General features: G+C 34.9%; 10 protein-coding genes and 2 long non-coding RNA genes across 16 annotated transcripts in view; 4 read left to right on the plus strand and 8 right to left on the minus strand.

Moving 5' to 3' along the window:
- LOC147500699 (uncharacterized) overlaps window positions 1-896 on the minus strand; it is a 4,458-nt gene extending 3,562 nt beyond the window's left edge. The window contains exon 1 of one of the 2 annotated variants that reach the window (XM_086562323.1): window positions 715-896. In XM_086562323.1, the coding sequence (XP_086418449.1) occupies window positions 715-738 (24 nt within the window). In that variant the 5' untranslated portion in view covers window positions 739-896. The remainder of the gene's footprint in view (window positions 1-714) is intronic. The other variant, XM_086562324.1, reaches the window with a different exon arrangement.
- Window positions 897-2,485: 1,589 nt separating this feature from the next.
- LOC147500700 (uncharacterized) lies at window positions 2,486-2,872 on the minus strand. The gene has a single exon (XM_086563672.1). It carries the CDS (start codon window positions 2,870-2,872, stop codon window positions 2,486-2,488), a length of 387 nt encoding a protein of 128 aa, XP_086419798.1.
- Window positions 2,873-5,062: 2,190 nt separating this feature from the next.
- Window positions 5,063-6,627, minus strand: IBH1 (ILI1 binding bHLH 1). Its single transcript, XM_086562325.1, has one exon. It carries the CDS (start codon window positions 5,884-5,886, stop codon window positions 5,404-5,406), a length of 483 nt encoding a protein of 160 aa, XP_086418451.1. The 5' UTR covers window positions 5,887-6,627; the 3' UTR covers window positions 5,063-5,403.
- Window positions 6,628-12,544: 5,917 nt separating this feature from the next.
- Window positions 12,545-14,210, minus strand: LOC147500702 ((RS)-norcoclaurine 6-O-methyltransferase). The gene is made up of 2 exons (XM_086562326.1): window positions 13,356-14,210; window positions 12,545-13,050 (listed from the first exon to the last, which is right to left on the minus strand). The coding sequence occupies exons 1-2, from the start codon at window positions 14,100-14,102 to the stop codon at window positions 12,754-12,756; spliced, it is 1,044 nt and encodes a 347-aa protein (XP_086418452.1). The 5' UTR covers window positions 14,103-14,210; the 3' UTR covers window positions 12,545-12,753.
- A 10,080-nt stretch (window positions 14,211-24,290) lies between these two features.
- Window positions 24,291-26,967, minus strand: LOC147500703 (uncharacterized). Its single transcript, XR_015194734.1, has 4 exons — window positions 26,692-26,967; window positions 25,289-25,414; window positions 25,013-25,137; window positions 24,291-24,626 (listed from the first exon to the last, which is right to left on the minus strand). It is a non-coding gene; the product is annotated as an uncharacterized LOC147500703 (long non-coding RNA).
- A 10,992-nt stretch (window positions 26,968-37,959) lies between these two features.
- On the plus strand, window positions 37,960-41,415 carry LOC147500704 (uncharacterized). 3 transcript variants are annotated; one of them, XM_086562329.1, is made up of 2 exons: window positions 37,960-38,085; window positions 39,230-41,415. In XM_086562329.1, the coding sequence occupies exon 2, from the start codon at window positions 39,259-39,261 to the stop codon at window positions 41,173-41,175; it is 1,917 nt and encodes a 638-aa protein (XP_086418455.1). In that variant the 5' UTR covers window positions 37,960-38,085; window positions 39,230-39,258; the 3' UTR covers window positions 41,176-41,415. The 3 variants fall into 3 exon arrangements, with proteins under 3 accessions (XP_086418455.1, XP_086418454.1, XP_086418453.1); XM_086562328.1 differs by having other exon boundaries at window positions 38,070-39,142; XM_086562327.1 differs by lacking the exon at window positions 37,960-38,085 and adding an exon at window positions 38,092-39,104.
- Window positions 41,416-42,101: 686 nt separating this feature from the next.
- On the minus strand, window positions 42,102-44,106 carry LOC147500705 (putative (S)-N-methylcoclaurine 3'-hydroxylase isozyme 2). The gene is given in 3 exon segments (XM_086562330.1): window positions 42,102-42,537; window positions 42,540-42,852; window positions 43,137-44,106. Coding segments are annotated over 3 exon segments (1,464 nt in total). The 5' UTR covers window positions 43,989-44,106; the 3' UTR covers window positions 42,102-42,238.
- Window positions 44,107-45,809: 1,703 nt separating this feature from the next.
- On the minus strand, window positions 45,810-49,241 carry LOC147500706 (prolyl 4-hydroxylase 1). 2 transcript variants are annotated; one of them, XM_086562331.1, is made up of 11 exons: window positions 49,047-49,241; window positions 48,919-48,966; window positions 48,781-48,833; window positions 48,596-48,661; window positions 48,348-48,422; window positions 47,802-47,876; window positions 47,355-47,425; window positions 47,212-47,263; window positions 47,019-47,108; window positions 46,333-46,425; window positions 45,810-46,218 (listed from the first exon to the last, which is right to left on the minus strand). In XM_086562331.1, exons 1-11 carry the CDS (start codon window positions 49,105-49,107, stop codon window positions 46,111-46,113), a joined length of 792 nt encoding a protein of 263 aa, XP_086418457.1. In that variant the 5' UTR covers window positions 49,108-49,241; the 3' UTR covers window positions 45,810-46,110. The 2 variants fall into 2 exon arrangements, with proteins under 2 accessions (XP_086418457.1, XP_086418458.1); XM_086562332.1 differs by having other exon boundaries at window positions 45,967-46,218; window positions 46,333-46,445.
- A 4,202-nt stretch (window positions 49,242-53,443) lies between these two features.
- On the plus strand, window positions 53,444-54,740 carry LOC147500707 (uncharacterized protein At5g48480-like). The gene is made up of 2 exons (XM_086562334.1): window positions 53,444-53,998; window positions 54,306-54,740. Exons 1-2 carry the CDS (start codon window positions 53,679-53,681, stop codon window positions 54,511-54,513), a joined length of 528 nt encoding a protein of 175 aa, XP_086418460.1. The 5' UTR covers window positions 53,444-53,678; the 3' UTR covers window positions 54,514-54,740.
- Window positions 54,741-58,163: 3,423 nt separating this feature from the next.
- Window positions 58,164-58,694, minus strand: LOC147500708 (putative lipid-transfer protein DIR1). The gene has a single exon (XM_086562335.1). It carries the CDS (start codon window positions 58,685-58,687, stop codon window positions 58,340-58,342), a length of 348 nt encoding a protein of 115 aa, XP_086418461.1. The 5' UTR covers window positions 58,688-58,694; the 3' UTR covers window positions 58,164-58,339.
- A 2,645-nt stretch (window positions 58,695-61,339) lies between these two features.
- LOC147500709 (ras-related protein RABA5c-like) lies at window positions 61,340-64,532 on the plus strand. Its single transcript, XM_086562333.1, has 2 exons — window positions 61,340-61,914; window positions 63,912-64,532. Exons 1-2 carry the CDS (start codon window positions 61,584-61,586, stop codon window positions 64,232-64,234), a joined length of 654 nt encoding a protein of 217 aa, XP_086418459.1. The 5' UTR covers window positions 61,340-61,583; the 3' UTR covers window positions 64,235-64,532.
- A 1,594-nt stretch (window positions 64,533-66,126) lies between these two features.
- Window positions 66,127-66,763, plus strand: LOC147500710 (uncharacterized). The gene is made up of 3 exons (XR_015194735.1): window positions 66,127-66,219; window positions 66,447-66,512; window positions 66,624-66,763. It is a non-coding gene; the product is annotated as an uncharacterized LOC147500710 (long non-coding RNA).
- Window positions 66,764-70,542: the final 3,779 nt, after the last annotated feature.

Below are 70,542 nucleotides of genomic sequence, written 5' to 3' on the forward strand. Positions count from 1 at the left end.
ATTTCACAATTCGTAAAGCGATGGAAAGGCTAAATATATTTCTACTAAATGAGTACAAGTGGTGATCAAGTGGCAATGAAAAGGTTAAACATGTTCTAAAAACTTACACCATCAAGTTCAGTCAAGCTTGATAATAAATGTAACGAACCACGTAGACAATTAAGACATGAGGACATAGCACGAAAGATTTAATCCTTATACAATGTAATGAAAGACAACTAGTACTAACACATTCTTCCAAGCTTGGCAAAAGAGCTCCTCATCTTCACAATTTTTCCAATATGTTAACAAACAGTTCTCGTGTTCTAACATGCTTAACTAATAGTAGTGAAACATTAGTAATATCATTCAACTTGGATTACTAGCATAATCATTGGGGACTTTAGCTTTTTTATACTACTCTCTACTAACAAAAAGGTTTAAAATCAGTTTATAAGCACTTACTGCACAACCCCAAGCACAAAACACACAATATAGCCAAAATTTAAGTTCACAACACATAAACAACTGTAAACAAGCAGAAACAAACATGCCCCAGTGATAGAAATCTTCATTATTCAGTTTATTTACAAAACCCCTTTGTTCAGAAGCCAAATTAAGAGTGTATTTCTACAAAAACCACATAAAAATACAATCTTTATCACTTCTAAACCAAAATTAACAGAATTTAAGTTCAATTCAGACAATACAAGGGTGGAATTGGTTAATGCTTACCATTGCAAATTGCGTCATGCTCATTGTGACTCCTAATTTTAACGAAATTCATAAAACCCTAGAAAATAATTTTTACTTCCTTTTGTTTGGACAATTATTGCAACCTTTTACTTTTGAGATAAGGTCTGGAAATTATTTGAAACAAATAAAATATTTTTAAAAAAAACACTGTTTATCCATTTAAGGCACTGTTTGGCCACAAATAGAATAAATATTTTTGATAATCTCGATATCACTGAAAATGTTCAAATTTCGGTAAGCGAGACAAAAACTGTGGAGGAAACCGAAATATTAAATATGAGGACTAGTTTTGTAGTTTGTAATTTGTTGTAGGCGAAGTCATTTTCCAAGGACTGGCCATCTACAGCTGGTTTAGGTCCAGGACAAGATTTTGTGGGACAAAGTTATATAAGTTTGAATAATTATTAGGATATAAAAATGTTTGTTGAACTCATCTTCCTAGTATAGGTAGCTTTTACCAAATGCCAACAACCTATATCCTAAAGTCTATATATGGAAGGATTGGAAGCCATATAGGTGTTGCTAATCTTTATATATGTGATCCTAGATTATCCATCTTAAACTTAGTTAGTGTTAGTTCAACTGTTTATAATTGTTATGAGAAAATTGAAGTGACAACTATTATTATATTATAATTTTTTTTCAAATTGTGTGTTTTTTTTTTTTGGATGATTATTACTGAAAATGGAATTTATATTGTGAAGTAAAAGGGAAGTTCATCTAGTGTTCTACCATGGAAATTTTAGACATTTTTATCTATCTCAAATTTGGAAGAAATGGTATGTAATACAAAAGCTTGTCATTTACTCATTTTATATGAGTTTTAAGGAGATAGTAATAGTACTTGATCGATTACCATGGAAATATGTTAACAACTTGAGATCTGACCAAATGATACCAATCAATCCACTTTTTCGAAAGGTGAATCATTCCAGTTTTTTTTTTTTTTTTTTTTTTTTTTTTTTCAAGAAAAGAATTTATTGAGAGTTAGATATAACCACCAGTCTTTGTCACAATCATATCCTTTTTAACATGCAACACCTAAGATGATTGTGGATAATTGAGGAAAACTTCCTCCAGGCCAGTGAAATACATACCACATATGATCAGCTAGCTAGCTAGCGCATGCGATAGTTGGTCGCCTTCATACACTGCACGTATAATTCGATTACTTTTAGGATACTGTGGAGAACATGCGTATTAGGTGATCCATATTTTTCCGTAGAATATCAAAATCTGGTAATACTTGATGCATAAGGAACCAGCATTACTTGATCAAGCGAAATGTGCAACAAACTTAACGTGCACACCAACAAGTAAATTTACTGCAATGAATCTAGAGATCGATATGTACATCGAGGAACTAGCTACACCTTGACAGAGATGCTCAGATGCACCTAGCTACCCGGCCTTTTCATGGACTTTCAAGCAGCCAATTCAAACATGCTAAGCTAGACTAAATCTGTTATAATTTAAGCTGTTTTTTGCACGCAAGTAAGGAGTAGTATTACGAATAAAAAAATGTGTTACAGAGAGATAATAAGATTACATTTCATCTGACTTAACAGAATCTAAAATAGGATCGAAAGGGGCACTCCACTCTTGGGACAAAACCTGGTCGAATGTCACTCCAAACAGCTTGTCTATTATCAAGAGTTGAAGCATGCCTTGCTGCAGCGTCAGCTCCAAAGTTAGCTTCGCGAAAGGTATGGGTTATTCGCCAGGAGCTAAGTTTCGAAATGGCTATTTTCTATCTTGCTCTGATCTTCCATGGTGTGTTCTCTCCCATAAGGCTTTGAGCCACAGCCAATGAATCACATTCTATCCATAACTTCAGCCATCCTCTACGCACGACATGTTCTGCTGCCAAGATGATTGCCCAATATTCTGCTTCAAAGTTTGTTACTACTCCAAGCCCTTGTGCAAGAACACCTAGTATCTGATTTTCTTTATCCCTAAAGAGAACACCCGCACCTCCATTACCTGGGTTGCCAATAGAGAAGCCGTCGGTGTTGGCTTTTATCTCCTCGTCTTCTGGCAGGATCCACTTGACTTCTTTGATTATAGGAACTACTGCAGGCTTGCAAGTGACCCCCAATCTGTGAAGGAATGCCAGTTCATGCACAGTAATATGCATAGTGGCTTTGGACAGCCACGATGCTATTTTCACTTCCTTAAGAATATCTCTTTTGAATCGATCTTTATTTGAATATCTCCCTTCAAAAAAAATTTTGTTTCTAGTTTTCCACACCTGCACCGTGATATGCACCACACCGGCATTCCATAGTGTTTTGACAATCGGGCTTCTATTGTTAATTGCTTTGATCAATTCTCGGAAGCTATAATTGGTGAGCCTATGGAGGTGTTGAGTAGCTCGCAGCTTCTCTAAAAGAGTAGTAGCTCGTCGATTCCCGACCTATGGAGGTGTTCATGGAGTTTGCTTGCATTAATATTGGGATTGGCCGAGTACATACGTTTTTTAGACACTCTCCTATGTGTTTTATCTGCCTTCGCTTCAGGATATTAGTCACCCTCGAGCCTTCTTTAAAAAAAATTTGATGATCCCAAAACTCTCCGTTGAGGGATAGGATCTATCGAGACTAGCTTGGTTTAGTTTTGCGGCACTTTGTCCTCATTTAACTCAAAATTCTGAACACTTATATACCAGAGTTTTTCAACCAGAATAACATATATATATACTAGCTTATTAATTGGCTATAGTTCTGGTCAATATATAAACAATAGATCAAAGTCTGTTAACATGATTTGGCTTGATAACATTATTTCCGACAGTTGTAGACATCTTATATATCCTTCAGTACTTCAATGGCCAATACGCTTTGAATATGTCCATTCATGGCCATTTAATATGTATGAAGCTGAAGGTACGTGGTGATCACCTAAATGTGCAATTTTATAGTAAGTTTGCACTTTGCACTACTAAAACTCTAACAGCATTATGGATGCAAGCTGCTTTCTCTTAAAAGTTTTTCCAATGTTGCACCGTGTCGATGACAGCTTCAGTGACTTAGGGCTATGGCTGCAATTTATATTTGTCCAAATTAAGGGGGTGTTTCCTTTCACTAGAGCTAGAGCTTTCGTATTATAACTCACTTTTAGTGGAAAATGCATGTCCATGAGGATATATGCACACAGAAAAAAAAAGGCACGCGCGGGATAATTGTGCTACCTCAAGAAATTTCATTTCATGAGATAAATAACCTAGCTAGGAAGGGAGTGCATATAAGATAGTTACTGGAGAGGATCGGATGACCAAGTAAAATGGAAATGGGAATCCTTCTTTCCTAATTGATGAAGTCCCTGCTAGGATTATTACTGTGGTGAGAATTCCCTTCTGTATGGAAATGGTAGAATGTGATGAAAGGTACATATTCTGAAGGGAAGAACGACTTCAATATGTTTCAGCTTACCAAATTGAATGCACCTCACGTCTCCTAATAATTGTTGCTTTGAGTAAGTTTTGCACCCGATCTTATTGCCTGTTGGATCTTGGAACAAACACCTGAAGTAATTGTCTTGGTGAAAAGTGGAAACTACTTGACTATAATTGTGTGTCACCATCTGAGCTCAAACTACCTTAATTACCTATTCAGTGGCATGCTTTATTTGCTAAGGATTATATGATGGAACTGTGTCTACAATCTACATACACTAGGGAAAACCGAGCTACCCTCTTATAATTAAATAGCAAAAAACATACTACCAATGACCATAGGAAAAACCATATATACTGCTATTTTTACGGGAAAAACGCCATTACCACAGTATATATAGGTAGGGCTAACTACCATCCACACCATAAACCTAACGATGACAAAAAAATCATTTGTAATTTTAATCTATTCAATTTTGAGTCTGTTTATATTTTTTTACCACACGTTAATTGAGCAAACGTCGGAAAAATGGCATGAAAATCCCTATGTCATGCAATTGTTTCTTGCCTCATCCAGACCCCCACTTGTGCTGTAAAGCCTGTCCTTTACACCCTAGGATATTAATGCAAGTATAACGAATCGATCATGCTTAGCTTATTTTCTCAATCACACAATCATGTAGTAATATAGCCAATTAGCAATGAGTTGGTTGATCTCAAGAACCATTCAGCAATATGGACAGTAGGGAGGATTTGTCCACGTACATGTAATCGCCGAATTATGACAGATTATACCTTACCATACAACTGTCCATACAAGTCAGATATATAGTATGTAGCACCAACGAATTACTTATATAGCTAGGCACACCCTGCAACACTACAATCGGCCAGTTAATCATGCATCTCAAGTGAAGTAAACAAATAAAGTAGTTAGATGGAAAAGGGATAACCATTAAATAGGAGAAGATACACACAGAGAAAACCCCATGTTGTATAACCAAGTTGGCTGTCTTTTTACAAAAAAACAACCACTCAAAACCTTTCCACATATATCATTTATACTTTCCTCTAATTTACAATCAACCTCTAGTGGTTGAAAAATTGTGACCTATATCTGTATATGTATATATATATTTATATGTATGTCCATGTGAAAAAAGCCTGAGTTATTTATAAACTGAATCGCCGGATCAAGATACTTACCATGCGAATCCCAAACCTTTTCCCCTCCTTAATAAATTAGCCCCTTTAAACCATCAAACTGATTATGATCAAGTAGAAGGTGAGTAGAGATCAACAATATTTTGCATAACCTCTACCTGTGTATTGAGACACTTTATGTAATGAGCAGTTTCTTTCAACAAGTTCAAGAACTCCATAGATTCTCCTCCTGGAACTATCTGTCTGAGTTCATTTGCTCCCATGACTTCTTGCTGGATGACGACTTCCCCTACATCCCTTCTGTTGCATTTTTTCTTCTTCTTGGTGACCACCTTTTCTTTAGCAAAAGCATGAAGTCTTGCTCGGCTTCGAATCTTTAGAAGTGCGGAACGACTCCAAGACCTTTTTGACCCAACCGCAGACGCCATGGAGCAATCGGCGGCAAGCTTGATTGTTTGGCTTCTTTTGCGTAGGGTTCCCATGCTGGATACAGGTGTGTTAGCCATCTTAATTCTTGTGAGAGATCGGATGAAGCGAAGGGCGAACCTGGTTTTAAGAGAAGTGGGATTTGTTGACAACTTTTGGTTATCCATGGGTGCAGTGGTGAAGTATAGTTGAAATTGAGATAGGAAGAAAGAGGGAAAATCAAGGATATACCAGCTAGTTTTAGGGTTTTGAGCAGTGACTTTTAGTGTGTGAAGGGTGAGATGGATGAAGGGTTTTGGTACTTGTAGTTGTAACTAACACATGAGTTTGTTACTTTATGAGAAGTATAGAAACACAGACAACTATTGGAGGAACTAGAGATTTGCTTCTGACACAAAGGGACCAGTTATACCAGAGGGACAAAAGGCACAACCTCAAATCTGACTTCTGACACAAAGTATCTATACTTCTACAAACAAGAGGGAGAGAGTGAGAAGGGGTGACTTTGATTAGGAAGCTATATGAGATTAGACAAGCAATTAAAATACAGTGATATGGGAGGAGAAAAAAGGGGAAGGAGTGGAGAAGAATGAAACTTGGGAATCAAGGATTAGTTTTTCATGCTTTTCTCTCTTTTGGGATTAAGAAGTTGGAGAAGTGGGTTTTGGGACCCACTAAAGGCCCAACTACCACATGGTTGCACATGGTTGCAATGACCCATTGGCTTATGGGACCTTTATCCTTTTTATTGTTTATTTGGTTTGCTTACTAATTTCTTGCTTTGTTTTACCACTTTTATGTGTCTTTTTCACTAGGTTCCTGTTCTTGTTCCTTCTTATATTCAAAGAAAGGCGGCTAATTAAGCAGTGAATTACATTCTACTTATCCCATATATAGACAACATTGCTCTAAAGTTTTCTTCCATCCTATGATTATTCCTAGGCATACATATTCATCCATGTCTACAAGTGAAGACTAAAATCACAAACAGAAAATGATATAAATTAAGAACGAAGATGAGGGACTAATCTCTACACAACCAAACCCATTTACAGGATTATATTCTCCGTGCCATCATGGCCTTTCAGAATTCCATGTCATGTTCAAAAGGATTCTACAACAACAATGTCTAGTACTCTAGTGGCAAACTATGGTATAGCATGTTTATGGCTGGGCGTTTAGATATAGATTGGCAACCTGACACAAGCTAGTAGTATAGCATTTTGGACCGACAATCTTAGTGCAAGAAAACAACATGCACTAGCCTTGAGGGTATCAGAAAGGAGACTGGAAAATAGAACACAATTAAGACACCTATAATCTCAAGTTCTCAGCAGACTGAGTCCCCGATATCAAAATGAAAATGCAACAAAACATATGAGTATATCTGATATAAATCCAGAACACCTCTGTTGATGCTTTTGGTTGGAATTAGAAACTCTACAATATGTGTTGTTAGGTTCGAAGTTCCAACTAACGCCCCTAAGTACACGGTGGGGGATACTCCAGTATTGACCGGTTTCCCATTCGAAGTAGATAGATGGACAATAACATTAAGATATATTGTACTGTCAGATTTTAGTTTCTTAACAAATAATTAAATTAGCTGGTCGTAACTATTGATTACTTTAAGATCATTATTAGTTGGTCAATGTAGGTTGATTGCAACCATTTTTCTAGACCATGACCCACGCCCCATGTGTGGCCTAAAACATTGGCTTAGAGCGGCCTTAGACTCCAATACATATTTATGAGGATTTGTTGCACACTTGAAAGAACAACACAAACATCAACACGCACGCCCGACTAATTAACAATATTAATTTTCATAATATTGGTGGCTTTCAATTCTTATAGAAGAACATGGTGGTCCCTTTCATTTGCACTAACCTTCATCAATCACCTATCAAACTTTCATTATTTCAAAATTAAGACCTCTTAACTAACTCTTATCGCTCTAATATTCGGATAAATAAGATCCACGTGTCTGCATTGAAGTTGTTTTGGAATCTTGATTAGCCCTTGAGGACGGCAAACACATGGCAATCTTTTATAGACAGCTAACCGAGTCTTCGACCATGACATGACTACAGTGCTATAAAGATTCGACACGTTGGACCATTTATAAATTTTGTTCTGAATTTATGCAACTTTATATGTCCATCCGGTGGTGGCATTATAAATGACTCACATTGCACTCGTGTGTCGTGTCTTACCCTTGTTCGTTTAAATTACGCGAGCTCATATTCTGCGTGTAAATGCAAATATACAACTTTCCTAAAAATTCCAACTAGTTTAATTTACATTTTCTTATATGGTTAAGACTTTAAATTGATCATTTTCTTACATTGCCTCTAGAATCTTACTTGATTAAATTGTAGGATTTTTTATACCACCCAACCTTGCCAAGGAAGAAAAAGATAAATGGATTTCCAGTCAAGAACAATCAACGCTTAAATTACTAAACTAAATTTAAAAAGAGAGCCACGTTAAATTGGTATCCGTTTTCAACGTTGGAAATTTGGAATTGCGTAATGCTGCTTCATTTCAACCCAACACCTTAGAGCAGGTGATCTAATTCATACAATTGATTCCCGAAAAAAATCTAATTCATACAATCCCAGAATGTTATTCTTGGCTAAGAATGGAAAGTTTGTGATAAGATGAACTTAGAATGGTATCACAAATTAAGTTAAAGTGTCAAGTCTCATAGTTGGTTAATCACTTAAATCACGTCATGTTTCCATTTAATAATACATGACAAGAGAGATTTAGTCTGTAGGTCCATGTGTTTAGCTTGGTGTCTAGTGCATGTGGTTGCCTTTGCTAATGCACCACTAATTATGTCCACGCAACTTTAGTCAAGGATTATGTGGTGGTGTTAATTATGATTAATGTGCATTCATATATTTTTTATCGCAAATTTATGTTCACCCATTCTTTTCTTCTATTTATCATTTTCTTTTTTGAAGATAATTGTGTGCACCAATCAAATGATTACCAAGAGCATTGTATTTTGTCTATATTTTTGTAGTTTTTAGGACTTTTTTTTCTGATATAACTTGAAGGAATCTATTTTCAGCAATTCTTAAACGTTTGTTTCGTTTACAAGTGATAATTTAAGAATCTAATGGTGACATAGTGTGCTGTACTGCTGTGTGCTCGATTGATAGAGATTAGAGAGAGAGTTTTCTGCATTTTGAACCCAATTTTCTTGTAGGGCCTGAAGAAAATTGGGCCCGACGAACAAATAATTAGCGGTTGGATAGCATTTGGGTCTCTTGGGATTGTATGGGCTTCTTGTTGTAGGACACCAAGTAATTGGGCTAGGAACCTTTTCTCCATTAGTTGCAAAATTAGTTGGGGTTGTTACGGCTAAAATCTATTTAGCTACTACATTATTGTGCAAGCTTCATCGTCAATAAATCTTCTTCTCTTATTTTGCAACAAGGTACAGTAAAATTTTCCTGATGATAAACTTTTTTTTAATTTTCATTGCCTTCTACTTCGTTGCATTATAATGTCTTCTTCTTATAAATTCAAAGTGAGCATGTTCGGAGAAATCAGTTTGTGCTACAGTATTGCAAGTACCCGTGACAGAGAGTACCACAAAAGCTTGCCCAACAGAGTTGTAGTTAAATGGATTAATGACAAAAATCACCCCTGAACTTGTCCTCACTGTCATTTACACTCCAAAACTTTTTTCTAAGTGAAAAAAACCCTAAAATTGCATTTACTAAGCGCAACCGTTAGTTTCATGGATGACGTTAGAAATATATGATGTCATTTTCAATTTTACGTGACGACGATTATTTTCCTTACCTGGCAAAAAGTCAATGCCAAATCAAATTGAAAGCATATACCCTTAGACTTAAACAAAAATTGAAATCAATTGCAAATACCTAAATCTCCAAATTGAAATCCCTAGTTCACAAAGTCACATCAATACAAGTTGGAGATGTTTGCGTAATTAATCACATACACGGCAATTTTTTTAAAAAAAAACATGTTGTGATTTGAATTTGTATTTTGACGTCATCTTATGGGCGACTGTTAGGATTGGAGAAGAAGATGATCCATATATATACAATTACAGGTGACCGTTAGAGTTAACTGACTAATTGACTTCCACATCATCCACTTCTTTCTTGTCACATTGAAAAATGATCGATATGTCAGGTAAAAATGAAAATGACATCATATATATATTTCTAACGCCATCCATAAAACTAACTGTTGCACTTTAGTAAATACAATTTCAGGATTTTTTTCATTTAGAAAAAAGTTTGGGGATGTAAGTGACAATCGGGAACAAGTTCAGGGATGATTTTTGTCGTTAATCCTTTTTCGGATTAGATAATACACTTTATGAGTTTATGGTGATTGGTGAGTATGTTTTCACTATTTGCCACAATTGTAGCGTGTATCCCTCAGCGTGTAGATTGGCAAACTTGGTCAAGTAATTAATGAATGAGAGTATGAGACCACCCTAAACGAAAAATGGAAAAAACTACGTGAACAAATAGACCCTAAAAGAAGAAGACGACTACTTACGTCCGTCAATGTAAGTATGTAACAAGTCCAAAAGTGAAGTCCCCAGCAACACCTTCTTCAACGTCTCTCTCCATCTTTAGCTTCATGGATCTTCTCGCTTTTGCTGATCTCCTCACTTTTTTTCCGATAGCCCAGAGGATCGACGTGGTTTGCCACTTTGCCATTTTCCCTTTGTATTTATACAGTCTAGTGTGTATGATTAAAATCCAAACTTTTATGAGCCCATAAGCATGGCCCTGGTATCTTCTAATGGGCTTTTATAATTAGAAATCTAGAAAAGGTAAAGCAATTGTCCGATGCAAAGGCTCGTCTTGCAAAGGTTTACCAGTTGGATGCACTGAAAATTACATAAAAAAATGTGAGTACAAATATGTAATGCAAATGACATTTGTTCAAATTGTGGCAAATAATAGAAATGTTGTATTAAACGCATAAGTTTTCCCCACATTCGTCAAAACGTGCAGTAGATTACATTTTATTTAAATAGTTAGTTTAACCTTCATCATGATAACGCCAGCGTTTAGTATGAACTTGAACATGTCACCAGACTACCAGAGACATAATTGACTTCAGAGTAACCAGGGGAATCAACAATGACTTGAGGAAGATCATAGACAATACAATTTTTATGTGGAAATGCCTTAGCAATATTCCTCACAGCAGTTCCAGTACCACCACCAAGATCCACTAGTGTAGTTATACCAACAAAAATACTTCCACCTTCATTCAACAATGCAGGCATAATTATCCGAGTATCGTTAGTTAGCCATTCCTTCATTAAATAACTGGTTTTTCTAAGGGTTCTCTGCCATGTACGTACCCCCATATACTGAGCCCCAAGGCCTTCTCGAAAGCAGTACTACTTTCGTATTATCCATCCTTAAGATAATTCCATGGTGCCATGAAATCTTTATCAGTGATTGGTACAATTGAAGCAACCATACATTTAACCCAACCTTTTTACTATAAAAATAAAAATAAAAATCCCAACCTTTAACAAGAAACTTAGCTGGTGGCGCAAGTCCATATCTTATTTCGCCATCTGTTGATGATTTTGTGAATAGCTTCATGTGGACTAAGTAACGCATGACTCGATACAAGGCGTCTTCATTGACTGCATGACTTGGGAGTCGCGAAGATAATTGGGAGAGAGTAATGTGGGTGCCATGGCTGTGAATTATGCTGGCTACATCAAGTTGCACTGCACATTTGAGGACTAGTGTTTCAGCAAACCAAGTTGAATTTGTGAATTGGAGGCTCGACGTTTGCAGTTTGAACTCTGAACTTTGGACCGATTTGACTGTACCTTGTACGTCCCACGCTCTAGTCATAAAAGTTGTTATATTATATAGTTTTGGATTTTCTTGAAGTGAAAAAAACATGGATTTTTAAGCTTTGCGCAGCACCTTTACAGTTTTACCTAACCCAGTTACCCACATGCCTAAAGAACAAGTATCTCGTGGGCAGACCCTCCCTGGAAATGGAAACGAGTTGCATTATTCAACCTCTAGATCATAATGCAAGTATGCAACTCGATAACTTGTAGATTTGTCATTGGAGACGTTTTTAGACTTAGTTGAGTCCACTGTTATTTGCGTTGTTTCACTATTTCAGTATTTCGCTTGCGAGTGCACAATTGGTTACTAATCAACCATGTTCTCTCGTGGCAGTCCTGGGTTAGGTACGGAGGAACAAATATAGCTAAAACGCTGGAAATTGCTGCCATTAGCTCAAACAATGAAAAAGTCATGTACGTTTGTTTCTCCTTTTGATCATACTTTGTCTCAGCTTGTAAAAGATGACAAGGATGGTGTTGTAACATTTCAGTACTGATTAATACAGGTTTGGGTCTGCCTAACCCAGTTACCAGCTTTTTCAAAAAATAAAATAAAATAAAACCAATACTATGCTATATAGCTTTGTTGCAATTTATTTTAGATTCGTTTTACAAAGAGTTAATTATTTTTTTTTGACTTCCTTATTCAATTTAATTATTAATTTTCTCTTTTTCTTGATAATCCAACAACTATTCAATCCTCATTGTCCGTTTTCGCTTGAAATATTACCTCTTTGGCTGGACTATTGTCTATTGCCAATGTCATCATAAAAAGCTAATTTTTCAGGAATTTTAGACCAAGCTTCTGGGACACAATAAATCCACTCAATTTTAGAGCACATTCTGGCATCTATGTTGGTTATAGACTAGTTATCAACTTAGTACCCTGAAAATGTGTTTGTTTAACATGAAAATGTTTAAGTACTTGCGGGAAAGAAAAAAAACAAACCTTGATTATGATTATAATTTTTCCTACAATGAGATAAACACTTTAAAGCAAAATGGCATCAACATCTCACGTTGCACTTTCTCAGTTGGGCTTCTTGCCTCCTTGGAAAGTAATTTTACAATCATTTTAAGAAATCAGAAAATCGAACAAAAAAAATAACTCACAAAGAGGAATGAAAACCAGATTAACTATCATCTAATATGGATAAGCCTCAATCACAGATTGTACAGCAGTAATTTGTGTTATCTTATGCCCTTTGTACCCTGCATCATGGATGAGGTTCTTCCATTCCTCTTCAGTCCTCTCTTTTCCTCCAGTGTTGAGCATCATGTCCAAATCCAAAGTCAGTCTCATCTTGGTATAAGGATGTTCTGATTGCACATTTAAGACAATGTCAACTATAATCACTTTCCCGCCTTCGATTGGTACTGCCTCCTTGCATCGCTTTAGAATTTCAATGCATTCTTTGTCATCCCAGTCGTGAAGGATGCACTGAAGAATTATGTCCACATGTAAGTACAAACAGCAAATGATCGACATTTGATAAAATGCTCTAAATAATAGAAATTAATATTACATTAAACAGGGAAATTGGCGATATTGGTTCCATGATATTGGGCAAGCAAACATTCGAAGTCCAAAAATCTGGATTGGCTAAAAAGTGCATTCACCCTTAGTTAACTGAACTAGCCTAGCATGATGTATTAAGCATTGTTACTGAAGTTGCAGTTCACGTAAAAGTTTGAATTCCAGCATAAAGAACGTGCACAAATGACGATTATATAAATTAATTCTACCTTCATCATGATAGCATCAGCCTTTGGTATGAACTTGAACATATCACCTGCCACGCAATGAACTTCGGAGTACCCAGGAGAATCAGCAATGACATGAGGAAGATCATAAACAGTACACTTTATATGTGGAAATGCATTGGCAATATTCCTCACAGCAGTTCCAGTACCACCACCAACATCCACAAGTGTAGTTATACCATTAAAAATATTTCCACATTCTTTCACCAATGCAGACATAATAAGCCTTGAATCATTAGCCATTGCTTCATTAAATAGCTGGTTTTTCTCAGGGTGCTCTGCCATGTACCCCCATATATTCATCCCCAAGGCCTTCTCAAACGCTGTACCACTTTCGCCTGCTAATCCATCCTTAAGGTAATGCCATGGTGCCATGAAATCTTTATCAGTGATTGCTAAAATTGAGCCAACCATACATTTATCCCAACCTTTAACAAGAAACTTAGCTGGTGGTGCAAGTCCATATCTTAGTTCTCCATCTATCGATGCTTTTGTGAATAGCTTCATGTGAACTAAGTAACGCATGACTCGATACAAGGCGTCTTCATTAACAGGTTGACTTGGAAGACGCGAAGATAACTCGGAAAGAGTCATGGACGTGCCATTGTTGTGAATTATGTTGGCTAGATCAAGTTGCACTGCACATTTGAGGACCAGTGATTCAGCAAAACCATAAATGAAGTTCCACAGTTTAGCTTGAGATGAGAGATTGTCCTTCTTTACTTCCATTTCTATGATTCTGAATAGGTGATGTTGAACTTGTGAGTTGGAAGTTAATGTTTGAACTTTGAACTGATTTGCTTGCTCAATCAGTCTATGTGACCACGTTCTAAATTATGCTTATATAAGTTTTGGAATTTTTGTTTTTTAAAGTGGACAAACGTGGATTAAACTTTGTGCAGACCCTTTTACCTATCCCACGTGCCTAAAGAGCAACTATCTCGTGGGAACGAAATGTTCAATGGCAACCCTTAAAAGAAGAGTTGCATTGTTCAACACGGCACGAAATTCAGTACGTGCATGTATTAAAACTTACAGGAAAAGCTCTATAAGACTTCATATTGAGAGTCAAGTCCAATTTTTAAGTTGGATTCAATGCTTCATCTTAATAACAACCAGTGGGCCGACACGCGAGTCATATTTGCAGATCTTTTTGGGGTCGTCGGGATTCTGAATCTTCATCATTTCTGGTTCGATCAGCTTGCATTTGTTCCTGCAGCAATGTGATTATGTTATATGACTATATAGGTGGAGAGCCAGGAGAGGTACGGTTCACAGGTTGACTCACCACGTGATCATTTGATGAATATAGGAGTATTGTGTTGTTTTTGATACGTCTAGATATTTTCAACTGTGATTTTTTGGTCTATATTATGGAGAGAACATCTCTTCAAAAAATCAGTTTCTAATTTATTATTTTTCATGATAGAGTTTGTTTAGAGTTCGTATAAGTGGAGTTCATAACTTCATATAACGTACAGGTTGAAACAAATGTAATATGTCTTTCAGTAACTATCATACCCGCATTAGTGTCAGCCTTCAGGCAAAGCCACACAAGTAAGCGCTTTGGGCCCCCATTATTTTGGCAAAGTAAGGGGCCACCAGTTCACCACTAGAGTCCACTGAAACAATTTAACGCATCTTGCAATATATACTTACTAATAAGAACAATATAATTATAGGTTTAATTGAAGCTTATATATGGCTAATGAGATTATTAAGTCCACTTACTATTTTACATATTACGAAGTCAAAAGATGTATAAAATATTATTTGTTACATAAAACAAAATAAAATTCGACTAATAATAACGTGAGGCAAAAAATGCATCGATTTTTGTTTTTGACATGTTAGTGAACACATATAGGGCCACATTTTAAAAGTTGGCTTCAGAAAACTCAGGACCGGGACTGACCCGCATAACTAATAAAAAAAACTAACCGATGTCCATAGTTGGTTGAACTTGCATAGAGGTGCTTGAGCTTCAATATCATTGTACATAATACACCAGTTGTTTGTCTAAGATCGCAATGACTCTCTAGTTATTTTTCAACAATGCTCTCCAAATATATTATGTAAACAAGTGTAAAGCAAACCCTTTTCTATTACCACACGACAAACACTAATACTATCAACAAAGACCACTTACATTATAGTAAAACGGAGTTGATGTCGATTACGTAGCATTGTAGCAAGCAACTAAGCATCGAGACTGCATCACAACTTATTAATAGGTCATGTATATGTCATAGTTATAAAATGATTCTTAATATCATAAACCAGGATTTTCAATCACATGTTAATCACATAACAATACTCATAAATAAACATAATTTTATCCGAAGTCATGCTTGCTTGTGAGAATCTTTAATGGGGAAAAACTAGGTTTCTCTCTCTTAGCCTATAAATTGTAATTGTATTTTTGATGAAAATCAATACATATTTATAGGTGGAGAAAGGACATTAGTTTCCTAATTCATAAGATTTCTACTATCCATCATGGTAAGAATATTGCAATTAAGGAAATATTTATATTTAGTAAACAGGCTACTATAATCGGCAATTTCTAAGTAAACCAATATACCCTATATTCTCTATGGTCCATATCTAAGGTTTCCATTAATAGGAAAATCTTGTGTTTAGAATATTTCCAACAATATAGTTACATCTATACAAATGGTAATGTACGGTTGATTGCCTAGCAACAAGTGAATCCCTCTGCTCAGGCAAATTAATTTCATTAACAGTTTTCAAACAACTTCCTTCTATTTCACTTACATCCTCCTATAGTTCTATTTCAGGTACAGTAAAAAAATTTAACTAACAATACTATCTATTCTCTCCTTTTACCTCAACCACAAAAAACTCTCAACCAAATCCACCATCAATTAGGCACAACGCAAGTAGTCCAAACTTGGAATTATAGCAGCAACACTAGGTGTTCAAGAACTAACAACACGGAGCAACGCTGGTACGAAAGCAACGGAGAGTCCTAAAGAGGCAACATCACAATTAGAAAGATTATCCTACTCAGCATCAATAGAATAAGTATCAAACTTAGTGTTGGTAACAACAAATTCAGACCCCCATAACCCATCAAACAACTCATGAAGGTGTAAACCTTTTGGATAGAAAGTGATGATGTTTCTTGGAGAGAAGAATATCAGTAATGGAAATGTGCTTGACCATGGACAAAACTAGGATTCTAAGCTAGGGGATGCGAGATTATGTGACACACCCCACCCAAAAAAAAAATAATAAATAAAATAAATGATATATATATATATATATATATATATATATATATATATATATATATATATATATATATATATATATATATATATATATATATGCAATTTATTTATTTATTTTATTTTGTTTGTCGAAAAGGTCTAAACAATAAATATAAACAAAATTATACATTTATTTCAATTCACAAAACTAGAATGTCTTGACTACTAAGAATTTAATATGGACTGATGAAGTTAATTACTTAAACACTTAAACCATTAATTGATGCTGCTATGTCTATATATATCTACATAATCTAATCCACAAATCTACAATAATTCAACAAATTGTTAACTTCCTATAATGATATAAGTCTATATAACCCTACTATAAAGTGGAGAAAACTATAAAATATTAACATTGAAAATAAAAAATTACTTTGTTTTGTTTTGTTTTTTTTAAGTGAAAATTTTATTGATACTGATAACAAATTTTATAAATAATTTGGACAAATGTGCAACAAGTTGTGTCGCAATTCCTTTCTGAATTTGTTTTTTGTTTTAGGTTGAGGTTTGACGTTTGTTTAAGAATTGAAAGTGAAAGAAAGGAGGGAGACCTTACGAGTTTGTTACGGGTGATTAGAATTATACAAATTGACCAGTTAGGCTTTGGGGCTTTGACTATTTGTTTTAGTCTCATTAACATATCAAACATTCAAAGACATATTTGTCTATCTTTAATGGTTTTTTACTCAAAATAAATGATAAATTATAATTTTGTAAAGGCAAAAAGAGAAGTAAAAGAAAACTTTGGTTTATTGAAACTTTTTTTTATTAGTTGTTGTTGTTTTTTTTGTTTTTTTTTCATACTATTTTTTTTTGTTGATTATATTCTCACTATAGTTGTGAAAATTTTGCAAATCTTGAGGATGTCGTAAGAGATTAGATCTCTACCCCGTGCCTCCATGAAAGTCACTTCAGTTGACTTCACAACACTAAAATTAAATATCTCTTCTAGAAGAGGGATACGATCTTCACCTAGCTTACAGGCTAATACTGAGTTACCTCTCATTAGAATAACAACATTGGGAGAAGATTTCTTGAAGCTGGAATTTAAGAAATCCTTTTATGATTGGACATTAAGAAGTGATTATTTGGACATTAAGAGGCATTTTTAGGTGGTGGTATATCACCTGCATGTTTGAGGCTGAAATTGGAGGTAAGTATCCGCAAAATTTGACCAACTCTAGATTGTCGCAAATTTGGAATAAGGTCTACTTTTTGTGATATTACCACTGTCGCCCCAGGTTGAGAAAAGTGAAAAAAAAAACAAAAACAAAAAACAACAACGCCAATATTCCCACTATCGCGTCAAAATGAAAAAGTCAAAAAAAGAATTGACACGACATTGGCAATGGCGCGCCGCATCCACATCCGCATCCGAAACTGCAAATTTGCATCCACGGATACGGCTAGACAGGTGATACTTCCACATTTGTCTCCACGAAATGGTTTTTCGCGAAATTCCAAATAGTGGAGGCAAATATGCAAGTGATACCTCCACCTAGAGATGCTCTAAGTCTGAAATCACAATGATTAATTTCACTGAGGAGTATAAAGCGGTGTCAGTTGTTTATAATAAAAAAAAACCGGATTGATTGGGTGTGAAATGCTTGTTCTTAGATCTAGTACATGGAAATAGGTAAATTCATCTTTGGAACGTATATCCTGTTCATTCCTCGACAAAGAAAAGTCATTATTCATTAGTGCGGAGCTTCTTATTTTGCTTTGGGCCAAATACAAAGCGCTGCAGATTTTGCAGCAAACTTAGTAATAGAGAAGAAATTGGTGTTGATTGAAAATGAAAAAGATCTTGACGACAAGACCATCTGCAATGAGAGGAAAAGCAATGGTGTTGTGCCATATCTTTCGGCTGGTATCATCTCCACCGAGGCTTCATATACTTGAAGTTCGAAAATGTAGATATGGTTGCGTAGAGTGGTATAACATAACCAGCAGTTCCTATTTCATTAAGGCGCACCTTCGCCGCTCAAACCCTAGTTTGATTGCAATACCAGTTAGTATGATCCTACCGAGTGTGCGGAAACTCCATATATACATCCCCGATATTATCACGGATCAAAGACGAAGATGTAGTGATTTCTAGTGTAAATCTAAAATGCAACAAGTTTGTGGAATGTGCTTGCAATGGCTTAGTTCTCTTGGAGGATAAGGAAAATAATCTATTGGTTTCTAATCCACATGGCGGTCGTTCTCACACTTGCCTCCTTGTATTCAAAGGACTAGGTGTAGGGATATTAAAGCGTGCAATCAGATTTGTTGATTCCACTGGGGTGTATAAAGTGGTGTTGGTTGTTTATGTACAAGAAACTGGATTGATCGGGTGTGAAATGAGTGTATATTTAATGTGTACTTGTATGCATAGTACAAAATATCTCGATATATCGTGATATTTGGAGATATCTATTCAGATTTCAGAAAAAGATAAATAAATATCACGATATGTTCAGAGATATATATGACTGCACATATATGTGATATTTTGATGATATTTGTGATATTTTAGGACATTTTGTAATATTTGGCGATATTTTGTGTATATAATAATTTTATTTAATATTTATCATTATATTTTAAATAAATATAAATAATATATCATGATATATCAAGAAATATCTATGATATTTTTTGATATTTTGGATATATCTACGATATTTGCATGTGAAACAATGTCAAATATCTCCAAAGAAGAAGATATATCCACGATACATATCTAGAAACTGAATATCGATAAATACTCATATCCTGATATTTTGTACTAAGTCTCTATAGACAAAGATTTATATCCATTGGCGGAGTGTTTCATATTTTGGTTAAATCAGATCCCAATCTGGCTAGAAACGGTGACTTTTCATTTGTTGTTTCTTTTGACACGGCTGAGGAGAAATTTTACAAGTCACAACATCTCTCATATTGGTGTAGGCATGGTGATTTAGTTGAAATAGACGGTTGCCTATCTATTGTGGCTGTAAACGTGGACAGTCCCTGTCAATGGGATTTGCAGTGTACTATAAACTTAACAGTGTTACATAGTAAATTTCATGAAAATTGGTTTCAATCGCGTATTTTGGGTGCTTTCGGAAATGGTAGATTCGTGATCATCAAACAAAGATGTCAATTCGGTAAACATTGAGAATTCGAAGACTTTTACCATTTTTATTGTTTATTCATTTTGAAATTCGGTAACCTGTCAATTCGGAGACTTTTTACGTTGTTTTGAAAAAATCAGAGATTTTTGTGACTATGATTGTATCTCTCACATAATCTTTATATATATATTATAGTTCTACCCTCTTCAATTGACGAAGCGTTTCTAGGGTGTCCACATGTCATGACTAATTAAGAAAAAGTATGAGATAAAATAGTAAACAAATATTTATCTTTATCCTTAGATATATATTATAGCTATATCTCACCAATCTATTTTTTAGAACACTTGAAGAGACTTCAATTTTTCTAAATTCTATTACTAATTATAAAAGAAATAGGATATAAATAAAGAAACAATCCCATCTAGAGTTTTATAGAGTCTCTAACTTTTCCTAAACACTATAGCTAATTACGAAAAAACAACTCCATCTAGAGTTTCACAGAGTCTCCAACTTTTCCTAAACAATATAACTAATTACGAAAAAAAATATGAGACAAAAAACTAAATTGTTAAAAACAATAGTTTCCACTAAATATGATTTTCTTAAAACCCTTTCGATTTGATGTGTCATCCACTGTGTGATTTAGACATTTATTCATAGTTAAGGATTCCAAAAATCATAATTCCGACCACAATAATAACGACATATTCTAATTCCTTAGATATATATATTATAGTTATACCCCCACCAATCTATTTTTTTGAGCACTCAGATAGACTCCAATTTTTTCTAAACTCTATTACTAATTATAAAAAAAAGTATGATATAAATAAGGAAACAATCTCATTTAGAGTTTTACAGAGTCTCTAACTTTTCCTAAATACTATAGCTAAATACGAATTTATTCATAGTTAATGATTCCAAAGATCATAATTCCGACCACAATAATTACGACATATTCCAATTCCTTATATATATATATATATATATATATATATATATATATATATATATATATATATATATATATATATATATAGGGTTAGGATAGAGGCACATTCATCAGTAGCCACATTCGCCACGCTGAATGCACACCACCGATCTATCTCCAATCTAACGGACCATCTCGACCATCTCAATTCTCAGCTACCAAAGCGAAATTAGCAAAATTTCGGAAAAAAATATTTTGGCGAAATAAGAAAACACGAAAATTTTGGAAATTAACACCGAGAATTTTATCACGAAACTCCTCCTCCTTCTCCTCCAAAATTAGATCGATCTTAGTGAAAAAGTAAATCGACCATTTCTCATTCACCAAAATTTCTCAACCATTTCTCTTTCTAATCGACCATATCTAGTAAATCTTACAAGGATTAAAGAGAGTGTTTAGATTTGGGTTTGAGTATTGGTGGATGGAGATCCACGCGAGGAAGAGTGAGGGTTGAAGAAAATGAAAGTGATGAGTTAGTTTCTAATGTTAGAGATGCTGATGAGGTTGATAAAGAAACTAAGCCTAGTTTGTCTGGTGAAACTGGAGATGGTGATGCTTTGGAAACTAGTCTTGGGCTTGGCGGAAGGAAGTACACCGAGGAAAAAGGGAAGGGATTTTGGATTTGAACTTGCCACCGGAAGAACAGCCCAGGAACCTAAACTTCGGTGTAGATCCTGTAGAGTTGAACTTGTTTCTGTGGAAGAAAAATCCAAAGAAAGATTTTTCGGACTTCGACCGCGGGATCACGACTACTAGTCTTATTCAATTCTGCGAAAGTCAAGCGAGAATCGGGAGAGCGCAAGGCAAAGTGCAAGGTTGAGTGTCGGTCAAAAGCACATAGAAGAAGGGGAGACAGAAATAGATTCCAAGATGTAGCCAAACATAGTGGTCCTAAGTTTGCTCATTTCCATGCAGAGGAGGAAGAGGAAGAGATTAATGTTGCGGCTCCAAGCACGGATGAATTGCTGAAATTGAAGACTGGCTCGGTCCATTTTCTCTGCAAATGAAGATTATTAAGGACCCGAAAGCACGAAGTTGAATGGCGGCAGGTGACTTTGACTCAAGGTTCAAGCAAGACAACACCCGTGATTCGATGGAACTCTACTTCATGCCCAAGCTAGGTAAGTTGTCCGATCTTGATCTCTATATTGGGTTACGGTTATAGCTTGTTTGTAGGCCATGGAAAATTCATATATGTAGTGAGACAATTTAGCGTTTAACTTAACTAAGTGATAACGTTTTGTAACCGATTGGTTGGTTAATGGCTCATTAATGATTTTTTAACATGAAACCCAATCTGAAGGGGAATTTGATTTTTCCGCCGGATGTGTGTGGCTTAACTCATTGATATAAGTTTGCTTCTCAAGATAAAACCTGTCGGATGACTCTATGACCACTTAACATTTCTTGAAAGCTGATTGTCTTGATCACCTAGGCTTTAGTGCTGATTAAGTATCACATTATTAATCTAAACTCTATCGATCGGATCTTAAATGAGAATAGTTATACACTTACTAATCTTTTTAACAGATCTGTCCGGAAAAAACCCCTTTTTTTCTTCATAAGCGTGTGGCGTGATTTGTTTAGTTAGTAGACTAATGCCTCGAATGAGTGCTTCGATTAATTTGTGAATGTGGCTTAATTAATTGCGGCATGAATTGTGGTATAGGACACGATTATAATTTATGAAGCGGTATTTTTCTTCATAAATAATAGGACCGCCTATTCTCATGTTTTTAATGTCAAAAAAATAATAAGTCGATTAGCGAGAAGAATACACGTTATGTTGTGATAATTAAATTATTTGAAAGTTTTTGTCGGACACGTTAGTTGAATAGAAAGACCATAATAGCATCTCTTGGTGGACAAAACTACAAAGTGAATGGTACAACTAAATTTGGGTATCTGCTACACGTTTCACAATCTTTTCTGCAAAGAAATATTTGGAAGGTGGAGCTTTATTTATTTATTTATTTATTTTATTTGGTTAAGTTGGGTTTTCTGGACAAACATTCTCCATCAGTTCAAGTGCTAATAGACAAAATTTGAAACGATAAAAGTGATTGGAAAGACAGAGACCATTAACACCATTAAGCATAGTTTCATAACTATATTCTCAAGGATCTGTTTCATTCTATGAATTAAGTTGCTCGTGTGTTTTTTGCTTCCCTATGTGACGAGTACCTATTTTGAGTTTATTCCAATTCAAAGGTATCTTCTCCTGCAAGTTAATCAGATTGGTACGGTTACAGAATCCATTCAAGCAGCACTAGACTCAAAAGCTGCAGGATGGGGTGTGATGGTTAGCCATCGAAGTGGTGAGACAGAGGATAATTTTATTGCAGATCTCTCTGTTGGCTTGGCAAGCGGACAGGTTTGAATATGGTTCTCCTTAGCCTGGTAGAAATGTTTTGTAATTTTCTTCAGAATGTTGAGTTGATTTTTTTTCTTATTTTTCTCTTCTGATTAAAACAGGTGCTCCACGGAGTGAGCGGTGGCTAAGTATAATCGGTATTTCTCTCTTTCCTTTCTGTAGTTGGTTGGCTTATCTATGTAAAATATGAAAGTGGCATAGCTTTCCGGGTTCTACATATGCGTTATATCTTTTTACGTACTCTGATCAAAGCACAAATCGTTCAGAATGCAACAAGACATTTGGTCATGTATACTCTACTTGTAATCTTATTTAATGATCTCAACTTTGATGCAGCTTTTTAGCATTGAAGAGGAGCTTGGGAACGTCGTCGTTATCTTTGGTGAAGCTTTCAGATCTCCTTAGAAAATCTTGGATCACACCTAAATTTTTTATCTTAAAAATAATGCATTGAAGCAAATTCACCACAAGGTTGAGAATGGAAACCAATGATTACCTTTTCGATCTAAAGCAAGTTTTTCAGACATTAGAAGTTTTTGGGTGCAGCCCAACCCGCTTATATAGGATTTTGATGAGGGACCTCTAGGGGTGAGGAAATCATGTTCTTTCGGTGTTTGAATAATCTTTTCGGGAGGGATCACTTGAGATATTTTCTTGACGGAAGAATCTTGTTTCCATTTGTATTTGTTTTTGGTTAAAATGTAATGGTATAATGTTGAATGTGATATGTGTAACCTGTATCTGGACCTCAATTCCCTTGTTTTAAACAAAGTTGTTTGTAGTTTCTTGTTTGTGAATTTCTATTGCTGGTCAAGAACAAAATTTAAAAAGTAGTTTCTCCAAACATCGGGTTTCGCGTATAATGAAACCGGACGGACTGTTTTGCGTATAATGCAATATTCATTTGATAGTCTCATTAAAGATAATGATATCAACCCACCACCAGTCTGACCTACAGATTTTAGAAAGAACTATTTCTTGTAAAGAAAGTGCAAAGAATGACATGGATGCATGGAGCAATGAATTCATCGTAATTAACGTCCAAGACGTCCCGACAAAGACAAACATACGGCAAAACTAGCCAACTTCAGTTGCCCCTGTTAAACATAATAACCTTTCCAAAGAAGAATCACGGAGTCAAATACATACCGGGAAACCATCTCAAATGCACCGCCACCGGGGAGGCCGACAACCTTCCCCGGTATTCGCTCAACCACTGTTTTACAAAAGGAGAATTGTCTAGACTGAAAGTTTATTAATTGCATATCAACCGGAGTCAATTACAACGTTATTTGACCTTTGAATACATGTCCGTCTTGACTTTGCCTTCTTAAAGAAGAAAAACGTCTGAGATGGAAAAAGCAAAAGGTGGGCAAGGCCAATCTACATATATCTGATTATGAAGCTCCTTCGTCTTTATTTATTTAGAGAATACAACACACGAGCACCAAACCTTTTTGATCCATCGTTGTTCGTCATTACCTGCATGAAAACCTCCAACAATATTAATTCCATAATACCACAAACTTACTATGGTAACAACTCTTACAAAGAAGAAGACCTCGAACACCATCAATATTGGCAACCGATACCTTGGGTGTTTTATTATTTAATAGATGTCGGGGTCAAAAGTCACTGCAACCTATTGTCCCATGCACCTGCTGGATACCGAATGGGTAAAAATCTAATCACTTAAAAACATAGAGACGCTCCATGGATTGAGCTTGTTCAAATTGATGGCAATTGGTGGCCAGCTCACGGTATTAAAGGTCGTCGTATTTCTTCTAGTCCAATTAAGGAACTCATCCTTCAAAGTCCTCAAACTCGGGAACATAACTAAATGAGTCTAAGAAAGTAAGTGAAGTCACCTTCGGAGGCCGGGTAAGCTTCCGATTTTGAGGAGACATCATTTCTTTCTTTAACGGGTCAAGATGTCTTCCATTGTTATCTTGCCACGCCAATCTGCAAGCATTGGGAATTGGCTCGGCTCAACCTCATTACATTGGTAATCCATACGGTCATCAAAAGTACTTTCGGGATCCACGGAAGATAAAAAATATTCATGACAATGGTAACCATGAGATAGACAATCATAACTTAAGGGTCCACGAACATAAATAACACTTGCAAATAGTAGAACCTACCAATCCAGTTTCTTGGTTCACACAAGTCATGTTCATCCGCGTTTGAAACTTCAACATTGGTGCTTTATCCGGGTAATCTAGGTCACACAACAATTTCAACCGGTAGATGCGCCCATCGTGAACAGTCTAGGAAGTAACAATGATAAATAAAAGCATGTGAGCTTTCTCTTCACTTTGAAAGTGAATATTGGCACATGTAATAAGCAAATGAAAAAATATATAAACCCGAGGTTTCAAATAAGAACTATGGATATTACCACGGCAACTAAAGTTGGTCATCTACACTACCCTAAATTGTAGAAGACATCTCTAGAAGAGACCACTGGTTCATCATTTAGGCAAAACGGATGTATGAAAAGACAAGACTACATAACAAGGAGCAGTTATAAGATCCAAAGACAAGAAGGTAGTCTAGTTCAAACAACTAGAATATATTACTAACATAGAAAGAACCCGAATTTGAATTAAAATCCTAAAACTAACAAAGATCTACACACGAAACCCAAATGAAAGAATTTGAATTTTTAAGTTGAGTCTTCATAGCTTATAAAATCACCGAGCTCATAAAACGTGGGATGATGAAGCTGAAAAAAATGAAAACCCGAACTATTCCGATAAGACAAAACAACTAACATCACTCTCTTTAAGCATTATTTTTTCAATCACAAAAGAAAAAGAAAATGGAAGTCTCATCTGATGCCTTTTCACTCTTAAGTATAAGTTTATCATTCTCCCCTAGTTGTGGATTTCACTTCTTGTTAGAAACTAGAAGTACACTACTACTCTTAATTCGCTCGTGGAATCTTGCAACTCAGACAATTCTTATTTTTCCTATGGCATGCCTTATCCAACTACTTTTAGACTGTCTTTGTCCGCACTTCAATCTCTTGTACAAGGTGATATCCAAAGAAACAGGTATCTATCCTTTCATTTTCCAGAATTCAATCTCCTACTTGTCAAGTGTGTGTGGTGGAGAGTGGGTTTTATCTTTAGGCTCGCGAATTTCTGTGTCACTGTGAAAACAAAAGATAACATGGGTCGCAAACCAAAGTTTCACACACTCTACACTAATGTCACGTCTCCTAAGAAAGAAGCTACACAGTTAAACATGCAGTTAGACAGATTCTTATTGAAAAATAGTTTATCAATCAATTATGATTATTCATGAACCTACTCTCCTCTCTTTCTCACGATGTCTCTCTCCTCTCATAAAATCTCACGGACAGTTCAAAACACCTAGTTGTAAAAACAAGTCTTAACTCACAAACTTCGTTCTTTCATCGATAACCCACAAACAAAAAAACTCTCCTTAAAAATTCAAAATTTCCAACAATTCTCACACACACATACATAAAATCAAAAGCCCGGACCCAAATTCACAATTAAAAAAATATATATCATACCTTTTGGTTGATATAATCAACATTAAGAGCTAGGTCGGTAAGTTGAAGAGTACCATAACCAAGTTGAACATCAAGTTGTTCTAAATCAAGATCACCAAGTATATCTTGCCCTAATTTCTTCTTCAAATGAATCTCCTTTATGGATTGCACACAAAAAAAATTTGTTTTTGCTTTCTCCTTTATAGATTTTGGAGAGAGATCGGTGAAATTGGGAGAGAGAGATCGGTGAAATTGGAGAGCAAATTCTATTTTTTGCTTTGGTCAAATTTTGTTTCCGAAAATACCCTCTCATATTTCGTGATTTAGAACTCGCGATTGGCAATCAAATTTTGGTCACATCCGTTGGATTGCACCAGATGAATGGTCTGATTCATTGGCCTGAATGTGGCTGGCTTACTGATGGTGATCCCCTCCCCTATATATATATATACTAGATTTTGGACTCGGACATACGTCCGGGATCTATTAAATATTTTGTGTGCTGAAAATACTTTACAAAATGTCTCACACAAATTTTCGAATCAGAATATATTTTTATTGAAAATAAATCGAAATACGTTAATAACCAACGGTTATGGTACATAATTACTTGGAAACTAATTAAGGAATCAAATTGAGATAGCCTCTTCACTTTGTGGTTTAGGATATTAATCCGTAATTTTCAAATAGAATTATCTTAAACTCGATCTAGCTTATATAATAGTTTTATTATATTTATGGTGATTTAGCGGCAAATTTTCGAATCAGAATATATTTTTATTAAAAATAAACCGAAATACGTTAATGAGCAGCGATTATGGTGCAAAAGTACTTAGAAACTAATTGATCAAATTGAGATAGCCCATTTACTTTGTGGTTTAGGATATTAATCCATAATTTTCAAATAGAATTATATTAAACTCGATCTAGCTTGTATAATAATTTTCTTAGATTTATGGTGATTTAGCGGCAAATTTTTGAATCAGAATATATTTTTATTGAAAATAAACTGAAATACATTAATGAGCAGCGATTATGGTGCATAAGTATTTGAAAACTAAGGGATCAAATTGAGATAGCCTATTCACTTTGTGGTTTAGAATATTAATCTGTAATTTTCAAATGGAATTATTTTAAACTCGATCTAGCTTGTATAATAGTTTTATTAGATTTATGGTGATTTAGCAGTAAATCATCACCGTTAAAACTACGTTACTAATGTGTACAAATCACTAAAACAGATGGATTGTTTCCATATCCTCAAAGAATACACTACTCCCACTTGAAAAGATTTATCATATGCACGTGTCCTACGAACGGGTGTCGTTATATTAAATTATTTTAAAAAAATATTAGCAACTATGCATAGTTATGAGATATGAAAATTATATTAATTACTCATTTAAATTTCTTGCACCACTCTCTGTAAAAAGGAAGCACCAAACCTTGATAAAACTAATCAACTTTTTTTTTTTATTGTTAGGTTTAATAATAGAAGTTTGATTGAAATTTTGTGAGAATGCCCAATGTGGCGAAGATAATATTGAAGCTACTTGAATAGCAAGGTATTCCCAATCACAATAAAAAGAATTATAATAAACACTACTTAAAATGCAAAACTATATTTGTCGAGACATTTATTCTCCATACATATAATACAAATATGTTTTCGAGTTATTAGTTCAATGCATTTGCATCAAGTTTCTGATTTTCCATTAATTATTCTTTGAGGTTAGTTTAATGTAGTACGTTGCATCCCGTTTCCAATTGCTCATTAATTTTTCTTTGAGGTTAGTACAATACAGTTTCATCAAGTTTCCAATTTCTCGTTAATTATTATTTGAGGTTAGTTTAGTGCAATTACATCCACTTTATGATTTCCCATTAGTTATTCATTAAGGTTAATTCAGTACGTACAGTTGCATCCAGTTTTCGATGTTTCGTTAATTAGTCTTTGATATTAGTTCATTGCATTTGCATCCAGGTTCCAATCTCCCGTTAATTACTTTTTGAGGTTAGTTCAATATATTTGCATCCAATTTTTGATTTTCCGTTAATTATTTTTCTAGGTTAGTTCGATAGTTTACCATTTCTATACAGTTTGCATACATGTAAGAGTCTGTTTGTATAAACTTACTTTCGTTTTGGGTTCCTAATTACTTGCAATTACTCATATGAGAAGGCTAAAAAAGTGGATATTTATGCTTTGAGGTCGGTCATGATGCGATTACATCCGACTTCCGATTTCTAGTTAACCATTTTTTGATGTTATTTCAATGCATTTGCATCTAATTTCTGATTTCCCATTAGTTAATCTCTGATTTTAGTTTAATGCAATTGCATCCAGTTTTCGGTTTTCCGTTAATTATTCTTTGAGGTTAGTTCAATGCAGGTTGCATATAATTTTTAGATTTTATGTTGATTGTTACGTGAGGTTAGTTCAATGCATTTGCATCAAGTTTCGATTTCCGTTAATTATTTTTTAAGGTTAGTTCAATGCGGTTACATCAAATTTCGATTTCCGTTAATTATTCATTTAGGTTAGTTCAAATGTAGTTTCATCCATTTTTTAATGTTTCATTAATTAGTCTTTGAGATTAGTTCATTGCATTTGGATCCAGTTTAGATTTTCCGTTAATAACTCTTTAAGGTTAGTTTAATACATCCTGCATCTAGTTTACGATTATTTATGCTTTGAGGTTAGTTCGATATAATTATATCCGGTTTACGATTTCCCGTTAACTTTTCTTAGAGGTTATTTCAATGCATTCGCAATTAGTTTTCGATTTCCCACCAATTATTTTATGAGGTTAGTTCAATGCATCCAGTTTTCCGTTCCCCATTAATTGTTTTTTGTCGTTAGTCTCATTCAGTATTATATATATTTTAAAATATTTGTCATTATTGCTTTGCTGTTATTTTTTTTTTCATTTTCTATTATATATTTTGTATAATTGTTTTTAACTATGTTTTAAGGTCATGTTAAGGATATATTCGAAATAAGTCAGTGTTTTATTATAGATACTAAAATTGTATGATTTGTAATAAAAAATTAGTTTATACAAATCACCTATATTTTAGCATTTTTTTTTTTATTTTATCAAATATAAATTAGTTTATACAAATCACTTATTTTTTAGTAATTTTTTTTATTTGATCAAATATATAAGAATTGGAACACTAAAAGTGTTTGATTCGTAGTAATAGAAAATTACCTTCTACAAATCACCTATTTTTTTAGTAATTTTTTTTTATTTGATCAAATATATAAGAATTGGAAATACACTCAAACTCTCCAAATATAGGAATTAGAAATACACTCAAACTCTCCAAAGAGATTCAATATACGTGGGACTGTAGGCTATTAAAAAATATTATCTTTCATATTAGAGTGTCACATATGATAGAAAAAAAGCTAACTCTCATATTAGAGTGCCACATAGGAGAGAGAAAATCCTCCTTTAAAGGTCTCTGCTTTAGTATATAGATAGTAGATATATATATATATATATATATATATATATATATATATATATATATATATATATATATATATATATATATAGCTATACCCCTCACCAATCTATTTTTTTGGAGCACTCAAAGAGACTTCAGTTTTTTCTAAACTATATTACTAATTATAAAAAAAATATGATATAAATAAAGAAACAATCTCATTTAGAGTTTCACAGAGTCTCTAACTTTTCCTAAACACTATAGCTAAATACGAAAAAACAATCTTATCTAGAGTTTCACAAAGTCTCCAACTTTTCCTAAACAATATAGCTAAGTACGGGGAAAAAAATATGAGACAAAAAACTAAATTGCTAAAAACAATAGTTTCTACCGAAAATGATTTTTCTAAAACCCTTTTGATTTGATGCGTCATCCACTGTGGGATTTAAACATTTATTCATAGTTAAGGATTCCAAAAATCACAATTCTGGCTACAATAATTATGACATATTCTAATTAAATTTATAAATTTATAATTTTTTAACACTATAATATAAATTTTCAACTCTATAATATTATATATTTGGCAGAATAACGAGATTCAGTTAAAATGGACATTGGACTTAAATAAATTATATACCAAACCAAAACAAATTACATGTAGAAAATTAAATTATACAAAAAATAACATCACAAAATATATAATAAAAAATAAAAAATAAATAACGGCAAAACAATAATGACAAATATTTAAAAATATATATAATACTGAATGAAACTAACGTCAAAGAACAATTAATGGGGAACCAAAAACTGGATGTAAATGCATCGAACTAACCTCAAATAATATTTAACGGGAAATCGGAAACTGGATGCAAATGCAAGCATTAAACTAATCTTAAAAAGTAATTAATAGAAAATCAGAATGTGGATACAACTGTATTAAACTGACCTCAAAGAATAATTAACAGGAAATCAAAATTTAGATGTAAATACATCAAACTAACATAAAAAAATAATTGTATGGAAATCGGAAATTGGATGCAAAATACATTAAACTAACCCTCAAAGATTTAATTAATGGAAAATAAAAAAATTGGATGCAACTCCATTGAACTAATCTCAAAGAAAAATTAATTGTAAATTGGAAACATGATACAAATGCATGAAACTAATCTTAAAGAATAATTAATGGGAAATCAGAAACCAGATGCAATTGCACTAAACTAATCTCAAAAAATAAACTGGATGCAAATACATTAAACTAATCTCAAGAAATAATTAATGGGAAATCGAAAACTGGATGCAAATTCATTGAACTAACCTCAAACAATAGTTAACGAGTAATCGAAAACTAAATACAAATGCAACTTTATCAAATAATAAACGAGAAATCGGAAATCGGATGCAAATGCATTAAACTAATCTCACATAATAATTAACAGAAAATCAGAAACTGGATGCAAATGCATTGGATTGACCTCAAAGAAATAATTAACAATAAATTGGAAATTGGATGCAAATGTATTGAACTAACCGCAAAGAATAATTAACGAGAAATCGGAAATCGGATGCAACTGCATTGAACTAACCTCAAAATATAAATAACAGAAAATCAGAAATTAGATGCAAATGCATTGAACTAACCTCAAAATATAGTTGGATTATATGTTATGGGAATGTCTCCATAAGTACAATTTTGCATTTAAAATGGTATTTATCTTATCTCTTTCCGTATGATTGAGAACTCCTTACTATTTAAGTAGCTTCAATATATATGAACTTCGCCTTATTAGGCAATCTCACAAACCTTCAATTAAACTTCTATTATTTTGAATTGAAGGGTTTTATCAAAGGCGAGTTTTTTTTTTTTTTTTTTTTAATTTTTTAATGCAGAGTGAGGTTTTCACATTATAAGAGATTTAGATGAGTGATCAATATAATATTAATATATAATAGTTCTACATATTTGCAAATATTTTTAAGAATAATTAATATAACAATACTCATTCGTAGATAATCTTTGAAGATTCTACATAGTGAGTAATGCATATAATTTAAATAATAATTGATGGGAAATTGGAAACTGGATAATCTTCGATGATCCCACATAATAAATCAAGCATAATTTATTTTTTATGTCATGTTTGCAAGGACACTACAGATGGATCACTAGAATTTGGTATTACACACCACATTGGATAATTAAAAGAAAATTGGAAACTGTATTCAAATACATAACTGAGCTCAAAGAGTAATTAACGGGAAATTTAAAACTTTATGTAAATATAATAAACTAAACTCAAAAAGTAATTAACCATAAATCGGAAACTGGATGCAATTGCATTAAACTAACGGCATAGAATAACTAACAAAAAATTATAAATTGGATGCAAATCCTTAAAAAATATTTAATGGGAAATTAGAAATAATATGCAAATACATCAAACAAACCTCAAATAATAACTAATGGGAAGCTGAAAATTGGATACAAATGCATTGAACTAAACTCAAAAAATAATTAACAAAAAATCAAAAACCAAATGCAACTGTATTGAACTAACCTCATAGAATAATTGGTGAGAAATCATAAACTAAATGCAAATGCATTGAAATAACCTCAAAGAATAGTTAACAGGAAATCAGAAACCGGATGTAATTGCAGTGAACTAACCTCAAAATATAAATAATCATAAACTAGATGTAGATGAATTGAACTAACCTTAAAGAGTTATTAACGGAAAATCGAAAACTGGATACAAATGCAATGAACTAATCTCAAAGACTAACTAACAAAATATTGAAAAATGGATGAAACTGCACTGAACTAACCTAAATGAATAATTAACAGGAAATTATAAATTTGGTGTAATTGTAGTGAACTAACCTCAAAAAATAATTAACGGAAGAAAAAAAACTTGATGCAAAAACATTGAACTAACCACAAAGAACAATTAACATAAAAACGAAAATTGGATCAACTGCATTGAACTAACCTCAAAGAATAATTAACTAAAAATCAGAAACTGGATGCAGCTGCATTAAACTAAAATAAGAGATTAACTAACGGGAAATCAGAAATTGTATGCAAATGCATTGAAATAACCTCAAAGAATAGTTAATTGGAAATTGAAAGATTGGATATAAGCAGATCACACTGACCTCAAAGTATAAATAACTAGAAATTGTAAACTATCGAACTAACCTAGAAAAATAATTAACGAGAAATCAGAAGCTGGATGCAGATGTATTGAACTAATCTCAAAGAGTAATTAACAGGAGATTGAAACCTGGATGCAAATACAATGAACTAATCTCAAAGACTAATTAACGAAACATCTAAAACTGGATGCAACTGTACTGAATTAACCTTAATGAATAACAAATAGGAATCATAAAGTGGATGCAATTGCACTGAACTAACCTCAAATAATAATTAACATGAAATCGAAAACTTGATGCAATTATTGCATTGAACTAACCTCAAAGAATAATTAATGAGAAATTGGAAACTAGATAGAACGTACTATATTGAACTAACCTTAAAGAATAATTAATGGAAAATCAGAAACTTGATGCAAATGCATTGAACTAATAACCCTAAAACATGTTTGTATTATATATAGGGGGAATAAATGCCTCGACAAATATAGTTTTGTATTTTAAGTAGTGTTTATCATAATTTTTTTATTATGATTGAGAATGTCTTGCTATTCAAGTAGCTTCAATACTATTTTCGCCACATTTGATATTTTCACAAAACTTCAATCAAACTTCTATTATTAAACCTAACAACAAAAAGAAGTTGATGGGTTTTATCAAGGTTTGGTGTTTCCTTTTTATAGAGAGTGGTGCAAAAAATTTGAATGAGTAATTAATATAATTTTCATATCGATCTCATAACTATGCATAGCTAATTATGTATATATACATAATTGCTAATATTTTTTAAAATAATTTAATATAAAGGCATCCGTTCGTAGGACGGGTTCGAAAGCTAGTACATCTTTATATCACCTCTCTTTATACTAAACCGAAGTAAATCTGAGGTGGATTTGGAAATTCCTATGTGGCAATTTCCCAGTATTTTGTTTTGTCATGTGGTCCATAGAGACGTATGACCAATAGGAAACAAATTAATGTTTTTGCATAGAGACATATGACCAATAGGAAACAAATTCTATTAGCAATCGAATAGATCCCGATTCTATTAGCAATCAAATAGATCCCAATGGTGTAGAAGTTCTCTTCTATATTAACAATAATTTTTCTAAACACGAACAACAAAGAAACATCGTCCTGCTCATCTTCATTGAAACCATCTACATTCTTCATACTCATCCTCATTTTCTACGTTCTTCCTGTTGATTCATTGAAAGGTTCACTTCTTTATCTTTTTTCCTCGTTATAACTTATCTATTTATCCATCTATCTGCAAATCGACAACATCGTACCACATGAATTATTCATTGCATAACGTTGATTAATTAGAACTAGCTATTATTTTTCTCTGACATATGTTTTGTTCAAAATATAAAGGAATTGAACTATTATGGACTTTGATATCTTTTGTGTTTGTACCGTATGGTAAAAACCCCAGATGTGCGAGAAACTAGAAGCCAAGATAAATAATAAGGACAGACTTACCTGTGAATTTTTTTTTTCTGAAATGAACTGTTATGGACTCTATTATCTTCTATGTTTTATTTCCGGTTCATCTACGTTCATCCTGTATAATAAACGTCATCTACACATATTTGTAACCCAATCTTCGTCTTCATTAGAGATATCCACTATCACTTGATCACTATAATAAAAATATGCATTCATTACTTCTTGCACTATAAGTGAAAAATAAAATGAATGTCAAATAAAGAGCATACACGTGAAACAACGTTAATTTGAAGAAGTTAAAATTTCATTTTTTTTTTTAAAATAAAACAAACAATAGCATTTTAGGTTTACAAATAAACAATTAAAAGATTCACCTTTGTGTCATGAAAGGACAAAAGATAAAGGTGAGTAATGTGTAACGGTAATTTAAGCAACGGAAGCAAGTAAAAAGAAACTAGCAGTAAAATTAAACTCCCCTTATTATGTGACATAAGAAGATAAGCAATTTCAATTCACAACAATAACAAACTCCTTCCCTCTCAAAAAGCACCATATATAAACAAACAAATCCACTAACTATCCTCCAAATACCTATAACCAGAACACGCACACTTCCCAAACCAACACATGCAAGTTAACGGAATAGGTGAAGTCACAGGATAAAAAATCTGAACATCTTTGTAATTTTCATTTATAACTGCAATCTCTAGTGGTGTCAATCCTTATTGTTAATAATTTAAATGATTAGATGTGCCAAGCCAAAAGCACGTACTATCATGATCTATATTGAAAAGACAAAAAAAAAATGCATAAATTATCTATCCTTTTCCATGTTTAAGCAAGCCCACAATCAATAGATGTATATACGTATATGAGATTGAAACAAGGAAAGCCCCCAAAAAAAAATTACTTTACTTTATGGAAAATACACAACTGCGTGTTAAGATAGGTTTCATCCTTACACCAAGAAAAATTACACATGGCTTTCAAGGTGATTACAAACAAATTAGAATATGCATTGGTCCAAAATGACAGTTGTGCGTACTGTGCACATAAATAGGAATCTATCTTACCTCAATCAAAAGCTTTACAGAAGGCAATGCTTTTTCAACAACAACAGCTGATAATAATAGTAATATAATAAATCAAATAGAAATCGTGTACATGGCATTACAGAACAGTGCTAGAATCAAATCAGGTCACTCATCCGCCTAATTCTGATGCATGCATCTACATATTAATTTATTTAGTTGTTAGATCACCTTTAACGAATTCCACACCAAAATTAGTCTCACGCCAAGTATTAGTTACTATGATCCAGCGCACTAAGCTAGCCCCTTGACTTTATCCCAAACTGCACAAATTTTCCAGTGTACCTGATCATTCTGAAATGATTTCACTGCTGCAATAGAGTCGGATTCCACCCATATTAGTTTCCATCACAGTTCCACCGCTTTTGTAATACCATCCACAATAGCGAAGCTCTCAGCTATAAAATCTGTTGCAATGCCGCCCAGACCTATATATATATATATTCATTCTCCAATAACATTGCCGTTGTTTGGCTCCTAGAAGTGTGCCCCAACATGAGTTACTGGGGTTTCTTTTTGAACACCCGTCAACATTCACTTTAATCATATTGATTGGTGGTGCCACCCAATAACATGCATTCCAAGAAACTTTCAAGACCTCCAAGTCTCAAGTAGTGTTATTCATGTGTTTCTTCGACCAATTATAAGCTCTTTTAATTGCACCTCAAACCTGAAACATGACCGAACTAATGCTTGGCTTCTTGTTGCTGTATAGGACTCCATTTCTATTCCTCCAAATATCTACCAAGCAAACAATTGAAGTTGCCTTCCACAAGTCCTGCAAAATAGGAATTTCATTTATACATTTTGTGAGCATGTCTTCTCGATTATCAATCCTAAAGTGGTGGTGCGATGCATATTGTTAGAATTGAGCTTCCAACATCTCAATGCAAAACTGCATTTGAATAGAATGTTTTATTGTGTTTCCTCTGTCATCGTACAAATACAACATCGAGATACCATCTGAAAATTCTTCCCCCTCAGTTTCTCATATGTGTGCATGGCTCCGTGAAGGATTTTCCATATACATACAGTCTCGTCTCTACTCTTAGAAGTACGTACTCAAGTTAATAAACTAATTACGAAATCTCAAATAACCCAAAACTTAATGAATTATCAAGAAATTAGTCCACTCAAGGACACCTTTTTTTCGAAATCACTCACAAATCCAATTTCCATGTGAAAATAACCCGGAAAACCCAATTTTCAGGTGAATATAACCCTTAAGGAGAAATGGTCCGGATTTGAAATTAATATATTCCGATTTTACCATTTATGTTGTTTTGGTAAGAATAATTATTGTTCATACCAAAAATAAGTGAACATACCTCATACATTACGTTAAGGTGTGAACATAAATTATTCATAGTTTATGTTGAGGTATGAACAATAATTGTTTTATACTCCAAATCTGTATGAACACTGATTAATTGTTCATACTCCAATAAGTGTTCTTACTGACCATACATTATGTTGAGCTCATACCCCAATAGGTGTTCTTAATGATCATATATTATGTTGAGGTATGAATATTGATCGTTCATACCCCAAATACGTATGAACAATGATTATTACGTCCTCCAATACGTGTTCTCACTAATCATACATTATGTTGATCGAGGTATGAACCTAAATAAGTAAGAACAATAATTGTCCATACTTCAATAGGTGTTTTCTTAATGATCATACATTATATTGAGATATGAACAATGATTGTTCATAGCTCATGTTGATGTATGAATAATGATCGTTTACAACCCAAATAGGTATGAAGAATGATTGTTCAATTGTTCATACTCCAATAGGTGTTCTCACGAATCATGCATTATGTCGAGGTATGAATAAGGATTGTTCATACTACATACGCCGGGTCATTTTGGTTGGGTTGGGCCGTTTTTTTTAGGGGTATATTTGACTTTTCATTTATCCGAGCCATTTTTATTGTGTTTCCTCTGTCATCGTACAAATACAACATCGAGATACCATCTGAAAATTCTTCCCCCTCAGTTTCTCATATGTGTGCATGGATCCGCGAAGGATTTTCCATATATACTTTTAGAAGTACGTACTCAAGTTAATAAACTAATTACGAAATCTCAAATAACCCAAAACTTAATGAATTATCAAGAAATTAGTCCACTCAAGTAAAATATTATAAAATAGCAAGAAGGGTGCCTTGTACATCATTTTCAACCAAGTATAATTTTTTATTTTTTATTATAACTACCACCTTCCGGCCACTGTAGAACCCAAGGTAAAATGTTCATCTCTGTGTTTGTTTCTATTTGATGTCTGCTCTAGATTTTGTGTGTTTCCATGTCAAGTTTTGTCTGCTAGATTTTATGCAAGCTCCACAGTATACATAGTTTCTGTTAGAGACAAACTCATTCTACTGTAATAAGTGAGCTCGGGTCATAAAATTGATGTACTGAAAGAGAACATTGATTCTCTGTTGGGTATGTAAATTAAAAGTCTCCTTTTGGGTTATATCATTCTGCTTACCAAATTCACATCTCTGTTCTTCAGACATTATCTTAAAAATTCAATCTTTTTTCCAGTTAACATAAATATCTCTCAAGTTACTAGTCATCATCATCCCCTTGATTTGGTACAGAATTGCAAAAGGCCATAACTTGTTACCTAACCGGATCTTCCACGAATAGCAACCGTGTTCGTTGATCTGTTTTTGGTTTCAATGGTTGCTTGAAAAGTCTCTTATCTCCTTTCTATATCACTCCTTATCAACTTAAGCATCCTCTCTGTGTCTTAATTCCGTTTGTGCTCTGCTGTAATATCCAACTGTCTAAGTTTTAAGAGTAAGAGACTTATTGGGGAAGTGAGAGTACTTATGTGGCTTTTGAAGTGTTGGCAATGTAAACTTTGATTTATGACCCAGAACAATTGATTTTTTATTTATGTCAATTCTTTCCCCCGAGAACTTTAGTGCATGAAGCAGTTTCATATCTTCAAGGTCCTTGAAGTGTTCATAGGTCATTGTAGACAATTATATGTTTTAGTTGATAAAACAGTGTGTTGCACTAGTTGGCTCTGATGTGCTTCTGATGTCCGTAGCTTATTATTATGTGCTTTCGGCTTTCCATACTTTGTTGGACAATTTGCCTCCATCTGTTTACCTAAAGACAGACCATTCTGGAAAATTTAGAATCACCAGGTTCTTGTGGACCAGTCACCCCATAATGCGAATGACTTTTCAATGCACAAGAATGAGAATGTTTGGGCATCTACATGCAAGTAGGAACTCATGCTGGGGAAGTGAGTTTAATGGAACCATGTTTCTTGAATTTCTTTCGGTAGGATAGTTGGTTTTTATCAGCTAATATATTTGTTGGCTAGATTTTCATATTACTAATTTGCTCATTCTGTATGATTTTGTGCAGCAAACTTCAGAATAGAAAAGAAGGTTTTGATGGAAAACCAGAAAAGTGTTGAAGGTAAGACCATGTGTAGTCAGAAGAGAAGCATTTGGGTTGTGCTATGTCTTGTGATCGGTATCATCTCCATCATTTTTGCAAGGCTTCATGCACGTGATGTTCAGGATCTTAGGAATGGTTGCAAAGAGTGGTGTAATTTAAGTAGCTCTTCCCCATTTGCTATCAAGTACCTTTGTCAGTCAAACCCTGGTTTGCTTGCCCTACCGTCTAATATGACCCTACTGTTTGCAGTGGAAACTCAATATATGCATCCTGGTATTATACAGATCAAAGACGAAGAGGTACATATTTATAGTTTTAAACTAAAATGCAAAAGGTTTGTAGAAGGTGCTTGCAATGGCTTAGTAGTACTAGAGGATATGGAAAGTAATTCATGGGTTCCCGTTCCTGTTAATGGTCAGATTCTTACAACGCATCTTTGTATTCGAAGAAGTGACTGTTTGGACATTAAGTCTGCAATCACAATGATTAATTTCACTGAGGAGTATAAAGCGGTGTCAGTTGTTTATAATAAAAAAAACGGATTGATTGGGTGTGAAATGCTTGTTCTTGGATCTAGTACATGGAAATGGGTAAATTCAACTTTGGAATGTATATCCAGTTCATTCCTCGACAAAGAAAAGTCATTGTTCATTGGTGTGGTGCTTCTTATTTTGCTCTGGGCCAAATACAAAGTGGCTGCAGACTTTGCAGCAAACTTAGTAGTAGAGAAGAAATTGGTGTTGATTGAAAATCAAGAAGATCTTGACGACAAGACCATCTGCAATGAGAGGAAAAGCAATGGTGTTGTGCCATATCTTTCGGCTGGTATCATCTCCAACATTTTTACAAGGCTTCATATACCTGAAGTTCGAAAATGTAGGTATGGTTGCGTAGAGTGGTATAACTTAACCAGCAGTTCCTATTTCATTAAGGCGCACCTTCGCCGCTCAAACCCTGGTTTGATTGCAATACCAGTTAGTATGATCCTACCGAGTGTACGGGAAACTCCATATATACATCCTGATTATATACAGATCAAAGACGAAGATGTAGTGATTTCTAGTGTAAATCTAGAATGCAACAAGTTTGTGGAAGGTGCTTGCAATGGCTTAGTTCTACTGGAGGATAAGGAAAATAATCTATGGGTTTCTAATCCTGTAACTGGTCAAGTTCTCACACTGCCTCCTGGTCAGGTTCTCACACTGCCTCCTTGTATTCAAAGGACTAGGTTTAGGGATATTAAGCGTGCAATCAGATTTGTTGATTCCACTGGGGAGTATAAAGTGGTGTCGGTTGTTTATGTACAAGAAACTGGATTGATTGGGTGTGAAGTGCTTGTTCTTGGCTCTAGTACATGGAAATGGGTATATTCACCATTTGAGTGTATATTTAATGTGTACCTGTATGGACAAAGATTTATATCCATTGGCGGAGTGTTTCATATTTTGGTTAAATCAGATCCCCATCTGGCTAGAGACGGTGACTTTTCATTTGTTGTTTCTTTTGACACGGCTGAGGAGAAATTTTACAAGTCACAACATCTCTCATATTGGTGTAGACATGGTGATTTAGTTGAAATAGGCGGCTGCCTATCTATTGTGGCTGTAAACGTGGACAGTCCCTATCAATGGGATATTTGGGCTTTGAAAGACTTGGACAGCGGAAAGTGGGATTTGCAGCGTACTATAAACTTAACAGTGTTACACAGTAAATTTCATGAAAATTGGTTTCAATCGCGTATTGTGGGTGCTTTCGGAAATGGTAGATTCTTGATTGTCGAACAAAGAGGTCAAATTGGATGGTGTTGCTATCTTTATGATGTCGAGCTGCAGTTTTTGAAGCCTTTGGAGCTTGCTTCTAATATGAGTTATTATTTCACACCTCATGTAGAGAGCCTCGTTGCATTCTAAAAGCCTCGAGACTGATGGAAAATTCTTTTTTCGCCATCATATGTACCCTGCTATTTATTATTTTTCGTGTTTTTAATCTTTTCTGTTTTCAATTTTAATTGTATTTTTGGATATGTTAGGCCTGAGGACACCAAGCAGATTTGTCCTATTATCTTATGTAGGGTTTAACTTTGTAATTTACACCAACCTATTGTGTTGGAAAACCTGTAGTGTATTTTTATGTAAACATGTCTTTGGATACTTCTTATTATCCCAATTTATTAAATTTTATGCTCCTATTACGACTAACTGATCAAATTTTGTACTGCCTGTCACGATTGGATAAATCCTTTGGAAATACTTCTTGTTGTGACTTGTTTGTATTTTTTAAGATTGTGAAGGGAGTTCCAAAGAAAATAGTCCAGGGTGTTTGGAGGTACATGTTTATGTGTGTTCTGAAGTCATTATGCATCTGAGGAAGGAGATAAAGTTGGATTGAGGATGACAAATCAGCCCTGAATTTTGTGCTATCTATTTAAAATCTATTTTTTTTTACACTTCTCCATTAGAGAGTATAGAGAGTGGATATTTATGGATTCTATAACAGTATACAATTAGAGGTGTAAAATCCTAATAGCACTTAGGTGGCGCCTACGTGGAGGTGTAATTTTACACTCCCCATTGGAAATGCCCTTAGAAAGTGAACACATTTTTTTACCCCTTTGAAGATCCCAAGTAAAACAGAATTTTGGACTAGGTTATGCTACTGTAGAATCTCGAGATATATTCCAAAATTTCACCAACTGTGATACATGTCCCAATTATCTCTCCCAAATATTAGACGACCATTTGCTGTAGACCTTGACATCTTCCATCTGTTTACGTTCAACTTCGCTAAGGCAATTACAGATAAACACAAATTTGGTCTCATTTCTCAACACTATCGCTACTGTAAAAGAAGTTCCTACTTATATTAATAAATGAAACAACGAGTCGCTTAATTTATAAAGATGACATGTTTTTTTGTTTGAGAGACGTTTCAAACAAAACTAAGATCGAAGATAAAAAAAAAGAAACTCAGTGCTCAAATATTGGAAGGCCTAGCCTTAAGGACAATGAGGAGAGGTGGATCCTTTTGTAAGGTCAATCCAAATTTCTCATCCATGCTCAACTCACTAGTACTCATTCCTTGAGGTAAACTCCACTCGAAATTCTGAACCAAAGTTGCCACAATTAAGCTAATAAACTGACTTGCCAAAGGAAGTCCTGGGCAAATTCTTCTACCGCCGCCAAATGGTATCAACTCAAAATCGTTCCCTTTATAATCCACATCAGAACTCAAAAACCTCTCTGGCTTGAAATTCAAGGGATCATCCCATGTTTTGGATCTCTTCCTATAGCCCACGCATTTACCATAATTTGACATTCCTTAGGGATGGTGTAGTTCATGACTGTACATGTTTCAAGAGCACGACGTGGAAGTAGCAATGGTGTTGGAGGGTGTAATCTGAGTGTTTCCTTCACAAAAGCTTGGAGGTATGGAAGATGAGGCAAATCTGATTCTTTGACTGTGTTGTCACCAACAACATTAACCAACTCCAATCTTATTTTGGACACAACGAGTGGTTTTTTCGTCAGTTCAGTTATGGCCCATTCTATTGTTGATGCACTTGTCTCTGTGCCTGCACCAAATAATTCCTGTACATGGAAAAGATATCAAGAAAAATAAGAGAAGACCATAAAAGAAATATAATTGTACGCCAATGCTTATAATTGGGGGACGTATTTGTTCACTTTAGCTGCATTTGGCAGTGCTTAGTTTATGAACTGCTTTTCTTCAGACTATAGTTCCAGATGGTTTTAATCCTAATAATATGCTTAAAATGTAGCCATTTAAGACATATGGAACTATGACATGTGCGCCTTTCGTCTATAACTCTATTCTACAAAAACTGGACGGAAAGTGAAAGAGATTGTCTTACCATAAGCAAGGCATTGATCTTCTGGTCTTCAAGTCCAGCATTGAGCAAGACATCCACAAAATCGTTGTTACTTTCACTTCCTTTCATACCTCGACGCTCCTTCAAATTAATACCCCAGACATCATAGATTTGTTGAAGAACCTCTGCCACTGCTCTTCTTTGTCCAAACAAATCATACTTCCCCATGATTGGAAAATAATCAGCTGGATTTGTTGAGTTTCCCATTTCCAACAATTTCCATAAATGTTCTTTCAGCTCAACACTCCCACCAGTAGGGTCTTCCAAGTCGAAAACGTCTTTCGAAAATATTAAGTTTCCAAAGATATTAACAAGTGTTCCAAATACCACCTCGACTATCTTCACTACTTCACCTTCTTTACTTCTCAAGAACTTCACCATTTCTCTGGCCTTGCCTTCTCTTATCTCAGATTGTGATTCAATCATCTTAGGAGTGAACAATTCTGTCCTACAAACTTTTCTTAACAACTTCCAGTTGTCATTGCATTCAGACCAAACAATCGAGTTCTCGATATGTTCCTTTACCCTAAAGCTTTGAAACACATATCGACCAGAGAGTATTTTATCATGAGTTTTGAGGACTTCAGCTGCTGCAGCTGGAGATGAAGCAACTACTACTGTCTGAGAGCCTAGTTTCAGTGAAAAAAGTTGTCCATATTTTTGTGCTAATTTGGCAAACTCAGCGTGTGGTTTATCACCAAGTTGGAGAAGATTTCCAACAATTGGTGATGGACGTGGTCCTGGGGGAAGGTTCTTTTGGCGTGGATCACGTAAAATGAAGAAGAGGAAGAGGAGGAACGAAAAGGAAACAATTGCTATAGAAACAACTTCCATAGTTTTTCCTATCCAGAGATGTTCCCTTCTTGCAACTATGTGAAGTAGTTTGGTTACTTGGATGATTGTTTATTTATGGCTTGTTGGCACAAAATTTGCTAGGCCGAATGACTAATGAGTAATGAACTGCTGACTAAATGGCTGCTGGAATGAAGCTAATTCCACACAAGTTCACGTGCATCCCGTGCGAAAGGACAACAACCATCGTGGGATCTGGGGATTCAATCATTTGGGATTTGGGTTATGGCCAAATATGCATATATAAGTATATAACTCTCTAACTTGTTGATTTTCCAAAAAAAAAAAAAAATAAAAAATTATCCATTTTTAACCCCACCACCCACCCCAAGTTCAGTTTCGTCTAGGGAATTTTTGTAATTGTAAAACGTATCTAGCTCCATTTTTCCAGTTTATTTCCCGCACCGAAAAGTATAATGTAGAATAATTTTTTCTTATGTGTCACATCCAAAATTTTAATATCAAATTATTATTTGATGAGATGGAATTCCATTTAAGTTGAATATGTTGAATATGTTTCAATCTTGACGGACCATATGACAATGATATAAGGCTCAAATAAAGACTAAACATAACACGTGGCACCTTTTGGTCCATTAAGATTTATTGAATCCAATAGTTACTGTTTATCTTGTTTCTAATAAAATTACAACATAAATCATATTATATGAACACCTAACATCTAAAAAAACTCCAATAGCTCAAAAACAATGAAATTTCATAAACCCAATTGAATAAAAACAACATTATCTAGTTTTGTTTCGATGAACTTAGCTTGATTAATGGTGGAAAATTACTTGAGCATAGAATTTAATTTTTCAAATTGTTTTTCAACTTAAAATCAAATTGTTTTTGGGTTATTTGAAAAATGGGCTGAATAAGTTTTACAAGTACAGAGTTAAAATTGGCTAAAGTGGGTAAGTGCATTCCATGACCATATATTGATTTGGACCCAAACCGTACCTATTGTTGCATATCAACAAAAGACAGTTATATTTTTTTGGCCCCGGTAAGTATACACATTTCTCTTTTAATGATTAGTTTTCGGGTATTTTGATTTCTATTCAAGATGTGTTCACTAAACACTTGACTTAAGTTTATATAGCATTATATGGTGGCTCTTTTCTCATTTTTGTCAAGTATTTCATCACACCATAGAGACTTTGTTGAATTTGATAGATAGCTTTTCTAAGCCCAAGTCACTCGGATAACGAAACTGTTAATTGCATGCTTATGCCGCTTATATCTTCTGACTTTCTAAACGGGCTACTAATTGCATCACCAATTGTTCATTGGGTAAAATCATCTCTAAGGCAGAATCTACGGATAGATGTATATTACGATTTACTCATTTACGGGTACTACTTTTCAGTGGGTTTGGAGACGAAACAAACACACTTTGATCATTTTTGATGTTCTAATTCAATCTAGCTTTGACGTCTGATATGGTTTGATGGTACCTGCCCAAGTTCCAGCTCAAGAAACGGAATTGTAGACTCCCCTGTAAGATATAGCATTATTACATCACGAAATCAGTTATACAAAAGATCTCAAATGCACATATTGCCTAGTAACCAATGTAATTATCATCTAAAAAAATTGAAATTCCCCTAATCCAATATACTTTGATATACTTGTAAATCTCTCTCACCATATGCTATTCATTGTCCACTCACGAAAGGCATAAAATGAGTCAAGTTGAATTGAGAGATTACACCAAGATTTCCAGTCTGGACCATAAGATCTCTGAGAAATTGTGGTAACCATCCTTGATATGAAAGTCCACAAGAGAGATGAGATGAATTTGTCAGTCTAACCACGAATGAATGATTATTCTTCGATAATTTTGTAAAATTCGTGGTGTAACCTTTGATACAACTTTGGTATGTCAGAGTAACAAAACCTAGTTCACAGTCTTCACACGAATTTTTTTTTCTGATTCTTCTGTCATTAATTCAAATTTTTAGTGTATCAAACTAATTTCAGTTTCTCATATAGTGTATCAAACTAATTTCACATGTACAGCTGAGGCCATCTGAGGGTGAGGAAAAACCTATGTGAGGTCAACTCCGGGAGCAATGAATTTTTTTATAGAAACAGAATATTAGAAAGTACTTCTCTGCCTCATCCATTTTGTAGCAGACCACTTCTCTCCTGCCAATACTTCACATCCACCATGTATGCTGTTTGGGTCTGACTGACCATCGAGCCCCTGCCATTAACAAGTCAATATACAGCACAACAACACTCAGTAAGAAATCACTCGTGCCCGATTTATAGTACTTTATGAACATATACTAATACAACAACACTGAAGAGAATATACCATGCTCCAAAAAAGAACTGCATCTCCTTTCACTGGTTTTACAGACATCCCTTTCTTGGTTTCCCTCCCACAACTGCACTCCCCGGTTCCAGCCTGATTTTTTTTGCAAAATGCTATAAGAACCAAAATGGTCAAAACAAGGTCTACTAAACTCCAAGTTAAAAGGTTTCTGTAGACTTCTGGGATATACATAGAGGGAACAAAATTGTAAAAAGGACACAGTGAGTAACCCAACAAAGGACTTCTGTCCAAAAAGTTGGTATAAGAGCAAAGGCTATGACCCTATAGAAGAACACAAGATATGGGACGGGCATTGATCAGGTAGAGTACAAGCTAGACTTCAGAAACTTGACGGAAGTTTGAAGACTAGTATATATAAGTGAATAAGAATGACCAGATGCCTCATGAGGCACGAAGAAATCGTTGATGGCTGAAGGTGACAATCAAGTGAATCAACTAAATTGTCCACTGCATGAGAACATACAATCTTGTTCTGACATACACTTGACATGGTGGTGCAATGACAAGATTTTTTATTTTCCACACATCGTCACGTAATAATAAAACAAAAAAAACTAACACAAGGTTAAAAACAAATTTCTTCTTTTAATTATTTTTTTTTGTCATCTCCCTTTGTTAATATTTTCAGATTATCGTGAAGTTTAAAAATCCAAAAATATACTTACCATAGGAAAGTACGTTTCTCCCCCCTCAACATTGTCACTTAGATACATGAGCATCGTTGCTACTCTCTGACCACCACGCTTCAAATTGAACTGATTTTCAAGGATTACCATGGTCATTTAGAAAGATATCAGCAAACTGTTTAGATGAACTAAATTAACCAGATGAGGTGCAAACAAGTAAAGAAACACTTACAGTGTCAGAAAAGTAGTCATGATGTGGCCTGTACAATTCACTCTTTTCATACCTATTATTTTGCATATGTTAGCAACAATAGTAGAATGTATAAGTCTTCATGTCCGTATGCAGTGTTTCACGAAACAATATATCTTCTCTACCTCAGAACTTGGATGAGCTCTCCATTTTCAACTGGTATTTGAGAATATACAGAGATCCGTTTCTCAATTGCCTGCATAAGGAAAAAGGCTAAGACTATAAGAGAATGTGCAATAAGCCTACTCAGTTCCTCGCATAAACACGCCTAGCAGAGAAAAAAATAACCCCCCCGAAAACAAAAACAAAAACGAAAAACAAGCCTATTTTATGCATACACAAACACGAGCTTCTGTGTGTGTTCACATCCTTTTTTGTCATTTTCTTGGATAGGTTTCTGCATTTATGTTAACAACCAATTTAACCTAAAGGCCTAGATTGTGGGAGAAATACATAACAAAGTCATATCATTGATGTAGGCAGATGCCCAACAACACCCCCTCTGAGTTCTACCGATGGACTATATACTTAAAGTTGCTACACTGAAGAAAAAAAGTGGCATGAAAACCAACCTGTATAATTGAATACTTTCTCTCGCCCGAAGTCAAAAACATACCAGAACTTGTCCTAACATCACTTTTAATTCCCTGCCAAAGATTTACAAAAAAACAGTCATACAAATGAAAAACGAAAAGAAACAAAATATTGACATGGGAAAGAGAAGACAGCTTTGTTAAATAAAATGTAACCACCTTGAATTTCCATAGTGTAGTGAGAGAAAAAAAAAATATATAGCTATTCTCTGGTAAAAAGGCACCCCTAATCACAGTGCACTATGCATACAATATTTTGTTAATTAGCAGATCAGCTTATTGTCCTGTTATTGGCTAATTGAGTCTGATGTACTAAATATGGATTGCTTTTACAAGTTCTTAAGATTAGCTGACAATAAGATTACTGTATTCGTGCCACCCTGGAACAACCATTCACCCTTACAGCTTTGTCAAGCATTAACTATAAGTCTAGAACTAAGGTTTAGATCAAGAAGTAAATGTCAAGGAGCTGATAAATTCATCAACTGCTATTATCAAAGGGAAAAATTCCAGTCGCGAACAAACCTTTCCTGTTTTTGTATCCACCACAGTAGAAAACCGAAGACGAGGCTTAGCAATTGCCCTAAGATAATCGCATTCCTGCAAGGTCAATAGATTTGAACTTGAATGCACAAGAAGCATATGGAATTCCACTGAAACTGGAACTACATAAATGCTGAAGCAACTACGATTGTATAACATTTCATCGATTAGATAAATGACGACAGATATATCAATAGGCCTAGTAGAAAAATAAATTGAACCTCTCATACCTCCATACTCAAAAAATTGTGGAGGACGATTATTCGCGGTGACCAGCTAACTATCTCAGGTTTGACCTATTCCAATAAAGGATCATATTAAACATAATTGCCAAATAGACTTTCACTGTTTCACAACAAATCACCAAGACAACACAACAGAAACACAACTATGAAGAGCATAACCTAGAACATACAAATCCAAGACGTAAAACTTCTGCCTCTTTATCATTTATCCAATGAGAACCACCTGAAATATAATAAGCAACACAAAATTATAACAAAACTCTCAAATGCATCAAATTTTTTTATGAAAAATTAAATAAAGAATATACCAGATGATTCTTCCAATCTTGTTATAAACGCTAACTGAAATAAAGAACCTGCACATCCAATATACATCATTAAAAAACGTTTCTTTAGTGAAAATTAAACAAAATAAGAGATGGGCCAGATTGGTTACCAATTATCATGCCAACAGTGACAAATGTTAGAAGTCCAAATACAATTTTCATGCTGAACATAATTATATGATTAAGTAGATATGACAAGTGCACGGAAAAATTTGATTTAAGGTATACTGGGTTTTGCAGATGATGTGTGTAACGTTGGCAATGGGCGTTTTATAAGTGAATATATAACGCCCGTTGTTTTGCAAATTGAGTTTTGATTTCTTCCATTTGTTTCTTTTCTGCATCGAGATGCGTGCTTTCTTCACGTGACTGATTAATCGTGATCAAAATGTTTCCTCGAGATATGTATAATTGAGATGTGAGTACGTGGCTGTTTGGTTCACTGTAATGGGATGCATTTGCACCCATTTCCCACTGTGGGTATGTCCAGAGGTGTAAAATTACACCTCCACATAAGCGCACCTGGTGTCATTAGGATTTTATTACTCCAATTGTAAATTATTAGAGCATCTCTAATGAAGAGTGTATATATACACCTCCACATAAGTGCCACATAGGTGTCACTAGGATTCTATGGCCCCTTTTAGAGCATCTCCAATTGGGGGTGTAAAATTACACCTCCACCTAGGCTCCACGTAGGTGCCATTAGGATTTTACACCTCTAATTGTATACTATTATATAGTTTATAAATATCCACACTTTATACTCTCCAATGAAAAAGTGTAAAAAAAATATATATTTTAAATTCGGACGTCACTTTAATTTAAACTAGGACGTCACTTAAAGTGATGTCCGAGTTAAAAAATTACTTTAGAATTAGAAATGGATGTTACTCCAAGTGACGTCCGAAAATTATTTCACTCAGACGTCAGTTCGAGTGTCGCCCGGGCTTTCTATTAACTAATAGCGAGAGGGGGAATTTCTCACCCTCTCTATTAGCAATCTGTTATTACCTACCTATATAGTACCCCCATTGGAGAGAGTTTTTTTTATATTTGGGGTGTAAAATTTTCACTCCATACGGTTTACACCCTCCATTGGAGATGCCCTCACACATTAATAGTTTCCATATCTAAAATGGTATCCAATGCAACAAAGTTTAAGAGTTTGTAAAATAAAAAAACTGAGAAAAACATATGATCAAAGTCTGTCACAAGGGGTTTAACCTAAAAATAAATAAAACACACGTCACTTTGAGTAACGTCCGTAGTTTATTAAAACTGGGCCAACCAATAAATGACGGTCTTTACCTCCGTCACAAACATTAACTAATAGCTGGATAAGGAATTCATCACCCTCTCTATTAGCTAGTAGTTTATCATCTGGGATTTACACCTCCCATTGGAAACATGTTTTTGACATTTAGAGTGTAAATTTTACATTTTAAACAATTTACACCCTCCATTAGAGATGCCCTTATAGAGTCCATAAATATCCACACTCTATTATTTCCAATGGAAAAATGTAAAAAAGTTCAATTTTAAACTCGGACGTCACTTGATATCACTTGACGTCAAGTGACGTCCGAGTTTAAAATTTTCAAATTGTGACTTTAAAAATAAATAGGGACGACACTCCAAGTGACGTCCGAATTTGTTTTTACTCAGATGTTTGTTCGAGTATTACCCGGGCTTTTTATTAGCTAATAGCGATAGAGGAATTTCCCACCCTCTCTATCAACTAATACTCTATTACCTACGGTATAACACTCTCATTGAAAAAAGTTTTTTGACATTTGGAGTGTAAAATTTCCACTCTATACGGTTTACACCCCCATTGGAGATGCTCTAACTACCCATTTACTAGTGTTTGGCCCACTAATGTAAAGTGGGCAATTATGCAAATAAGTTGCACTCATGTGCACCATATAAATAGGTTAGGAGACAACTTATTGCACCCAAAAAAAAAAACAGTATAACTATTTGCAATCTCTCTCTCTCTCTCTCTCTCTCTCATATATTTTTTTTGTAAGTTTATCTTTTTTTGTAGCTGCCACTAGCAAGGAAAATAAAATTTTAGTTTTTTCATGTCAATTTATCCTATCCATGAAGAATAAACCATCTCAAATTAACTAATTTTTTTCGTTGAATCTCAATCTTCTCTTTATGAAAATTTAAACCAACTCAAATCAACTAATTTTGTTGAATCTATGTCGAAATTAGATAAAAAATTAAAGACAAAAATTGAGAAAAAAAATTAGTTTAGGTGGTTTTTATGGAGAGATCTGAAAATAAACTGTTTAGTATTTAAAGACTTGTTTTAATCTTAAAGTGTGTATTTAAAATTTGGAATTATGGAGAGGAGAAAATCATTTATTTATTTAGTTATATATTTGTGAAGAAGATGAAAAAAATGTAGGGTGCTTTTGCACTACGTACTATGACAAAATAGGTTAAGTGAATTGTCATTGCAATTTCTTGTTGTGCATTACGATGTAATTGCACCCATTTGCTATTTGCATTTGCTTGCATCGAACCAAATAGGCATAATGAGCCCACTGGGTGCAATCAACCAAGGACCAAAATATTAAATTCGGATAATATATTGTATACTCAAAAAACAAGATATATCCAAAATATCATGGATATCTATTTTTTTATTGACCAGTCTAAATTTTGTTTTGTATCTCAATATATTAAAAAATATTGATAATATCATCGATTATATAAAAAATATCGTTGATATATTAATAAAAATCGGTCAAAATCAACAATTTATATAATATATATCGGCTGATATATACCGATATATTAAAAAGTACGATATATATTAGCAAAAACAATATTCTATATTCGGTAAGGATATATCAAATATTTCCATCTGGTGTGCCCAAAAAATAAAATATCTCAATAATATCTAAAAAATTTCAACGATATTTTGGGCCTTTAATCAACAAGTGGTTGAACAGATTTGGAATTGGCTCGGACTCTCGTTGAATAATCATACGCCCACATCGTGCACTGATTGTATCATCGAAAAAATAAATAATACACTGCGTCCTTATTATTTTCCCTCATATAGCCAAGCTACGCAGATTGATTTCATTCGAAATATTAAAGAGGCAACACCAATTTAGGCATTTAGGTGTCAGCAAACTTCTTTTGGAATGCACACTATTGATTCGCAAGACGTACAAAATGTCAGAGTAAAAGTGTGGCGATTTATGTTTGCTACATTTTTCAATGCAAAATCAGTTGTGTTTATTGGGACGGGTCACGGGTACGAAGAATTAATGATCTACAAAATTGTTAATATTTTTTTCTTGGGTACCCGATCCTCAAAAGTCAGAACTAAATTAAACTTTGGATGAATAAAAATTAGAGCGAGACAAACAGCTGTCAATGGATCGGTTTGGGTCGTATTCTAAAAATTCCAAACCCAAACTGATAAGAAAGTTAGGAACCCAAACTTAAAACCGAACCGAACCGATAAAAAAGTTGAGAATCCAAAACTGAACCGAATCAATAAGAAATATTACAAACTGAATCCGAATCGAAACTATAAAATCAATTAATTTCAACCACACAATTGATATTTATATATAAAATTAATCATAAATATTACTAAAATGTCATTTTATCGGTTCGGGTCAATAGAAAGCAAATCTAAAACCAAACCAATATCTTATCGGTTCGGTTCGATTTCAGATCGGTAGAAAGTAAATCAAATTACCAAAACCCAAACCAATTTTGGTTCAGATCGGTTATCGACTCATCGAAACCCACCAGGGCCACTAGCCATAGGGATTGCTATTTCTGTGTAGGTCCAAATTCATTTCGTTTTGGGCTTAATCCTTATAGTACATGGTTTTTATATCCGTTTACTTATTCGGGTCGGATTCGAATCTATCAGATTCGGATATATTTTTTAGGTGTTTTTTTTTAATTTTTAGTGTTATCTGATCGGATTAGTCGGATTTGGATATTAAATTTCAGATATAATCGGATTCGGATTCGGGTTCGAATTCAAATATTATGAAACTAATCGGATTCGGATATAACCATATCCGACTCAAACCCGACCCAATCCCTGCCCTAATCCTTACAATGCCTGGTTGCTCCGTACAAACAAGTGGGCTCCATAAATGTCCAATTTTGATAGAACAAAACGTGAGAAATATTGTGGTCTTGTCCCACTCGCTTGTTTTGAACTTTCTTAGTACTGTAGTGGCCAATTCCATAGATTTATAGAATGGACCAAATCATTTTCGTATGTGGTTGCTGGTACTCGGTACGGTCCAAATTACACATTTGTTTATCACATTCTTTAAAATTTCCACAATAGTCTTTCGTTTCGTAGAGCACATTAATCTCCACCTCCACCAATGGTATAAGGCCAACGTGTGTATTATGTATTAACTCCAAAATTAAATGCCACATCCCCACATCATTCAACCCACTGCAAAACAGACCGTTAAGCTGAGCAGTGGCACCAATGTAATTATCCACATAATCCAAGGGCAAACCCCGAGACACAAACCTCACTAAATCCATACGAGCAGCGGTAGAAAAACGGTTCCTCATTTCAGTCCACGCTCTATAAATACACACACCACACCACTCATCCCTTTTCATTCACTCTCTCTCACTCACACTTTTATTGCTCGCTCCTCATTTTCTAATTTGTTCATTTTCTCTCTCCTAGGGTTAGGGTTAGGGTTTCCTTTTTTTCATTCAAAGCAATGGCACAAGAATCAGTTGAAACTGTTTCAGTAGATCTTCATAATGGTGAAAACGGGAATGGAAACAAGGTTGTTGTTACTGGTGTTACTAAGAGTGTGAGTTTCTTTGGTTTGAAACCACAAGTATTTGTTGAAGCACCAAAAGCTAGTGATGCTGTTCAGTTTTACAAGACTGTTTTTGGTGCTGAAGAACTGAAACGTGATATTCATCCTAAAAGGAAAGCTGATCATGAACTTCCTCTTATTCTTTCTGCTGAACTTAAGCTTGGTTCTTCTGTTTTCATCGTTTCTGATTCTTCTGATGAATCTTCTACTGCTCTGTAAGTCTTATCTCTCTTCAGATCTTGTTGTTTATCATGTTTTTGTCTCCAATCATGATGTTCAGTTACTTTTATGATGAATTATGACTAGATCCATGTGTTTTGATATTAATGTGGCTAAATCTGCATGTTTGTATGGTAGATCATGGGATAATCTTGTTTATTAACTTAAAAAAGCTTACATAAACAGAGTTATAACAGAGGATCTGTTTGATATCATATTTTAATAATATTTATATTTTTGGACTTATGTGAAACATGTTTGACAGTTAATTAAATTAATTAAAATCTGTTATTAATTAATTAGGGTGAAATCTGGTGGGTACTCATTTTGCTTGGAGACTAATGATGTCGAAACGGCTGTTGCTAACGCCGTTAAAGCTGGTGGGGCGGTTGTCGAGGCTGAAATTGCTGATGGTGAAAACACATGCTGTGGAAAGAAGGTCAAGGATCCTTATGGTGTTATCTGGTCTATTTGCTCTGGAAGCAAGGTTGTTGCTGACGTGGTGGCTTAGGAACCGTTGGTACTGGTTTCTCATGATGAAGGGGTTAGGGTGGTGTCAAATAATAGGTAGTGGTGGGTAGTAGTGGATCATTAGTAGTAGTGCGTATGTTGCATTGATGGTTGGATCTAAATATCTAATGCTTGAACTTTGGTTAATATTTTGGGGTTATGTAAAATTTTGGACCACAAATCAAGACATTTTAGATGCTGGTTTTTAATTTCTAATTGGGTTTCTTATCTGTTTGTTTAAATCTAATATTGTGGCTTTATCTCGTTATCTGTTATTCTACTTGGTTTAATTAATAGCTCGTCTGATTTTTATAATGGCTTTATGGTTTATGCGCTTTTATGTGACTCCTCGTGAGAGGGTTTGGTTTCTTGATAAATGATAACGACACTTCCTTTATTGGTTTTGCACTGTAGAGTGTGGTAGGATTAGCACACGTATGATCCAATGTTTTACTTTTATGCGATGTTGTTGTCTCTTAGTTTAGTAGGGTAGCTTTGTTAACTTGTGCTTGAATGACTTGCTACGTGTGTGGAGTTTTAAATGATATTTTAGTTTGGATAAGAGGATGGGCCCTACATCTTTTTAGTTCAGAATGCATAAAATGTTGTAACAGTCAATTAATGCATTTATGTGTCCCTTTTGTAGATTTGTTGCTTGTTGCACTGCTATATGCTATAATAATGAGTGGCCTGGTTGCATGTGTTAGTATCTGTTGGGAAGTGACGAAATTTGTTGTCTTCAGATGACGTCGATTAGCATTTCTTGTTTTCAAATTTATATTTTGCTTTACGGAAATTCAAGAAGGGTTTTACACAACAACTTAATGAACTCCACTTAAAATTAAAATGACTCCAAAAAAAACTCCACCATGAGAAGCTAATTTTTGGTAGGGATGTTCTCCACGTAATAGAGATTATCTTTACAAAAAATTAATTCATTTGAAGATGTAAAACTTATGTCAAAAATCGTTTATAAGGTTATAAAATTTAATGGCTTATATTTTTTTAATTTTGGTACAATTTTTTACAATATTAAATGTATTTAATTGAGGAGTGTTTTTTATCTAAAGGCTTGTTAGTATCTGTTTATTTGTAGGGGGTGTTCTCTATCATGTGATGTATATTTACAAAAAATTAGCTCCCAATTCATTTGGTAAGTCGATTATTAGGCTCTGTTTGGCCATGTGAAATTTGATAGTATTCAACTATGTTTAGGGTATGAAAAACAAGTGGTGGATACTACAAAAGTAATTATTTTGGAAACTATTTGGTCTCTTTTACTTTATGAGAGATTGTCTCGTACTGTTTTTTATTGTTTTTTTTTTCCAACTCTCCCAATAGAATAAAAATCTCTCCCTCTCTCTCCTAAAAAAAAAAAAACACAAATCGACCAAAGAAAATCCATATCAATAACTTTAAAAAGAAAAATCAAACTTCAATTTAACATAATTTTATAAAATAAAAAAAAGATGGCCGGTCGATCGAAATGGAGACAGTGAAGAAGAAGAAGCTATAAACTGTTTATGTTTTTTTTTTTGTTGTTTGCTCTTTCTGCTTCTGATCTCTAATTTTAATTTGAAAAGGTGATGAAAGGAAGAATTTGTAAGAGAAGAAAATGAGTGGCTGAAGAAAAAAGTTCGATCTTTTGAGTGTATAACTCAAATGAATAATAAAATTATGTTTTCTCTCTCTTGTATTTCTTTGGTGAATTAAAGTATCTCACCTAAATCTAAAAATCTACTATACATGTTTTTTATAGTTTCACAATCTATCTCGTTTATACCCATTCATTAGTTGTGGTCCCAATTCATAAAATGAACCGGACCAAACACTAAGATAGTATACATGATCGTATTCTTTCTACAGATTGGACAATTCATGCTGCCAAACATAGCTTTAGGCCTTAGGAGTGGAGTTCATATAACCAACCATTCCCAAACTTAAAACCTTAAATAATTGCATTAATCACACCATTTTGGTTTCGGCGTATCCTGAGTAAAAGTGTTTTAATTAAGAGATGATTTAAAGATTGGAGGTTGACATCTCTTATTACCCTTTTGTAAATTCTCAATAAGTAAGGGAAGAATTAAAAATTGGATGTCATTCGTACTTCATGTAAATTGTTATTTCAAGGCAAACAGGGTTGGCAGAATGAACTTCCCTTGTAAATCAATTGTACTTACGGTGTGAAATTGTGAATAGGATTGGTATTTATGAACTTGGAATAGAGGAAATGGAGGTGCATATTCACCTTGAAATTCTCTTTCTTTGTCTTTTGGGTTAACATGTGAAAGTGGCAACTTTCACTGTAGGCTCTGTAATATCTAGTATTGAAAAACAGTAATAATAAAGCAAGTAAAACTTATCACTGAGGATTGTGCTCAGCACAATTTCCTTAAGACGAAAAACGTCACCGGTATGGTTGCTGCTTTCACTGTAGGCTCTGTAATATCTAGTATTGAAAAACAGTAATAATAAAGCAAGTAAAACTTATCACTGCTTTCACGGTAGGCTCTGTAATATCTAGTATTGAAAAACAGTAATAATAAAGCAAGTAAAACTTATCACTGAGGATTGTGCTCGGCACAATTTCCTTAAGACGAAAAACGTCACCAGCCAATGACCCTCCCGAGAGCCCCCAAACTAAGGAGGTCTTGTGTGCGCGCGAGCACCTCCTTATATCTCTCTACACTATCCCTCCATAAGGACACAACCAATATAAACTTAAGAGTCTTAAGTTTAGTAACCAATGTGGGACTAAAGCCCCCCACATTAGAGTGTAGTAGATACAAAAGGTCATGGGTTCAAACCCATGAGGACACAAATTCATTCACATTTCCAACAGGCTCTTCTTCAGAATTATATAGCAGATTTAATGGCTCATGCGTGAAGAACTTCTATATGGTCAGGTACTCTGGTAGTCAGCTATGCCGGAACAAGTAGAGTTGAGGTGTTAAATGGGCCAGGCTACGAGCCAACATTTACATAGCCTTATCTTATGGATGGATCCGATCTATGGAGAACTTTGTTAGCGAACTGATCCATTGACAGTCCAATTAATGTTTTGGACCCAGCTAAGTTTCTCTTGGATTTGGAACGTGGTTTATACCCTATTGTGAGGTCCAGTGCTGAATCTTTCGTTCCATTACTTCCTTCGCTTACAAGAGTCAAGTGAGTTGGAGCTGGAAGCCCAAGCAAATGTCATTTTTTGGACCGCTAGCTAGCTCAAAGAATGTCTTCAGGCACTCTCAGAGCGACTTAGATGACTTAGCTCTCTGACCTAAGTTTTTTTCTGCATGTTTCGTAACTATTTTTGCGTCCTTCGGTTTGATGGTTGCTTAAAATTATATGGCAGCTGATCTTGGGATCTCCTAGAGAATAGATTGTCATTCTGTGAGGTGGTTGGTCTGAAGAAAAAACGTCTACATACAACTTAGATGGACCTGAGGTAAGTAGAACAGTGCAATATATAGCTTGTTAGGGTTGGTCGTGCATGAAAAATAAGTTAGTGTGAGGAATTAAGAACTTGATGTTCTATTCTATCTCATAAATCGCCACCTGAACATCTTTTTTGGTCGCAGCTCCCAGTGGTCGTTCAAAGGGTACAAAATTATAGATGCACATTAATTCATAGGTATACGTACACAACAATAAACATAAACAAATACATTGATAAATTGATTCAACATTCATAAATGACATAGTGAACAACCAAACCCAACTACAACACATAGAAATACACAGTGCAAATACAAATAAACGTATCTCAAACATCAATCGATTACTAGCTAGTATTCAGTAGTAAAGTAGTACTAACTAACCGGGGACTAAGTACATGTGGTAGGTGGAGTAAGGCTGCACTTTTCAGGGAGTTTCATGGCAAGATCGGGGTCTATCCCATATAAAGGCAACACCATTGAGTTTTTGTATGAGCAAAGACAAGTCAAGTTTGCCTTGGTAAGTGCAGTGCAACAATCACTAGTAGGATCAACTGGGTTGGGTTTTGTGACAGCTGGCTTGCAGGTAATTAGATCATCTTGGTTCAAGTTACAAAGGATCAGTGCCTTTGAGCTTGTGATTTTGTTTCCAGAAACTCCAAACAAGACCACCAACATCACAACTACAACTAGAGCTTGGGACTTCTCCATGCTTATAACTCTGTGCTCTTCGGCCATTGCAGACGTTACTTTATATAGAGTACTTGGAGTTCGCTGGTAACTGAGCCCGTGAATATGCATTGGCTTGATTCTATAATATAGATATCACGGGTGTCACTAGGTCCATGTTCTCTTACGGTATTTTGCATGAGCCAATAAGTAAAAAAATTCATGTCTATCTTGGTTTAGATGCCATGTACTCCCATGTAGTGAACATGGAGATGGTGAAAACAGAACCACTACTATACATACAGAAATCTATCATGAATCTAGATTGTGGTTATGACACATTGTCACACGAGACTAGATCCCAATCACGGATATGAATCTAATTATGCTGGTATCTGAAGTCCATTATTAAATTAGCTACAAGGAGCTGGGGATCCAAAGTCCAATTAATCGCAACCATGGTCCAGATGCAGTACACAATTTCTCTCTTTTCAGTCCCGGAATGTGTCCACCGGTCCACCCAAGACCATATAAGCTCAGCCACAGCATCCACATGTGCAAAATCTTGTGGTGTGGGACTGGGAGCTAAAACACTCGCAAACATCAAATGGGCACCACATGTAACATTGTCAACTATAAACGACAAGCCACATAGGTGTTCGACTTATTGCCCACTTTGCAGATTGAAATCGGAACAAATCAAATTGTTGTAGGGCACATAAATATTGTCGTGTAGTAGTTGGCATAATAGAGAAATGGGATAAACCTATCCCATGCCAATGGGATCTATGTCAATTGGGCAAGGAGTGTGTATTCCAACTACATGTTCTATGATCTGTCCAGCCAAACAAGGAACACTTCAGTAATTAGTGAACGACCATGTACAGAGACGGAATCAGGATTCAATGTTTGGAGTGCAAGAGTATATGCAACCATGTAATTGAACTAAGGGTGCAATAGTGGAGCTTCTGTAAAAATCTAAGATCATGTAGATACCGCACCATCAACAAGGAGAAGGCCTTTACACGGAGTCATGGACTCGGCCCTAGCAATTTATGCCAATCCGAGGATTGAACACCATCAACTGGCGCCTAAGTTCCTGAAACTGTATCACATACTGAATTTCTCAGAGAAGTTTGTATCAAATGAATGATAAACGACCGCCTTACTTATAAATTAATTTTGTAGATCAAACTAAAACTGGCGCCATAGGGAAGATGTAGAAATGGGCAAATGGCAGATGCAAAATGCAGTAATGACGACAATCACATTTTACGGCCCAACAGCTAAGTCACTTTTGCATTTATTGGTAGCATGTACCATGTCCAACCAGGAGGTCCCATAATAAGTAAATTCTTAGGTGTATCTCTACACTCTACAGAACCAATATATTGGGTGAGGGATGTGCTGCATTCTGAATAGATGAGCAAATCAACTGCATTGCAACCTTTGGTTGCATGTTCTATGCTCATTGCCTCTATGAGTTTGAACACTAGTGGCAAAAGAGTACCTTGTGGAGATAAAAATTCACAAAAATGATTTCAATTCCGCAATCAACTCGTAAAATAGTTGTAATTCCGCAATCAACATTGTAAATATGTAATGTTGTTTATTAACCTTTCCAGGTAGGGCTGTAAATGGAGCGGGTTCGGGTTGGATTCTCACTCAAAACTCTTTACCATATTTAGATCCATTTAGATTCGGGTCGGATTTCATATATTCATATCCATTAAAAAACACAAAAAAATACACTATTTTAATGATTTTCATGTAAGATATAAATTAATTGTTAGGCATAAAAATATAAATCTTGTTAAAATGATTCGGATATTCGGTCGGATTCTAGTCACAAATAGGGATGTCCATCTTGTCCCAAACCCAAACAAAATACCAGATCGAACCCGGACAAAACCCGAACCCGAACCCAAACCGAAATACATAGGGTAGGGTTTGGTCACACTCTCTAAACTCGGACCGACCCGAGCCCAACCCAATAATTTAGCCCTAAACTCGTCAAAAGGGCTAAAAAACCTGAAACCGAACCCAGACTGAAATCGAACCCGAAATCCGGTTTCAATTCCATACTACTAATCTCATATAAAAGAATGAGTTAGATAAATATTTGGATTATGATCTCATTTATGTTTACAATTATTAATTATTTAATATATTGGATTATAAAAAAAATTATGTCGGGATTTCCAATTTTTTCAGTAATTGCATGTGATCATGTGTCTATAGTTCATTCCGAGTCTATCTATTTTTAAATCATATCAAATAATTATGTCCGAGTATAGGTGATAATTACTTCTAAGTTCATTAGGAGTTTTATTTTGTTTAAAGAATTGGTGGATAGCCAAAAAAGGAATAAAATGTAGATATATATTTCAAATAAAGTTTCTTATTATCTTCTTTTTTCATTTATACCGGGTTTTATTCTACCCGAAACCCAAACTCGAGCCTGATAGATACCCCGAAATATAGGGTTAGGGTAGGATTTGGTCACACTTCTCAACAAAATACCCGACTCCGAACCTGACCCGCTAAAAACCGATCCAGGTTTGGATAACCCAATACCCGTTCAAAACCCAAAAAGTCGGGTTCGGGCCAGGTCGGGTACCCGTTTGGGCATCCGTAGTCACAAACATAGAAACCATATTCGTTAAAATGGATTCGGATATGGTTGGATTCGGGTCGCATCCCGTACCATTTCCCGCCCTATTTCCAGGTGGCTTGATTGAGTTGCACAGTGTGAGTTGCACCCATACAACTTGTAAAATAGTTGCTTAATAGAATTTTCCAAAAAAATACAAACAAAATGATTTCCAGCCCACAGTAGTAAGTACCAGGTGTCTAGGTGCCAGCCATTTCTTTCGGCTTTAGACAACTTTCCTTAATTCTAGTAAAACTACAAAGCCCCGGCCAGTTAACAGCTGAATCTAAAGTAGTTTATTCTGTTATTATTATGGAAGAAGAGGAAGGTGGTGAAGAGTATCTGTTCAAAGTAGTAATAATAGGAGATTCAGCAGTAGGGAAATCAAACTTGTTATCAAGATATGCAAGAAATGAGTTCAATATGAATTCAAAAGCAACTATTGGTGTAGAGTTTCAGACCCAGAGTATGGAAATTGATGGGAAAGAAGTTAAAGCTCAGATTTGGGATACTGCTGGGCAAGAACGTTTTCGTGCTGTTACTTCAGCTTATTATAGAGGTGCTATTGGTGCTTTTATTGTTTATGATATTACCAGAAGAACTACCTTTGATAGTGTTGCTCGTTGGCTTGGTGAACTTAACAGTAAGTTTTTTTTTTTTTTTTTTTGTTTTTTTTTCTTTGTTTTACTTCAATATGAATGAATTATGAATCAAAATATGTTGAGTTTTTTTTTTAATGAATAAAGAATACTTTTTTCTTTATTATTTGATTGTTTGAGTTATGATTGTATTGTACATTTTGGAATTTGATTTGTTGGTTTTTATGGTGCTTAGAGATTGTGGATCTGAACTTGGGAAGTTGGTTTATCTAGTTTTAATTAAATATATATACCTGAATAGATCGTTTCTCGGACCCTTTGTTCTAGAATGAATGTAGTTTGTATACAAAAACATAGTTGCAGTAGTCAATTTGAGAATGTAGACTGAGGGTCTTTTAACTGATTGTAGGAGTAGGTTGATGAGTGAACCTGTTATGCGGTTTTACGAGATTAATCAAAATCGAAGAGCTCTATAGTCTATATGTAGAAATATGGAATTCAAGGATCATGGAGGGGTATCACATATAAAAGGTTTGACACCTGTTACCCGAGTATGGAATTATACTAACGTGAAGTTGAAGATGGATGGACTAGATATTAGAGGAGTGGAGAATTTCTAATTTCTACTTCCACCGTAAAGACATGTATATGCGAAGTAACTGCTCCAAGTAAACTCATTATGCGAGGACGTGGAAAATATGATACCATCAGTGATCCAACAACATGTATATGTTAAATTGTTAACCTCAATGTTGTAGGCAGATGGAAAGTTGACAACCGACAGGGTAGTGTTCAATAGATCTTGGGATTATAAGGGGTTGGAGTGGACACGTCACGGGATATCAGAACAAGGTGATTCATTATCACCCCTTTTTTTCGTCATCTTGGTCCAGGTTCTATGGAGAATGATTACTAAGAGCAATGTATATGCGGGCGTTATATGGTTTCATGGTGGGTGAAGGGAAAGTGTTCAACACCAGTGTGCCGGTTGCTGGAGATCTTATAGTGTTGTTTGGTGAGGACCTAGAATAGTTGAGCGTGGTGAGGGGTCGCTAAGCTGTAACCTCTCTTAGTGTGAATATGCATAAGGGGAAAGTGGTCAATATTTGTTGGTGAGGTTATAGACTTGCAGGGTGTCGCTGATTCGATAGGTATGTTTGGAGGTGGTCTTATTTTGTTGTTTGGGGGATTATCTAGGGGTAGAGAAGAGAGCATTATCATTTTCTGACCACTGGTTTGAGCATCTCAACATAGAGAGTAGCTGGTTATATGGAAAGGTAAATTCCTATCAAGCGTTTGGACTATGTTGACTATCAAAAGCAATTTGACAGTCTTTCAGTGTTCCCTTCTTACTGTTCTATCGTGTGAGGCTCACAAAATAGAAGCTTCAGTTAGGAGTTTGCTTTGGGACGATGCTGAGGAGGCTCATGGATAAGCCAGGGAAAGGCTAGTCTTGGTTTGTGTGATACTCGCAGTTCCAGTAAGGCCCTTCTAGGTAGAAGTCTACTAGACGGTCGTACGGGAGTAGTTACCAGAAAGGCTTATTTTTCTAATTTAGCTGTCCTCAAATTTTTTCTGTTTTGCTCCCTCAAACTTTTGGATGCAAATTGGTGTGTCCAACCACAACGTTGTAAAATGGTAATTACAAAAGTTTGTGTTAAGTTCGTATTTGCTTGTTGTTTGTTGTATACCACAACATGGTTCTGTTGATATTGTGGAGAATTAGGGATGCACCTTGTTTTTTTTTAAGAAACAAACACCTGATTACTTATAGATGCAACACTGGTGGTTTGGTTTGTTTTTTATAGAGTACCAGTGGAATGATATACACAACAGATGATTAATTATTTTAGGATCATTTCGTTGTTTTTGGTCCATGCTGCTTGCTTGATGACTTTGAAGACTAGAAATGCCAGTTTCTTTTAAGAGGAAGTGTTAGTATGCTTTCTTGGCGTGAGTGTGTACTGTTACAAATCTCATGTTTATAAGCTTTTGAAATTAAGATCTGAAGTTTTTGTGTTCTGTTGATTATATTTTGCAGCTCATTCGGATACAACAATAGCAAGGATGTTGGTAGGCAACAAATTGGATTTAGAGAACATCAGGGCTGTGAGTGTGGAGGAAGGTAAAAGCCTAGCAGAAGAAGAAGGAATGTTCTTCATGGAGACCTCTGCTTTAGATTCCACAAATGTTAGAACAGCCTTTGAAATGGTTATCAAAGATATATACAACAATGTCAGCAGGAAAGTGTTAAATTCGGATTCTTACAAAGCTGACGTGTCTCTCAACAGGGTAAGTCTGGTCAACAATAACGATGAAGGATCAAAGACAACTCAAGGCAAGTCTGCTTGTTGTTCAAGATGATTTTGTTCATCTACTTTCTACCGGAATGGTGAATTCATGGGCTTTTGTTGAGTTAGCTTTGTGGAATGCTGTTCCGCAAGTTGGTTTTATCTCTTTATTCATTGGTGGGTTAAAGGGTTTCCGCCTACTTAATAAGATTATAGAAGTGTTTTGAAATTTGAAATTTTTTCTTTACTGGTGTCGGAGAAAGAAATATGTAATTTTGACATAGAATAAACTGGATTGAAGTATATGGTTGTTCTTCCTTAGTCATGTAAAGTTTTAATTTTATAAATGCCATCCTTGTGCCTTTACTGCAGCGGATGCAACTATTGTTCTATTAGCACCTTTTATGTGAATGTCATTATTCTTTGCCTTTCTCTGGATTTCAAAGGTGGTCCTGTTTATGCATTTTTCTGCCCCAGAACAATTTTTTTTCCACAATGAACTTAAGTCCACCTTCATCTCTGGTGGAAAAATCACACAGATATATGTTATTTCAAATTGCTAGCGTTATAGTGGACCACTGAACCTCATGTAATAAAGTGCCACACCAAATCACCAATACGTTATTTTCTTTCACGCATGTATATTTAACTTAGAATGTTCAAGGAAGTATTCACTCTGCAGCATTATGAACTCAAAACTAAAAGCTGTAGATGTAGGCCACTCAAAGCCCACATTCCCGGGTATGAACTCAAAACTAAAGGCTGTAGATGTAGGCCACTCAAAGCCCACATTCCCGGGTTCTGGGTTTTAGACTTCAAGTAATTGGGCTGAGAGCCCAATTTTTCCAATATTTTCGCCTCAAGTCCACTTCAATTTTAATTTTGCCATAAATTTTATGTAAATTTAAATTTGCATATGAAAAAAAAAAAATCGTGTGTAAATTTAAATTTGCATAAGACTTATGGCGAAATTAAAATTGAAAATGTGTCATTGAGCCAAAATTATAAGTAAAAAATGATAATATCAGCCCGATTTGGAACTTGTGGCGAAATGAAAAATCATTGTGAATTTATGGCGAAATTATTATTGGGCTTTGTCCTTGGGCCGTAATCTCTATCTATTTAAACTTTGAGCCCATCAGCCTGTTTTTCTGATAAAATTTTCGGGTACTTGACGCCCTGTTGCGTTTCCTATTCGTTAGTAAGTGCAGTCCGAGTTCACGTTTTGTATCCCGAGTAGAGAAATCCTGTGTAGAATTACTGATTAGGAGGAAAGAAAATACTAAGTTTGTTAAGCCATAAGATTGACAAAGTTTAGAGTGAAGCATGGCATTCCATCTTTCAAAAGTTCAACCCAAGTTTAGTTGGATGTGCAGGTGTTTTGACATTTGCACCAAAGGTTCAACCTATTTTAGGAAATATACTACGAACCCTCTAAACAACTTAGTTTTGTTACTGCATAGTCAAAAGTTTTTATGTGCAAACTCAAAAGCCAAAATGGCTGTCATATTGAAGTGGAATATGAATTTAGCTTGGTTGTTTTTAAATACTTTGCCCTTACAAATGATTGTGGATTCTCTGAAAAGGAGAACACTGCTATGCACAAACTGACGATCTTTAGTAATTTTATTGAATTCGAATTATTTTTTGTCTCAGTCGAGGGGCCGAAGGCAATAGTTACCTGCTCCTTAGTCCTTACTTCATCGTGTTTGCTCATCAACATCACAACATGGTTTCAACAAAATTTCAAGTGGCTCAAGAGTCAAGATTACTCCTAAAATTTTAAATGTGACGCACTAGTGGTCCAGCTGAATAATCAGAGCTAATTTAAACAGCAGTACAGTGTGCAACACTAGCTAACTCATCTATTTCTTCCTTGTTATCCTCTCCCTCTCCCTCATTTTTTCTTATCTTCTCATTCACTATTCAAATACTGACCACTATTCATTCGTCATAACAAACCAATATTCCAGAGAGAGTGAACATCTATGGCTAAACCACCAGCCCACTTGGTCATATTCCTTTTCACCTTCCTACTTTCTGCATTCTTTATACAAGGTTCTACTCAAATTCTTTATCCTTGTATCTTTTCTACATTCTGTATTACTAGTAGGCACTTGGCTTTACGTTTTAGTCCACAAAACCAAATTTTTTGCTGCAGTAGTCCATGAACGTACTTGGTTTGAATTGAGTCACTTCACCTCCACCATTATTTATTGCACCTTTGAGAATTGACACAAGCATTTAGAATATTCTGTTGTCCTAACATGTTTGAAGTGTTGCAGGTTTGACAAGTCAAGTTGTTGTTCAAAATCAAAGTGTCAATGATATGCGTTTGCAGGTGAAAAGTTGTAAGAATGCTAAATAAATAGAAATGCTCAACTTACTATTTGCTCTGAAGCTAAATCTTATATGCTGTTACAAATTGTTGTAAATTTTGTTATGTATGTTGCACATTACAGGGCAGTCCTAGTAGGATAAGGAATCCAAGGAGACTGTTGATTGGATCAACTGCGCCAACCTGCACTTACAACGAGTGCAGAGGATGCAAGTTCAGATGCAGAGCTGAGCAAATTCCAGTTGATGCCAATGACCCCATTAATAGTGCTTACCACTACAGATGTGTGTGTCGCAGGCAATAAGTTGCGCTCATTCTAGTATCACTCTTCACATATTGTAAGAAAAAACCCAAGCAAATGCAAGGGTGAGGTTTTGATAAGCACATATTGTAGCCTAAAATTTCCCCTCCCTCTCCATTATTTTGTTCGTAGAAGTGGTTGAATGAGAGTTGTAATCTCCGGTATTAATGAAAGTAAATGTGAGATAATATTGTATGCAATGGCGTCTCCTTTTCTTTTTCCGGTCTTTTGTGATGATATTTAGCAGTAGAGAAAATCCTCCTAAAGCAAATTTTTGCATATACTTTAATTTGATATTTAAGTATATGTAACACTTTCTGGGTTTTAGGAATGTTGTGAACTGGCCTAGCCGCCTAGGATAAACTCTAGAACTCAGCTAAATTTGTGGTCTCCAGATGAAATTGTCATACAATTCTTCGGTCATGGTGTTCAAGAACACTCTTGTAGAGCAAGATGTTAAAAGCTCGACTTCTCAAACATAACATGTTAACCAGATTCCGTTTGTCATGCTCCAAGTCTCCATCTACTTTCGTTCACAACTCACCCTTTCTGTTCCATATGTGTTCATGATTAAAATGATGAATCGACTAATAATCGATTAGTGGTTTATTTACTTTGAAGAAATGACAAACAAATATCTGTCTCCTAGGAGGGGTAATAAACAACCAAACTATAGATAACCAATAAACCTAATGAGAAAACTAGAATAATAATATCATAATCAAATCAATTTATGATCTCTACCATTCTAGAATAATAATATATTCTCATATCTTCCATTCTCCCATAGAAGGGACAATAGTGAGCCTACAACATTAATCATGCACATAAACACAAAGTTTAAGCAATTCCGTACACATTAAAAACAAGGACAAAAATGAGGGGACTAGGGGAAACGTTGCTCCAAATGTCTAATAGAGATGCCAATATGGCCATATAGTCTAGAGGGGGGTCAATCCAGCTTGAGCAGTTGGCTTTACACGTGCAACTTCACAGAACAGCTTTGATCACCATCCAAGATGTACTATTTTGTTCACAGCGACCAAATCCTTAGCACTTTATCTTTGGTCAATGTTATTCCAGATTTCCAGAAGTGAAAAATGCTTAGTTATTCACTTCTCATGATTCCACGCTCGCACAAAAAAGATTCTCTGCTTGTACTCCACACAAGCCTCCAAGTTCAAGTCCCAATGAATGAAGAAAAAGTGAGTAGTATCAAGTATCAACAAGCTATATCGATTATCGTGTCTATTGTTAATTTGTTGTACAGAATCACAACACTCCAATGCAAGAATTGTTGATCCAATACTATCTATTATACTTTTTACAATGCGGCAAAAGGAGTCCAGCGTAATCCACATAATTTTGAATGTTTAATACGTTTCTTAGTAGCTGAATCCCCCCCTAAGAGAAGCACTGCGTGACCATGTGCTCTTATACTGCATCCTGCATGCCTTCTCTCCCCCACCCAGAAACCGTTCATTAAATTCACGTTGTCGCTTAAGAACAAAATGCATACAAGAAAAAAGTAAGGTTGTTGTTAGGTTGGGTCCAGTCGACCAGTTCTTTGTCTTAAAAGTGGGATTGTGAATTCTAGAACTCAATTATTTGCAAAAGCACTTATCTTTGTGTCTTGTCTGCCTATGTGAGATGGTGCTGGAATTATCACATGATTGTGGATTTGTGGTCCCATTACCGTTCATAAACTACAAAGGATCACATGTCCAGCAATTTTTGAACTAATCGATTAAATACAGTAATGGCAAACTTAGTTTCTAGCAATAATCTATCCCATATATGTGGTCCTGTTCTAGGGTTAACGAGTATTATCCCCATCAGATGAGCCAATTAGATTTCCCCACTAGATGGAAAAAGGGGGTGACATGAATACACCGAAGATTATGTATTTTGATACTCATACAGTCATACGTAGGACGTGAAGCGAACTTTTATAAATCAATCATTCAATTATTGACAGTTTGCCAAAAAAAAAAAAAAAAAAAAAAAAAGTGTCGACTATCAAAGTCGGTAAATTTTTTGGGTGATGATACTAGAAGTCTGGAATTTGTTGCCTCAATATAACGGATGTACAATTGGACTAGTCACGTAATGAGTAAATATATGTCAAAACTAGAATCTGAACCGTTCCAAATGACATTAGGCAGATATATGCGATATTTGAGATTCAAACCTTCTCGCATGCTCCCAAATTCATTTCCATCTTTTAGTATGTTTCCAGACACTCCAAATAAAATGGTCGAACGTATAAATCGGAGCATTAAGTTGGGAGTTATGCCTGGTTGAAGTTTTAACCTAGTTCAATATTCCATTTTGATTGTACTGTAAAAATAGTTTTGACATATATGTAGGGGAACTGCAAGCAGCATCCTCTACAACCAAGATTGTTGCCTTCGCTTGCCACAATTGTATTGTTGATTATTCGAATGAAAGTTATTTGATGCCTTCTTTTGAAATGTTGTCTTCTTATAAATTACTTACTTATTGCTTCTGCTCACTACGTACAATTGTAATTTGATTACTGCTTACTCAAAACACTGCTAGCTTGCACTGCTCACTCAAATAATAGGTTTACTTGGGATACGTTACACCCCAGTGCCGCACGACACACACTGTTTGGAACGTGTCTGTGACACAGGTTGTGTGGGAATATAAAGCCAAGATGTATTACGTACAATTGTGATTTGATTACTGCTTACTCAAAACACTGCTAGCTTGCACTGCTCACTCAAATAATAGGTTTACTTGGTACACGCTACACCCCAGTGCCGCACGACACACACTGTTTGGAACGTGTCTGTGACACATAGGTTGTGTGGGAATATAAAGCCAAGATGTATGAGTGAAACCGTGATTGTCTTCAGGAAATTGCTACTTACAACAACCATAGTCAGACTGTCAAAGCAATACGGCCTAGCAATATTTTCATTAGAACGCACAGAATCTGAAACCTGAACCGTATCAATTTGGTCATGGTGCTAACGCTAAACCGAAGTTACAGTTTGCATTGTGACTTTCTACAGTAAAAGCGGGTAGGGAAACCTCAATTCCTGATGAACGGGAAGTCAAGAGTGACCGAAACAAGGATAATTTTTTTTTATTCTTAAGAGCTGTAATGATCTCAGGGCATCGAGAGAAGCCCCCTGGAACTGTGCTGATCTTAAGGCATCTATAAAAGCAATCTTGGTGTTGTTTAATGTGGTGGAGATACTACGTCTAGAGAGAAGAAAACAGGTGCTGATCACCTTGCTGCCGTTGGTGTAAAGTGTAAACAATGAGGAATTCATGTACTTTTGCTTCCCTTTTGATCTTACTTTGTCAGACCTTTTAAAAGATGATAAGGATGGAGTCGTAACTTTCAGGTTATAATATATCTGCAGGTTTGGGTCTGCCCAACCCAGTTACCAGTGTACAGAGATTCATGTTTACAGATAATCGAGCAGGGCTGCTGACTATTTAGCTCGTACATCTAGTCATCAATCTTGTAACTTTTTCATACCTCTTGATGAGAAACTCAGCTTATATGTAAAAGAGGATAAGGACGCAAAGATTTATATGAGGTTTTAATCAGTGTAGTAAAGGCGTTAAAACGCACCTAAGGCGCAACACTCTATTGTGCCTTAGGCGCAAGGCGCGAGGCGTGGCGCGCGCTTGATTGAAGTGAGGCGCGTAGTAATAAAAAAATAGATATATCAAATAAAAAATAAAATAAATATTAAATATG

Source organism: Coptis chinensis, chromosome 5 (genome assembly GCF_015680905.1).
Source record: "Coptis chinensis isolate HL-2020 chromosome 5, ASM1568090v1, whole genome shotgun sequence".
In the NCBI taxonomy this organism is placed as follows: Eukaryota; Viridiplantae; Streptophyta; class Magnoliopsida; order Ranunculales; family Ranunculaceae; genus Coptis; species Coptis chinensis.

What these genes read in the sequence shown, in the direction of transcription:
- LOC147500700 (XM_086563672.1), bottom strand. Translation starts at nt 2,872, where the DNA reads ATGCATATTACTGTGCATGAACTGGCATTCCTTCACAGATTGGGGGTC.
- IBH1 (XM_086562325.1), bottom strand. Translation starts at nt 5,886, where the DNA reads ATGGATAACCAAAAGTTGTCAACAAATCCCACTTCTCTTAAAACCAGG.
- LOC147500702 (XM_086562326.1), bottom strand. Translation starts at nt 14,102, where the DNA reads ATGGAAGTAAAGAAGGACAATCTCTCATCTCAAGCTAAACTGTGGAAC. An exon ending in CTGATGCTATCATGATGAAG is followed by an intron (nt 13,051 to 13,355) that starts GTAGAATTAATT and finishes ATAATTCTTCAG; the next exon opens with TGCATCCTTCACGACTGGGA.
- LOC147500704 (XM_086562327.1), top strand. Translation starts at nt 38,894, where the DNA reads ATGTCCGTAGCTTATTATTATGTGCTTTCGGCTTTCCATACTTTGTTG. An exon ending in TAGGAACTCATGCTGGGGAA is followed by an intron (nt 39,105 to 39,229) that starts GTGAGTTTAATG and finishes GATTTTGTGCAG; the next exon opens with CAAACTTCAGAATAGAAAAG.
- LOC147500706 (XM_086562331.1), bottom strand. Translation starts at nt 49,107, where the DNA reads ATGTTCAGCATGAAAATTGTATTTGGACTTCTAACATTTGTCACTGTT. An exon ending in GAGCTCATCCAAGTTCTGAG is followed by an intron (nt 47,264 to 47,354) that starts GTAGAGAAGATA and finishes GCAAAATAATAG; the next exon opens with GTATGAAAAGAGTGAATTGT. An exon ending in ATGACTACTTTTCTGACACT is followed by an intron (nt 47,109 to 47,211) that starts GTAAGTGTTTCT and finishes CTTGAAAATCAG; the next exon opens with TTCAATTTGAAGCGTGGTGG.
- LOC147500707 (XM_086562334.1), top strand. Translation starts at nt 53,679, where the DNA reads ATGGCACAAGAATCAGTTGAAACTGTTTCAGTAGATCTTCATAATGGT. An exon ending in GATGAATCTTCTACTGCTCT is followed by an intron (nt 53,999 to 54,305) that starts GTAAGTCTTATC and finishes TTAATTAATTAG; the next exon opens with GGTGAAATCTGGTGGGTACT.
- LOC147500708 (XM_086562335.1), bottom strand. Translation starts at nt 58,687, where the DNA reads ATGGCCGAAGAGCACAGAGTTATAAGCATGGAGAAGTCCCAAGCTCTA.
- LOC147500709 (XM_086562333.1), top strand. Translation starts at nt 61,584, where the DNA reads ATGGAAGAAGAGGAAGGTGGTGAAGAGTATCTGTTCAAAGTAGTAATA. An exon ending in TTGGCTTGGTGAACTTAACA is followed by an intron (nt 61,915 to 63,911) that starts GTAAGTTTTTTT and finishes TATATTTTGCAG; the next exon opens with CTCATTCGGATACAACAATA.